Here is a 72,089-nt window from a genome sequence, read left to right on the forward strand (position 1 = left end):
CTTGTGGTTAGTTTACTATTGGCTTACCTAACGGTAACGTTAGGTGTCATCACGGCCTATAGGAGAAATTGGGTCGTGACATAATGAGAGGAATTGAATGCAACAATTATTAGGGAAAATGCAACCTTTGGTCTTTCCTCTTCAACTTTTTCTTCTTTTTCCCTTTAAAATTTTTATTTTTATTTTTTTCATTCCCGGTTAATAATTTATGTGTTTCTGTTGTTTTTTTGAAGATCATTTCCTTAGAAAAAAGTGTAGCTGCATGTAGCTTATACATACATACATATATATATATATATATATATATATATATATATATATATAAAATTGAGAGATATTGGTGATGTGGCAGCCTCATTGACATGAAGTGCTTTTATCTTTTTTACAATTATTTTGCTTGTCTTTGGATTTTTTCCATGAAAACTCCAATAGCCGTTGCATCCATTCCCAAAATGACGTAATGTTTAAAAGTGACGCTATGCACTCAATACATTCAACTTGCTAACAGTCTTTTCTTTTCCTAAAAGACGTAATGTTTAACGAAGTAACGACCATACTTAATAATGCATAATAAGTCTACGAACAATGATCTTGATACCCATTTTTTGGCAAAGATTTGGCTCATTTTATTTGTTGCTTTTTTGGTCCTTAAACAATGGTCTTCGGCTCATTTTATTTGTTAATTTTTTGGTCTATGAACAATGTCTTATCTAGAAAGAATAAAATGGTCTTAATACCCAATCGTTTCATTGATCACTGCGTTATGTAGCACCGATCCCAGATATGAATTACATGATTAATTTTTTTTGCGTGTAAAGGGTGAAGATAGTGTGCAGGTATGTTTTACAAAATACCCTTTTCCCCATCAATTTTGATATAAAGAAGGATGAAGTTAAGCATTTGATATTGCACTGCCTTTCCGTAACATTAAAGTGAATATTCTTTAGAAAATCAGTGGATCTCACTTCTTCTAATTTTATACTTTGCCGAGTATGTGGGAATATAGGTTTTGGGTTAAAAAATTTAACAATAACAATGTAAGTACTTTAAATAGGAGAAGAGAAAAGAATAAAAAATGTTAACGACTTTTTGGGCAAAATGAAGAAAAGATTAATGTATTGCCCAAAAGTCTTAACACTTTTTTATTTTTTTCGCTTCTCCTATATTTAGGATATTTACATTGTTAATTGTTCAATTTTATAAATTTATGAGATATAATAGAATTTTTCTTCCGTGCACATATAAAAGTTATCCATCCTTTATAATTTCTTTTTTCTTTACTTTTTACTCCCTCTATCCTACCATTAATTTCTGTATTTTTTTTATTTCTTTCATTTCTATCATTTTCTTATTATTACTCCTTCAATTTAATATCGCGGATAATTTAACTAGTTTAGTTAAAAATGCCAAATAAATTTTTTTATTAAGAAATGTCAAAGAATTTTTATCACTAACTTAAAGAGTTTTTGAACCAAGTCTCACTATATCAGCAAGTAGTATGCAAAGCAAGAGCAAGGAAAGTTTAAACGGTGGCCGCCTGTCAGTATTTTATCAATGCATTAATAAAATTATAAAAACTAAGCCTTGTTGTCCTCTTCTTTTTTCATTAAATTTTTGGTCGAACTAAATTTTTTTATTCAACCAGGTATAATTATGTAGATCAGCTAGTTTTTTTTGACTCTCGAACTAGCGCTCCAAAGAAAAAAACCAACTCTTTCTTGCCTATCTATCTATTACAAACTAAGCCTTGTATCGATTTACATTAAGACAGGGAAACTATTTAAACCACTTAACAGCTTGCTCCAGTGGTGATTTTGTTGTCCTCTAATGTGTAGCTGTAATACAATCTCTCTGATTCGATGAGCTATTTCTCTTTTGTGGCTTTGAAATCGTCTCGCATTTCTTTTCTGCCATATGTGGTAGACAGAAGCCGCAAATAAGAAGCTGAGAATTCCATCTCTAGCTTTGCTATTCTTTGTTCGCTTGGTCATCCAGTCAACTTCATCATTCCATGTTCCCAGTTGTCTTTTTTCACCCAACCACATTAGTAGAGATGTCCATAAGCATTTGGAGTAGGTACAAGAGACGAACAAATGGTCATGGTCAGCAGTTTCCTCCAATCCTGAGTCACATAGCACACATGCACTTGGCACCTGTATGCCCCATTTTTGTAATCGATCAACTGTAGCAAGTCTTTTAGAGACTGCTATCCATAATATAAATTGATGCCTTGGTAACAAGGAAGGATCAAGAATACAGCTCTTCCATGATACTTTTTAGTACTGTGGGAGAAGGGCCAGATAAGCTTTCTTTATCGAGAAGCTCCATTTATACAGTAGCGTTGTAGTTCTGCTCTGGGATCCACATTTGGAAACCATTCCCTTGCTTCAATTATTTTCCTAACAATCCAGCTAGCCTGTTTAGGGACAGCTATTGAGGTCAATGCATTACTTTTTATGTAGAAACTATGTACCCATTGGATCCACAAGGTGTCCTTCTTTTCAGCAATAGCCCAAAGTATTTTGCAGATTGCAGCTTTATTCCATGTATATAGATAAATGATATTCAGCCCTCCTGCAGATCGAGGCATGCATAGTTTTTCCCAGGAAATAAGTGCTCTTTTTGTAGCCTCATGTTTCCTAGTCCCTAAGAAGACTCTACATATACTTGTTACCTGTTTGATAACCTTCTTGGGTAGTTGGAAGACCTGAGCCCAGTATGTTTGCATTTCGAATAAGACACTCTTGATAAGTTGGGCTCTCCCACTGTAGGAGAGAAATTTTGTAGACGAGCATCGTATTCTAACAATTATCTTTTCCACCAGAGGTTGACACTGTTGAACAGTGATCTTCTTAGAGGACAATGGCACTCCGAGATATTTGAATGGCATTTCTCCTTGAGAAAACTGCATCTCTTCTAAGATTTGGTTTTTGAATTCCTGAGATACCCCTGCAATGTATAAAGAACTCCTTTCCATATTTGCTCTAAGGCCTGAGACATCTGAGAAATGATGAAAGGCTTGAAGCATTAGGTGGATGGAGATCTTGTCTGTTATACAACACATTAACAAGTCGTCAGCAAAACATATGTGCACCAGCTTCATCCTACCACATTTAGGATGATAATTGAAGTCCGGGTTATGCCTAAGCTGTTTCAGAGATCTATTGAGATATTCCATGGCAAGCACAAATAGATATGGCGACATAGGATATCCTTGTCGCAGCCCCTTCTTGGCTTGAAATCTGGGAGTAAGACCTTCATTAATCAGCAGAGAATAACTAACAGTGGACACACATTCCATTAGCAACTGGACAAACTTTGCAGGGAATCCAAATTCTAATAATAGCATTTTTAAAAATCCCCATTCAACTGAGTCATACGCCTTTCTGATATCCACATTCACTATACATCTAGGAGAAACACCGTTATGAGAATAGCCTTTGACTAATTCATGAGCTATTATGACATTATCGAGTATGGTTCTCCCTTCAATAAAAGCAGACTGAGAGTTCCCGACAATATAATCAACTACCCTTTTCAGTCTTGAAGCAAGTATCTTGGATATAAGTTTGTAGACTGTAGAGCAGCATGCTATTGGTCGGAATTCCTTCATATAGTTAGGGTCAACTACCTTTGGAATCAATGTCACAGTAGTGCAATTAATCTCCTTTAGTAGTTTACCAGTTTCAAAAAACTGAAGAATTGCTAGAGTCACTTCCTCTCCAATGATCCCTCAGTACTCTTTAAAGAATTCCGTAGGGAAGCCATCAATACCTGGGGTCTTGTCATTTGGAAGGTCTTTTAATGCCTGCACTACTTCCTCCTTTGTCACTGGTTGGAGTAGTAGTAGCTGTTGTTCTTCTGTCAGACATGGACCATCTTTTGCAATGTTCACATTGATTCATGGAAGCTCATATGCTGCTGTACCCAATAACTTCTGAAAAAAAGTTGTAAACTCATGTTGGACTTGAGTTGGGTAAGTGAGGCTAACTCCTTGTTCTGTACAGATGGATGATATCCTGTTTCTTGCTTGTCTTGCCTTGAGGGATGCATGGAAAATTTTTGTATTAGAATCATCATAGGCAACTCAGGTTGCTCTGGACTTTTGTATGAGTACCTTCTTTTGAATGGAAGCCCATTTCTCTATTGGCATATTGAGATCTCTCTCTTCATTGATCAAGTGAGAGTTGAATAAGTCAGTACTTAGACTTTCCTGGACACATTGCAGCTTCTCTTTGAGGTCGCCAATTCTCTTATCTACTGCAGCCATTTCCTTGTTCATATGCTTAGTCTCATTTTGTATGACATTGAGCTTTCTCCAAATGCTAAACATGGGATAACCTGGTACTTCTTGTATCCACACCCTCTGAACTACTTCTTTGAAAGCCTGTTGTTGTAGTAACACTGTAAGCAGCCTAAATGGGCTAGGAAGGGACCATCTAGCTACCTCAGTGTTGATCAATATTGGAGAGTGATCAGAGCATTCTGGAACATGATAAAAGACTTCAAGGCTGCTAAATTTTGTAAACCAGTTATCATTTCCAAAGGCCCAAGCGATCCTGCTGTAAATCCTATCAGTGGCATCTCTGTTGTTACTCCATGAGTATGAGCATCCTTTTCTGGTGATCTGACCTAAGCCAGCTTCTGCAATACCTTCCTGAAAATCCACAATTTCAGATGGATATACTGGTAGGCCATTTATTCTATCATTGACGGACAAAATGGTGTTGAAATCTCCCAAGACAATCCAGGGATCAATCATAGTGTCACCAATTTGTTTGGGTAATCCAAATTTCTTTCCTCTCAGGTCCTGTGTTGAATCCATATACAAAAGTCATTGTACAGGCAAATTGAGAGTCTCTATCTTTGACATGGCAGTGCACCAGCTGGGAACTAGTTAGCAGAATGGTCACTACAACCCTTTAAGGCTTCCAATAGATCCAAATTCTCCCATTAGGTGTTGATGTATAGTCTGCATATACCTCCCATTCAGCTTCCAGATTTCTTTTCACTTTAGTAGCATTCCTTTGCTTTATTTTTGCCTCAAGGCAACCTATTAAAACTAAACTTTATTTTTATGCAAGAAGGCTTTAAGTTCCTTCTGCTTATAGGGCTTATTGAGCCCTCTTATGTTCCAAGAGCAAAAAATCATGGAGGGTGTTTTGTAGGGCTGGTTCCTTTGGCAGCCCTCTCCATGGCTTTCTCTAGCTGAATTCTCAGTACACTATATTTGTTCTGTCTCAGGAGATGCTCAACATCATCAATTATAATTTGTTCTCTTGGACAGACCACTTCCTCATTCATTTTCTGTTTCCCCCTTGTGAGATTCCTAGCTGCTGAAGCTTGCTCTATATATTCAATAGCCTTAGGTTGGTCATTTTCCACAGGCACGACCTCTGTACTATTGGCTTCCATAACAGGCTCAGCTGCAGTATGTTGGCCCTGAGTCTGTTTAACCCTCTATTGTGGTTGCTTCTGTTGCTTTCTCCTTCTGGGATTAGGTTTGGCTTGGGCAGGAACATCTGTTTTGGTTTTCTTACATGTATCCTTGTGCTTCCCAATTTGCAGACAATCCTGACAATAGCTTGGCTTCCATTCATATTCTATTTCCTGAAATAGGCACTTCCCATTAGGTTCTTCAATGGTCAATGATTCCGGCATCAGCTGTGATATATCCATGTTAATAAGCATCCTGGCATACGATATCCTTTCCTCTTGTGCTGTTAGCTTGTCAGTACAGACTCGTTTCCCCAAACAGCTTGCTATTCTGCCGAGATTATCAGTCGTCCAGTATTGAATTGGTAGCCCAGGGAATATTACCCATATAGGAAGAACTTTGTTTTGCTCTTGACTAAATTGGAAGTCAGGTTCTCATTGCTTGATAATCATGGGTCGATTACTGAACGTATATGGTTCGTTTTGTAGGACCTTTGTCTTCTCTTCCTCATTATGAAATCTGAATATAAAATATCGTTGATCGTGCAAAAATACCTGAGGAGTGTTGACATAATTCCAGACACCGTAGACAAATTTGAGCATTTATTTGAAGGTAGGTTCCCTCCAATCACATATCCAATTAGAGCTGATCGCCATTTCTGATTTTGCATCTCTAACTCCGTCTGATTGAGCTTGACCACTTTAAGTCCATCCCTCAAAACAGGTGGGTAGTAATCAAGCTTCAGCGCTAACTGTTGTGACCTATTCCCTTTGACCACCTCTGCCATTGTAGGTTTAATCGGAGCTAGGGTTTGTGGAACACCAGTTTTCGGGGTAACAGTACGGGTATTGCCTTCCTTCATCGTAGGGGAAGGCGGATCTGGTTCTACGAGCGTTGATTCTTTCTTCTTCTTCCTTGTCATGGCGATCCTTGCTAAAACTGCGCCGAGAGCATTTCAAGAGAAGGAAAGAGCGTTTTTTCATTAAATTAAGCCTTAAAGATAAAGGCATACAAATCAGTAGTTTAGCAATAAGTTTAATGGAAGTTTCTTCATTTGCGATAATTTCAACTCTCAACTAGGTGATTGCTTAATAATGACAACAACTTGAAGAGACTTTACACTTTAGTATGATGATTGAACAACTTTTTTCAATTATAGTGGGTAAAAATAACTATCATGTTTATTTCCGTCACTTTTTTTTTCGAATATTTTTTAAAAGTCAAAAACATGTTCAATCCTTGTTAATTCAAATTACAAAAAAAAATAAATTAATTGGATGGAACTCTCTTATTCTATAACTCATCTACACGTGCGGTTATTTACTACCAGAACTATATTTTACTTGCATATTTTTGAAAGGATTACATCGAACATAATATTAATGAGATAATAATACAAAAATCAAAGTAACCTCTTACTATTTTTAAATGGGCCAAGCAAATACTCTAAATGGTAATTAACATGTATTAAAAAAAGTAATTTAACACATATTACTTTAAGTTATACTCTCTTAGTTGTTTTAATTATCGAATTCATAATTTATTTATATATATTTAATAAATTTTTTAATATAAATATAAATCTAGATTTGTCCATTCAATTCAAGGTATTTTTGGCCCTTTCCCTGCAACAACAGAGAAAACGTTATTAGTCACAGCTGTTTTTGCCGTGTCATACTTTCCAAAAGTGTGTCCATTCAAGGATATTCATAAACCAACTGTGGCCTCGTGAATACGGTCTTTCTCATTCTTGTGTTCTTCCTAGTTCAAAGTCTGTCATTCACGATTCAAGAAAGTGTTTTCTGTCGTTGTTCTTCAAATGCCTCAAGAAAGACCCAAACCCATGGAGAAGACTGCTCAATTTCGTCCCTCTGACACTGAACTGATAATGCAATAAAATGCTTACCAACTGAAGAATTGATTGTCTTTGCAGATGTTTACAGCAAAGAGCCATGGCATTTAATTGGAGACATTAGTTCCAAGAAAACCCATTATTTCCTCACCCAATTGAAGAAGAAGAAGCCCACTGATGCCCGATTCAACAGAACTACTGGTAATGGCACTTGGACACAGCAGAATAAAGGCAAGAAAATTCTTGATGAGGATGAGAGTCTGATTATTGGGTTTAAAAGAAGCTTGAGTTACAAGAACAAGAAAGACTCCTCTTTGAATGGCTGCTGGTTGATGATGGAGTATTTCTTGGCTGACTCTCTTCTTCGTGAGTTGAAATCTAACGATGCAAAAGAATTTGTAATATGTGCGATTAAGAAGAACCCCAGATCAGAAATCCGAGGAAATAGTATTGCTACTGTTGTAGAGTATAAGAGGTTCATTGATCGTGTGGTTCATCTCCAAACATCACCCGAAGAAGAACAGAGTACTATGATTTTGTCTAACAAAAGTCCTGTGATGTTGGAGAGCACTTCCTCTCATGTTTTTTCTGTGGAACAATTAGAACCAAAGGATGGAATGTTGGTTCTTGCTAATCAGACTGATTCTGATGAATTCTTTGGAATGCTGAACGTAGAAAATCAAGAATGCTATTATCAGGAAGGTGATGAGGTAGAATTTGATTGGGAATCTATATTGGATCTTGGGGATCATGGTTTAGTGCAGAATGACTTGCTTTACTAATTCTTGAAAATTGAAACTTGGTAGATTTCTGAAAAGGGTATTTTTTGTTTTTGAGTTTCTTTGAAATCCAAGATAACTTTTTTTTTAGATTAGGATATCTGTGAAATCTTAGGGATTCTGACATTGATTTATTGGATATTTAGATTATGTTGGTGTTACAATAACAACCAACACATTTTTTCATCATCGATTTTGTGCAATGTAGATCATATTGTCGTTTTCTCAAGGTCTCAGTGACTCTTAGAGTTCATTCTTATTGTTTATAATGAAAAGTTCAATTATGGAAGATGCTCTTTTTTATTTTGCTTTTGCTCATTTGTTGATGTCCAGTTTCTTTGATCTATTTGACATTTTCTCTTGATGTTCTGTTTTGTGTTTTCCTGTTCATAGAATTTTGTTGTTTCACTATTTTTGGGCTGTTGGTATAGGATCACTCTTCGTATGATCTGTAATATCAAGCTGCTAAAACTAAGACAACAGCAGCAAATAAGAGAAGTCGGATTAATTTAGTACCTTAACAAAAACTTTCATTTGTAGCAATGAATGTAGGAGGCTTGAAGATAAGTCTTAAGAAGTGAAAACAGAATGCATTGACCACTGATGTTGAGCTATGCATTTTTTGGCATCTGAAAGTAATATTTCCTCAAGTTCACTCTCCGTTAACATCATCAAATTCGGCAGTTAGTCATTTTTGTATGTCTTGTTGGCTAAATGGCTAACTTATGGAATGTTTTTTCTGGTACACTTCATTTGTGCACTCTATTTTACTTAAGTTGCTTCGCTGGTCGCTGTATATGCTATTTCAGCTTCTTTGACTCTTTGCTAATACTCTTCTTCTCAGCAACAATTTTATAAAGTCATATTTTCTCCAAAGTAGCTTATATTAGATGGTCTCTCTCTATCTTTCCCACCCCCAATCCCCATCTCTACATCCTTACTTATTAGCTATGGTTTCCTAATGCATTGTCTAACCATTTTATGGCGCCATTCAGTTGTACACTTTACTTTGCTTCTATAGTATGCTCCTGCATTCAGAGTCTCATTCGCCATCCTAATGCCTCCAGCTTTTGTTGTCCGCTTCTTCTAACTGAATCATTTTAGCTCTTGATGGTTTATAGGCCCAAAACAGTTCCAAAAGCCCTTTTCTTCTTTTGAGCTAATGTTTAACTCTGAATCAGTCTAATCATAATGCTTGTTTGAAGTAGAATTTTGCAGTTATTAGGTGGCGTAAAAGATCCAAGGTGGGAGATATAGTTGGGAGCAAAATGGAGTGGCTTCACTGTTCAAGGTAATATGAACGCCTCAGTGTTATTTGGCTTCTCACTTGTGCTGTATACATGGGATGTTTGTTCAATAAGCAATTTGTCCATTGATTTAATGTTTTACTTTGTATCTTTCTTTGTGTTTTCGTGGATTGTGCTAATTCTGGTCGGTGGGGTCTGTGGGCTGCTCCCACCCGTGAAAAGAACAACCTTTGGAGGAGCATTTAAAAGACATATTATAACTATACTAGTCACTAATGCTTTAATCCTTGTATAGCTTCTCATCCAAAGGAGGAAAAAACTTTTTTCTTCCTAGACTTTTTCTGTTATAGAGGGGGGTTGGGGAAGGGTATTGTGAGAATCAAACACACACCTTATGCATGGATATTTTGACGAGTAACGCGTGTTAAACCTTGGTGTTATAAGGAGCTAACATCTCAATCTTTCAGTCATGGTTTCCCGATTTAACTCGAAAGTTTGTAGTTTTGAAAGGAAGATACGTCTCTGCCTTTCTTTATTTTAGTATAATGTTAGCAAAGTGCAGCAGAGTAGTCAAAAGTGAAAAGCGCAAAAAGCTCCAAAGTCTGCTGGAGCTTTAAGCGCAATTAAAGTGTGGGAAAAAAAAAAATGAAATGCATTGCAAAAATATGTAACTACAAACACAAATAATAATTATTTGGACAAAAGAATAGAAAACTATAATCAAGCTATATATATGATGTTGTGCCCTTAAAGACAGAGCCCATTGGTGAAGGTGCAGACGCCTAACACCTTGACGCCTACACTAAAGCGCCAATTAAGTGAGCACGACCTGGGCTTTACCGAGCTTCAGGACTTAAGCGCACTTTAAGCTAGCCTTTAACAACACTGAAGTGCAGTAGTTGAGTTTCCTGCATATCCTATGGCATTTCATGAATTTTTAACATGAAGAGATTGTGGTGTCCGAGGCGTCCTATGTCCTTTCTTAATCTAGGTTTTATTTGCTTTTATCTTTTAACATTTTATCTGCTTTTTTTTTTCTTTTAGGATTTAGCCAAGATTTCAGCATATAGGGATAGAAGGTTTCCAGGAACTCAGGAAAAATTTGAATATGCTTTGCTGAAGTCGACAACTGTTTATGTGGGGAACATGTCCTTCTACACAACAGAGGAACAAGTATATGAGCTGTTCTCTCGTGCTGGAAGATTAAAAAGATAGTGATGGGATTGGACAAGAATTCCAAAACTCCTTGTGGGTTCTGCTTTGTAATGTATAGCTCGAACCTTTTCTTTCAATCTCCAATTTTCATTTTGTGTTGCTCCTTCGACTGTATAATTTCTTCTCCAATTACGGTATGCCTGCTGCAGCTTTAACTATTTCCCTTTAGTTCTGTTTTTGTCTACTTGTTCAGTAAGGATATTGATATTATGTATTTGGCATTTGTTCACGCCGCCTAGTAAATATAAGAATCATGCTCTCCGTCTCTACTCCTACAAGTATCGATCAACTCTTATTCGCTGTGTCTTAAGAATTAGATGTCACATTTTACAGTCCCGACTATTAATACAAGGAACTTATTAACCTAAGAAGTATTGTAAAGATTATTAAAGAGGCTTATACCACAATCGTTTGATCTGATTCTGTCAAATGTCCCCGAAATCTAGGTAGAAAATAGCAGGGACTTCCAAAATTTGAAAGCATTTCCACTTCTTTCATGGATTCAACCCTATTGCAATTATCTATCTAAATCTCACATAATGATCACTGTTAAACTTTGTTAGAGATTTTTTGATTTTAAAGAGTCCTACAAAAGGAAGGGATATGCAGGAGAAAAGGAAAGAGAGAGGAGAGGAAGGGGAGTATTTTTCTGCATCTATTTGGAGAAAATGAAAGGTGTGACTGTTATTCGACATTAATCGCCTGATATGTAGTTATTTTGTTCGTAATCTTGAAGGTCCTTATTGATATTACAAAACGTTTAGTTAAATGGGGTCTCAGTCTCCATGTTTCCTCTACTTTAACTGAAAAGGAAATCTCCCTCCTACTTGATAGAAAAGAAAAAGAAAATTTCCCTCCTATTTTTGTCTTAATCCTTCAAATCCGGGGTTGGTTTATCTGTGGCATAGTCTAACAGGTCGTAACAAAAAATGGGAGTAGTTTGGCTGTGCAGTCTTTGATGTTATCTCTTGTTCCACTCGGTTGTCGCTCATTGGTTACCTTCTTAATGATGGAAGACAAGTTCATTAATGAGGAAAGAGAGAGTCTCTAGCCTGAAAGTCAGAGAAAGATGGAATATCTGTTTCTTGCATTCTCTGTCTTGTTGCCCTGTTCCAACCATGTCAAACTAGGTCTGCATTCCTTTTGCTAGTAGGAGTCATATTGATAAGTAGTGTATCACGAGCTTTTGTCTCTTTAGTGCTGTCACTGATTTTGCAGTTATATGCAAACACCTATTTGCTCATAATTTTTTTGACAGCTGAAGTAAATTCTATTATAAACATCAAGATGAGATTAGGTGTATATTCTGGTTTGTTACATGTATACTTTTGCGTTTATCTCCCATTCAACCCCTGTCCCGTTCAAACGAAAAGAGCTGAAGAAGAAGTAAAAAAAAAAAAAGGAGGCATGGAGAATATCATTTGCATTTGTAACAACTGTAAAACTTTTTTCAGGTTCTACTCTAGGGACGACACCGAAGATTCTGTCAAATATATCAGTGGGACAATTGTTGATGATCGCCCTATTTGTGTGGATTTTGATTGGGGATTTCAAGAAGGTAGATACTGGGGCCGCAGTAGGAGTGGTGGACAGATAATCTCCTCAGTGGTCATTCTCATTGTGATTGAACTTTCGACCCTATTATAATTAATCGATAGTCGTGCAGCTTTTATTTGTCTTTCAGATAGCTCTGAAATTAAAGGTAAGGTCGGGTAGGGCCATGGATAACATATTTGGGTGGGAAAAAAGTCACAAACACCAAATACGTAAAATTAGCTTATAGTATAAAGAAAGATAGAATTGGAATTAAGTGGAATTTTCTTTACCCTAGAAGTGGCTGTCGGGCATCAAAAGACTGGTGCATCAACATCTAGTTGTCTTTTTAGGTTCTATCCCACCATCTACAAGAACCACAACCCTCCGCATCTAGTTAGCAGATAAGGTTGTGCATAAAATAAAAGCTTTTAACCTCTTGTGATCATAAGATTCTAGAGCATTCTTTCTCAAGGACTTAGTGTTATGGATTTTAGAAAAATATGCAAGCAGCAAGAAGGTTGAAAATAGGATTGAAAAACTGTTTCTAAAATTTTATTAACCATAGGGATTTAAATAGCCAAATAAATAAAGTAGTAGACTCCTCCTACAACTAAATTACTAAACTCTTACTATAATTAAAATTCTGAATCTTCTAGCAGACTCCTCCTAAAACTAAACAACTAATTATTCTAGAAAACAGTAGCAGTAACAGATGCAAAATCCAACACTCCTCCTTGCTTCTGTTGCTACAGTCTAAAGAAGGTCATCCTCAATTCCTTCTTCTGCTACTAGTGCTTGTGCATGAGCATCTTTGAACTTGCACACTTTTATAACATGACCTTTTTGTTTGCAAGTTCCACATAATGCATCAGGTCTCCACCAACAAAATTTTTCTAAGTGTGTTTTCTTTTTGCAATATCTGCAATAAGGATAATCGACTTTTTCTTTTTGGTGTTTCGCATAAAAAATACCCCCAGTAACTTTGTCTTGTCTGAAGGCCCTTCTTTGCTCTTGTGCTTGAAGAGCACTTATTAATTCTGCAACAGAGATGGTAGAGAGATCTTTAGACTCTTCCAGAGAGGAAATTTTGGATTCAAATCTCTCGGGAATTGTCACAAGAATTTTTCCAACTATCCTGTCATCTTTGAAATCCTCGCCAAGTAATCTGATTTTATTGACAATTAAAGAAATTCGGTGGAATACTTAGCGACGGTCTCATCATCTTGCATTCTAAGAGATTCAAAATCTAATTTCAAATTTAAAATCTGATTTTGTCTGCCTCGTTCACTTCCTTGATACTCATGTTTGAGTGTTTCCCAAACTTCTTTTGCTGTCTCACATGCAATGATTTTAGAGAAGATTGAATCTGCAACTGAATTTTGAATTATAGTTTTGGCTTTGTATTTTTTGATTTTCTCATCTGAACGAGCTTTGATTTGGGCAAGGGTAGGATTTGCAGGAAGTGGTTGTATATGTTTGTCTTCCATTACAACTTCCCATAGATCATAAGTTTCAAGATAAGATTTCATCTACACTGACCAAATCTGATAGTTTTCACCAGTGAAAGTTTGTGGGGTATTCAAAGAGAGACCGCTGCTTGTCATTGTTAAAAATTTGGTTAAAAATCGGTATGGGTAAAAATGTGTATGGTTTAAAAGTGGTTGAAATTGATTATTTTTCAGTGAATTCAGAGATCCGTCAAGATCAATGGAGGCTCTGATACCACTGTTATGAATTTTAGAAAAAATATGCAAGCAGCAAGAAGGTTGAAAATATGATTAAAAAATTGTCAATAAAATTTTATTAATCATAGGGCTTTAAATAGCCAAATAAATAAAGTAGTAGACTCCTTCTATAACTAAATTACTAAACTCTTACTATAATTAAAATTCTGAATTTTCTAGCAGACTCCTCCTAAAACTAAACAACTAATTATTCTAGAAAACAGTAGCAGTAACAGATGCAAAATCCAACACTTAGAGTCCTTGATTTCTCTTTAATTGTGTTTTGCTTTGAGTGAATGAACCTAGTGGTCTCAAAAGCTTAAATTTTCTACATCCTTCCCCTGTGGTTGTAGGATAATCAACTTGATGAAAGACGTGGAAATTCCATCTTGTCGCCAATGGAATGATTGCCAAGTTTTAACAATGCAATGGTTTTCTTTGTTATTTATGTTACAAGGAAATACGTCGAAGTAGATCTTCATTTATTCTTTTGTCATGAATTGTTAGAGGAATCAGAACTTCTATGATGTAGAGCAGCAGTACACTTTTTAGTGCAAGTGACCATCCTTTTGTGGAGGTGAATATTGGATCATAGATATGTTAATCAAGGATAGGAAAGATGGTTGATATTGTTTACATGGATTTCTAATGTATGCATTTGAAGAATTATGGTTTAGTTCAAAGAAAGACTTATGATCTAACCCATGAATGTGCACAGAAATGCTATACTTTATGGTTAATCAATTAAGTAAGTTTTGACCACCTTATCTGTCGAATGGTTGAAACTCTTGCATGATAGTCCAAGCAACAGGGTTTAAGAAATCATTCTTTCCCTTCTTTCTTCATTTATATTTAAGAATTTTGGACTGTCTTTTAATACCTTAACTAGTTATACGTCGAGATGGTTATGGAAAATTGGCCCAAAAGGAATTGGAAGCACAAAGACAGCTTGTGGATTATGGCACAGGATCATTGGGCGCTTACCCACCAGTTATGCCGCCACCTAACTGTAAGTTTAAGGGCTCTTAATTAACTTCGACATCAGTAGTTTCGTTGATAATATTGACTCTTTCTTGAGTCGTAGCAAAGAGCTTAATTCTCTCAAATTAATTTGATAATATGTGAAATGTAAAGAGTGCAATTATTTTTCATCTTTTTTTTGTCAAAAAGAAACTGGCTATGCCTTTGGTTGAAGAGTCAACTTGAAGCGCCTCTTAACTGTAGATTTAGATTTTACTACTCCAAAACCTGTCTATTTGTTGCGTGACACCTCACTAGTTTGAATATATGTGCCTTTTATGTAAGCTGTCAGAGGAATGGTGGTTTTGATATCAACTAAAGCTGTAAGCATAGTGTCTATATTCTGAATGCTCTATTGCAAATGAAATGGGTACGACTGGAAGAATTATGTAAGATTGAGCACTGGTTGTTAATGATTTTGGTTTTGTTCCAGTTCTACATTTTGAGCTAACTAAAGTGGCTTTTTCCAAATTAATGCTGCATTTCATTAACATATTGAAAAACAGATTTAACTTGAGATTTCTCTAACAAGGAAAAAGTGAAAGAAAGAGATTGAAACAACCCCTCTTAAGATTTCAAATTAAGCTTTGAATAGCTGATTCTCACTGGACCTTCAAGCTCCACTGAGTTTTTCTTGCACTTCCAATAACTTCTCATCATCACAATTTAATAAAAAGAGTTACACGTATAGACCTTTTACTGTGTCTATGGCGATGACTGATACAATAAAAACTGCAGATGGTAGACATGGTGGAAATCATGGTCATGGAGGTTCTTATCGGCATGGTAGAGGTATGCTTTTCAAAGCTTTTGATTCAGTTCTAATGCTCTACAACATTGTATTTTTCTGTCTACTGTTTCAGTATAATAGATTTAACTAACAACTCTATCTTATGAGGAAAACAGACTATCATCGCAAGCGACACAGGGAAGATGACTACCATCGGTCAGATTATCCAAAGAGGAGTTATAACCGTGAATCTCGAAGAACCTCTGATCATGAATCTAGACCGGTATTTTCTTTTATACCTAAGCTACATCTTTTATTGCTTTGGTCTTTTTCACCAGCATGTCCTGTTCCATCTTTTCATATGTAGCCTGTGCTCGCCACCATTTAAATTGAAATAATGTAAAATTGGACAATGAAACAAAGTTTGTGTGGATATCAAAGAAAGAGGTCCCTGATTTTAGCTTGTGATTCAACGAATAAGAGTTTGAACTTCAAATCTTTTATCTCTAATTTTTGTCCCCTCTTCGGTTTTAGTGAAATTTGTTGTTGCAATGTGACATTTTCTTTTGCTGCAGGAGAAGAGTGTGTTACTTAAAAAGAGTTGTAAGACCTGATCTCAGCAAGTTCCTTTGCAACTTGTGCTTACACAATTAAAATGCCAATTAACATGTTGTACGTCAGAAAGTATGTTAAAACGTATTTGCACTTAAGAGTAATCGTTGCTTCTTCAACTCTCTTATTTTTACCTTCTTTGGTTTGTATTTCTGATGGTGTCATTGATGAAGTTGATCCCTTAATGTACCCTAAAGTATCAATTTGTCTAGCTTTATTAAAAGCGATCAAATCCGTGCTCAACTTAAATAATCCTTTACTTTTGACCACACCCCCCAAAAAATGAAAAACGGGTAATGTTATTCAATGTTGTTTTTATACTCTCTAGCTGACTCACGAGGGCGGAGAGATGTTAATCTTTTGCTATTAGTAAGCATTCCCCTAGTTTTGACCTAATGAGCTTTCTTTACATTGAGTTAATTAACTTGTCGGGTTCGCCTAGATGCTTAGTCAAGAACGAGCTGGTGGAAAGAGCTGGAGATCATGAAAAGCATTTTCACACAATGAGGCAGGTGACCGGCTTCCTTAGATAATCAAATCAAGTTTCAAGCCGGCCAGGTCAATCATTTCAAAGAAGATTTGCTTCTACAATATCGACTACATGGGAAGATTTGATGCTAATTCTTGTTGCCCTCTCGATTCCAAGTAATAAAGGGAGGGCTTATAGAATCTCACTAATTGGAAGGAAAATGAGGGCTTCGATCCATTGTGATTAGAGATGAATCCAAAAAAAAGAAAAAGATTGACGGTAACAATACTCTAGTTTGTAGTGTTTCAAATTACTCATAATATGGTAATTAAGATCTAATCGGGAAAACCTTTAAGTTATGATTTTTTTGATCGCAATCTTCTTTATGAGATGCCTTCATGGAACCAACATAGAAGTCGCAGTACTGGGGTTTTATTACTCAAAAATTTATTGATTAGCAGGGTTTATTATGCTCGCGAAGTTTTTTTGATGCTTCGCTCTCCTATTCAAGCCAACGTAAGACTATATGTCTATAGAATCAGAATTAACGAGAACACATGTATATTTTCTGCAAAAATAACCAAGTAAGGCGGCTAGAATATGTCTATTCTAATCGCGAATCTATTCTCCGATGCCCGGATTCAAGAACTTACTCCATTCAATCCTATATGCAATCTATAGTTCCCACTTTCGAGTTCAACTATAAAATCGTAGATAATATCCTATTGTTAGCTACATAATAGAATAATTAAGTGCAAGATTGAATAAACAAATTAATATGATAGAATCAAGCAAAACAATCAACCGTCAAATTACAATAGTCAGTAACGACCCATAACCCTATAATAATCTAAATATTATTTTTAAACATAAAAGCTATAGATACTAGATGGTAGATAGAAGATCGATGAATTTTGTGGTCTGTTTATATTTCTTTGCCTTTTCTCGCCTCCAAAATTGACCAACCCCTCACTAATCACGTTTAGGGGGTATTTATAGGTTAGGGTCGGATTTCCCAAGTCCAAATCCAAGTAGAAATCGTTTAAATCACGGACTGGGAAGGGACCGGGCCTCAAAACTCGCGAGGCATGGTGTGAGGCGCGCAGCAGAGTGGTCAACGCCCTCTATAACAACAACTTAATGGAGAACTTAAAGCCCCAAATCAGCTTTAAAAAGTCCCTTTCTTCTCTTCTCAATAGTTGATTCAATTCTCCATCCTTAAGCCACTCCCAACTCATTGATTCCACCACTTCCCTACGGAAGCATTACCAAGAAAAACTGACTAACTCCTTCAATTTCTTATTTTTGAGTTCTCTCAGTTCAATTTAGTGCTCATGCATCATATTAAGGAACTGGTTTCGTGTTCAAGAACTGTGGCATTTTTGTAACTGGACAAACCTTCACTTTTCCCTCATTACTTTTGGTTTGGGGACGACAAGTACTTCGTCTTGAATAGGACTCGAGTTGAGATAAGAAGCAGTAGAAAAGTGGTTTGGTCATCGATAAGCCTCTCCTTATTTTTTCTATAGAACGGGGTTGTGGACCAACAATTCAGCGCACATTACTTACACGGATTCTAGAAAGGCATATAGGAAGGAATGGACAAATTCAGAATAAAGAAATCGAATGTGAAAGAAAAGACAAAGAAATGAGAGAATATCAGCTCCTATTACTTCGTCTCGAGTAGGACTCGGGGATGAGATAAGGAGCAATAGAAAAGTGGTTTGGTCATCGATAAGCCTCTCCTCATTTTTTCTATAGAACGGGGTCGTGGACCAACAATTCAGCGCACATTACTTAGAGACGGGTTCTAGAAAGGCATATAGGAAGGAATGGACAAATTTAGAATGAAGAAATCGAATGTGAAAGAAAAAATAAAGAAATGAGGGAATATCAGCTCCTATTTCTTTGGATCTGAGCTGAATCTTGTCTATTTCAACCCCCCACTTTTGAGCCATTCAATAATTAACCTATTTAACCTTTCGAATAAGTATTGCATATTCAAATTCGTTTGAAAGAGAGGGAAAAAAGGAGAGCGAGGAGACATAATATAGATGGGGTATATTTCGCCAAACTAGATAAAGCTATTATTCTAATGTAGACTCTAAAAGAATGTGAATGTTGATTCATATCGATTAATTAAAAATTAGTTGGAGGGAAGAGAGATCCATGCAAATTAATCATGTGCCAGGAACAAGATTTGAACCGGTGACAAGAGGATTTCAGTCCTCTACTCTATCAACTGAGCTATGCTGGCTATTCCTAATGTAGTATCCGCATTTTATTAGAGAACTGGTGTCTATGTTGCGTCAATAGAAATTCAACTAGCATCTTACTTCACAATACAATACTTCATTAACTAAACTATATGAAAATTAAAGAAAAACGAACTATATAATCATCGTATAATATTTTTGTTTATTTTTTTTATTATTTAGTATTATTACATTATTAATATGATATTTTATTAGTGTGTCACTCGGCTCTATATCATTGTTCACTACTCCTTTTAACTTAGCACAAAAATATTTCTTACTTCTAAAAAAATATAGTTTTAGATGTTATATTGTTCACAATTCTTCAATTTTATAAATTTAATAATATATTTGTCTATTGTTCACTTAAATTATTTTATTTTCTAAATTAATTCAAAGTTCAAAGATCCTCATATTGTCTCTATTTTCATCTTTATACATATTTTCTACTGTAATATTATAATTAGTTTTCTTCATTTTGAATTTTACATATAATTGAAATACTATCATATTAAAATCAAATTGTAATTTTGGATTTTTTTTCAAAATATAAACAGATAAGAAATTTTACTATTTTGTCATAAATCTTCTAATATTCTTAATAATTGCTATTTTTGCATTATTCACCATAAGAAAATAAACTTTTTTTAGTCTCAACTCAAATATTTCTATATACAAATTCGAAATAATATTTTTATTTTTAAATTCGAATTCAAAATAACTTTCTTTATCAAAAAGATATTGCCAGTTTTTTAGTTTAAAATAATTTTAAAACTCCAATTTTATTGGAGCTTTGTCCTAAATATCTATACATGTCATCTTATGGTTATGCCACTTGGCAATGATATCATTGTTTTACTTCTCTTTTTATATATAGATATAAAAATTTATTTTGCTTCTCAGTTGACTTAATATCATTGTCCACTACTCCTTTAACATAGCACACAAATATTTCTTTACTTCTCAAAAAATTATTTTTAAAAGTTTATTTATTGTTCACATTTCTTCAATTTTCTAAATTTATCAATAATATCTTTGTGTATTATTTACTTAATTTATTTTATTTTCTAAATTAATTCAAGTTAAAATATCCTCATGTTATCTCTATTTTCATCTCTGTACATTTTTTCTGCTATAATATTATAAATAGTTTTCTTCATTTTGAATTTTACATATAATCGAAACACTATCATATTTAAATCAAATTATAATTTTGAATTTTTTTTCAAATTATAAACAGAAAAGTACTTTTACAATTTTGTAATAAATCTACTGATATTCTTAATAATTGCTATTTGTGCATTATTTGCCATAAGCAAATGAACTTTCTTTATCTCAACTTAAATACTTAATAAAAAGACTTAATTACTCGCACCCTTGCAAATGAACTTTCTTTATCTCAACTTAAATACTTAATAAAAAGACTTAATTACTCGCACCCTTGCATTTATTAAATCAAGAAGTGTATGGCTGTATGCCATGTATTTTTTTTGCATAAGCTTTATCACTTGTATGCGGTTAATTAAGTTGCGACAATTCATCACTAAAACAATGGTACAATAACATGAATTTGTGCATGTACGAAGTGTAAATTGTTTGTCTTTGTAAAAAGTATTTAGATGATTTAGGATTGTGATGACCCGATAGGTCATCTTATGTTTTAGAATCAAATTTTGTGTTTCGAAGCCTTTAGAATCTCATTTTAGCCTTTTGTGATTTGCGTGCGCAGTCCGGGTATTGACCCGGAAGGCTTATATGTTAAAAACTGTTAAAATAAGAATTTTTGTCTTAAAAGTTAATTTGAGTTAACTTCGGTCAACGTTTTGAGTAAACAGACCCGGATCCATGTTTTGACGGTCCCGGTGGGTTCGTATCGAAATATGGGATATGGGCATATGCCCAGAATCGAATTCGAAGGTCCCTAACTCAAATTATGAATTTTTGTTGAAAATTAAAAGTCTGAAAGTTTAATGGTTTCTAAGAATTGATTGATGTTTGGCCTTGTTGATACCGGGCCCGTATTTCAGTTTCGGAGCCCGCTGCAGGTCCATTATAATATTTATGACTTGTCTGTGAAATTTGGTGAGAAACGGAGTTGGTTTGACGTGATTCAGACGTCCGGTTGTGAAAATAGAAGTTTTAAAGCTTTCTTGAAAATTTAATTCGATTTGGTATTCAATTCGTAGTTCTCTATTATTTTGGCGATTTGATCATGCGAGCAAGTTTGTATGATATTTTTAGACTTGTGTGCATAGTTGGTTTGGAGCCCCGAGGGCTCGGGTGAGTTTCGGATAGGCTACAGAGTGAAATGAACTTAGAAATCATAGTTGGTGTGCATCAGACCTGCAGATCTCGCATTTGCGAGATCTTGCTCGCAAATGCGAGCTTCGCATATTTGCGAAGAAACCATCGCATTTGCGAAGTATTGGGTCGCATTTGCGATCATCTCCTGTTCGCATTTGCGATGACTGCAGGCCTAGGACCCCTTTCGCATTTGCGAAGAAAATGTCGCATTTGCGAACCCCAGGTCGCAAATGCGATACCTGCAGCTCAACAAAAGATGACTTAGACGAGATTTTTGGTTCATTTCTCAAATTTTCAAAACCTAAAACCTTAAAGGCGATTTTTTCAGACTTCTTCTTCCCCAAATCATTGGTAAGTGATCTTAAACTAATTTCTTTCAATCTTCCACTACTTTTTCCTAAGATTCAACCTGAAATCTAAGGTTTTCACTGTAGAATTGGGGGGGTTTTGGGTAGAAACTAGGGATTTGGTAAATTGGGGATTTAGACCTCAAATTGAGGTCGGATTCCAAAACCAATTATATAACCGGGCTCGGGGGTGAATGGGTAATCGAATTTTGGTCTGAATTTCGGGTTTGGACCAAGCGGGCTCGGGTGTTGACTTTTGTTGACTTTTTTAAAAATGGCCTAAATTGAATTCTTTGCAATTGAGGGTAGTTCCTAAGGCTTAATTTGAATCATTTGATTGGTAATTTGCTAGATTCTATTGGTCCGGAGGATTGTTTGAAGGGAAAAGCCGTGGTTGAGCTTTTAGTTTGGCCGTTGGAGTGAGGTAAGTGTCGTGGTTAACCTTGGCTTGAGGTATTAGGACATATTTGTCTATTTGCTGCATGTTTAGATGTTGGGTACAACGTATAGGTGAGGTGACGAGTACCTATTCGTTGTTGTTGGGTTATAGCATGCGGGTGGGTCTTATTCTTGTAATTGTTGCTTTCCTTGATCATATTATCCATGCTTAGACTAGTTAATCATTATGTTGATCATTCTTATCATGTTTACGGATTTGGTATTGATTGAGTATTGACTCAAAGTTGAGGTTGGTATTGTGGAACCAAATATTGAAGTAAGACTTGTTCTTGTTATTTCTATCTCCATGTTGTTATTTTTCATTGTTTTGGCGAGGGAGAGTATTAATGCACGAAGAGTGATGCCGTGCTATATTTTATGAGTGTAAATGCACGAAGGGTGATGCCGTGCCATTTTGTGAGTGTTAATGTACGAAAGGTGATGCTGTACCATATTGTGAGTGTTAATGCACGAAGGGTGATGCCGTGCCGTTTCTATTGATTCATATGGTGAGGTTGAGAGTAAAAGCATGAAGGGTGATGTCGTGCATTTTCTTTTACTGTGGTTACTTGTCCCTATTTTTTCAAAATATATCGGTTAATAAAGTTCTTACTATTGCTATGATCCTTTATCTTCTGATCCCTTCAGCATGCCCCCCTCCCAATATTACTTGTGTTGTTTCTTTTATTGTTGTTATTTGTATATATATATATTGTTATACTGCATAGATTTATTTGTAGGTATCTTGTCATAGCCTCGTCACTACTTCGCCGAGGTTAGACTTGACACTTACTAGTACATGGGGTCGATTGTACTGATACTGTACTCTGCACTTCCTGTGCAGATTTTGGTACTGGCCTGAGCTGATCGTGAGGTTAGCTGTTGGATTCATCCGATAGGAGACCCAAGGTAGATCTGCCGGCATCCGCAGACCCTGAAGTCCCCTTCTAGACATTTCATTTTATTGTTTCCTTTCATTTCAAAAATAGTTGTATTTCTTTCAGACATTTACTTGTACTGAAATCTTAGAAGTTAGTGAATTGTGACTCTAGATCCGGGTAGTAGTATATATATATATTGAGGTTTTTATGAATTTCTGCTTTCTTTTTAACTCATTATAGTTTATTTGTTGTCAATTACTGAAATGTATAAGAATTGGCTTAATAATTCTCTAACGTTGGCTTGCCTAGCAAGTGAAATATTAGGCGCCATCTTGTCCCGGCAGTGGGAATTTCGGGTCGTGACAAGTTGGTATCATAGTACTAGGTTGCCTAGGTCTCACGATTCATGAACAAGCTTAGTAGAGTCAGGAGGATCTGTACGGAGACGTGTGTACTCATCTTCCAGAAGCTACGGAGTTTAGGAACAATTTCACTTCTATTCTTCTCTGTAGTGCAATTTTGTTCTCTAAGTTCTAATCGGACTCTTCTACTCTTGTTCTCTCATAGATGGTGAGAACACATACCGCATCTTCAGCTGAGCAGCACCCAGAGCCCCCCAGTGGCAGCTCCTACGAGGGGCAGAGGTCGAGGCTGAGGCCGTGCCAGAGGCTGAGGCAGGGGCAGGGCTCAGCCCAGAGCTCGAGCACCAGCACCAGCGGCAGAGCCTCAGGTAGAGTATGATGAGGAGGCTCCAGCCCAAACCGTTCCAGCAGGACCAGCTCAGGTCCCAGGGGGTTTGATCGCCACCCCGCTACTTCAGGATGCTTTGGTCCGTTTGGTGGGCCTTATGGAGAGTGTAGCCTAGACTGGCACTTTTTCCATGGCACCAGCCGTCTCTCAGGCTGGAGGAGGAGCACAGATTCCTTCTACTCACACTCTGGAGCAGATGGCTCCCCAGTACCAAACTCCAGCAGCTCAGCCAGTCAGAGTGGTTCAGCCGGTTGTTGCGGCACAGGCCGGTGGTGGATCAGCTATGTCTTCTAAGAGCTTACTGAGGTTGGACAAGTTCACCAAGCTCTTTCCAGTTCACTACAGTGGGCCATGAGGTGCTGCGGAACATGGGAATAGTGGAGACCAATGGGGTCGATTTTGCTGTGTTTCAGATAACAGGGTCCGCCAAGAGATGGTGGAATGATTTTGTGTTGACCAGACCAGCTGGGTCACCTGATTTTACTTGGGACCAGTTCTCTCAGATATTTCTTGAGAAGTTCCTTCCTGTTACACTAAGAGAAGACTATTGCAGGCAGTTCGAGCATCTCCACCAGGGCAGTATGACCGTCACTCAGTACGAGACCCATTTTGTGGATTTGGCCCGTCATGCTCTTTTTCTGCTTCCTACCGAGAGAGAGAGAGAGGGTGAGGAGGTTTATTGAGGGGCTTGCTTAGCCTATCAGATTGCAGATGGTTAAGAAGACTGAGAGTGAGATTTCTTTTCAGATGACTGCCAATGTTGCCAGGCGAGTCGAGATGGTTTTAGCTCAGGGGAGTGGTCAGGGGTCTGACAAGAGGCCGCATCACTCCGGTGGATTCAGTGTAGCATCATCTAGAGGCCGAGGTACTTTTGGTAGAGGCCATCTTCCCAGGTCGTTCCATTCAGCACTCCAAGCATCCCACGGAGCCTCAGGTGGTCGTTACCCTCAGATGCATTATTCTGATCAGTTAGCCTATAGTACACCACCTGCTCCTATTAGTGCACCTCCACTCCAGAGTTTTCAGGGTGGTTACTCAGGTCGACAGGGTCAGTTTCAGGGTCAGCAGTCACATCAGCTGAGATCCTGTTATACGTGTGGTGATCCGAGGCACATTGCTAGATTTTTCCTCGTGCATTAAGCAATTCTCAGCATCAGGGTTCTCGTGCCATGGTCCCGGCACTGGGTGCTTCACCGCCCGCTCAGCCAGCTAGAGGAAGGGGTCAAGCAGCTAGAGATGGTGGTCAGTCCATTAGAGGTGGAGGTCAGGCTCCTAGAGGTGGAGGCCAGCCAGCTAGGGCCCGTCCCAGAGATGCAGTCCAGATTGGTGGGGGCCAACCCCGATGTTATGCTTTTCTAGCGAGGCCTGAGGCTGAGTCTTCTGATGCCGTTATCACAGGTACTGTTTCAGTTTACAATAGAGATGCTTCAGTTCTGTTTGATCCGAGATCTACTTACCCCTATGTGTCATCTTATTTTGCTTCATATTTGGTTGTACCTCGTGATTCTTTGAGTGCTCTTGTGTATGTGTCCACACTTGTGGGAGATGCTATTGTAGTAGACGACGTTTATCGCTCGTGTGTAGTTATCATCGGGAGTCTTGAAACTAGTGTGGACCTTTTGATTCTTGATATGGTTGATTTTGATGTTATCTAGGGTATGGATTGGCTGTCACCTTATCACGCTATATTGGACTATCACGCCAAGACAGTGACCTTAGCCTTGACGGGGTTTCCTTGATTAGAGTGGAGAGGGACTTCTGGCCATTCTACCAGCAGGGTTATCTCTTATATGAAGGCTCGACGTATGGTCGAGAAGGGGTGTCTATCTTATTTAGCTTATGTCCGCGATTCTAGTGCGAAGGTTCCTTCCATGGATTTTATACCAGTTGTCCGAGAATTTCCAGAGGTATTCCCTACAGACCTGCCGGGGATGCCACCTGACAGGGATATCGACTTCTGTATTGATTTGGTTTCGGGTACTCAGCCCATTTCTATTTTGCCATACCATATGGACCCGCCAGAGTTGGAAGAATTGAAAGAACAGTTACAAGATTTGATTGATAAGGGCTTCATTAGACCTAGTGTCTCACCCTGGGGTGCACCCGTGTTATTTGTGAAGAAGAAAGATGGGTCGATGAGGATGTGCATTGATTACCGGTAGTTGAACAAAGTCACTATCAAGAACAAGTATCCATTGCTGAGGATTGATGACTTATTTGATGAGCTTCAGGGTGCCAAGGTGTTTTCAAAGATCGATTTGAGGTCTGGCTACCATCAGTTGAGGATTAGGATTACTTGTGTGGTTTCTTTCATTGCTGTTATTTGTATATATTTTGTTATACTGCACAGATTTATTTGTAGGTATCTTGTCATAGCCTCGTCACTACTTCGCCGAGGTTAGATTTGACACTTACCAGTACATGGGGTCGGTTGTACTGATACTGCACTCTGCACTTCCTGTGCAGATTTTGGTACTGGCCCGAGCTGATCGTGAGGTTAGCTGTTGGATTCATCCGATATGAGACCGAAGGTAGATCTGCTGGTATCCGCAAACCCTGAAGTCCCCTTCTAGACATTTCATTTTACTGTTTCCTTTCATTTCGAAAATAGTTGTATTTCTTTCAGACATTTACTTGTACTGAAATCTTAGAAGTTAGTGAATTGTGACTCCAGATCCGGGTAGTAGTATATATATATTGAGGCTGTTATGAATTTCCGCTTTCTTTTTAACTCATTATAGTTTATTTGTTGTCAATTACTGAAATGTATAAGAATTGGCATAATGATTCTCTAACGTTGGCTTACCTAGCAAGTGAAATGTTAGGCGCCATCTTGTCCCGGCGGTGGGAATTTCGGGTCGTGACAAGTTGGTATCAGAGCACTAGGTTGCCTAGGTCTCACGATTCATGAACAAGATTAGTAGAGTCTGGAGGATCTGTACGGAGACGTCTGTACTCATCTTCCAGAGGCTACGGAGTTTAGGAACAATTTCACTTCTATTCTTCTTTGTCGTGCGATTTTTGTTCTATAAGTGCTAATCGGACTCTTCTACTCTTGTTCTCTCGTAGATGGTGAGAACCCGTACCGCATCTTCAGCTGAGCAGCAGCCAGAGCCCCCAGTGGCAGCTCCTACGAGGGGCAGAGGTCAAGGCCGAGGCCGTGCTAGAGGCCGAGGCAGGGGCATGGCTCAGCCTAGAGCTCGAGCAGCAGCACCAGCGGTAGAGCCTCAGGTAGAGTATGATGAGGAGGCTCCAGCCCAGACCGTTCCAGCAGGACCAGCTTAGGTCCCACAGGGGTTCATCGCCACCTCGCTACTTTAGGATGCTTTGGTCCGTTTGGTGGGCCTTATGGAGAGTGTAGCCTAGACTGGCACTTTTCCCATGGTACCATCCGTATCTCAGGCTGTAGGAGGAGCACAGATTCCTTCTACTTACACTCCGTAGCAGATGGCTCCCCAGTACCAAACTCCAGCAGCTCAGCCAATCGGAGTGGTTTAGCCAGTCGTTGCGGCACAAGCCGGTGGTGGATCAACTATGTCTTCTAAGAGCTTATTGAGGTTGGACAAGTTCACCAAGCTCTTTCCAGTTCACTACAGTGGTCCATGAGGTGCTGTGGAACATGGGGATAGTGGAGACCAATGGGGTCGATTTTGCTGTGTTTCAGATGACAGGGTCCGCCAAGAGATGGTGGAGTGATTTTGTGTTGACCAGACCAGCTGGGTCACCTGACTTTACTTGGGACCAGTTTTCTCAGATATTTCTTGAGAAGTTCCTTCCTGTTACACTGAGAGAAAACTATCGCATTGCAGTTCGAGCATCTCCAGCTGGGCAGTATGACCGTCACTCAGTACGAGACCCGTTTTGTGGATTTGGCCTGTCATGCTCTTTTTCTGCTTCCTACTGAGAGAGAGGGTGAGGAGGTTTATTGAGGGACTTGCTCAGCCTATCGGATTGCAGATGGTTAAGGAGACTGAGAGTGAGATTTCTTTTCAGACGGCTGCCAATGTTGCCAGGCGAGTCGAGATGGTTTTAGCTCAGGGGAGTGGTCAGGGGTCTGACAAGAGGCCGCATCACTCCGGTGGATTTAGTGTAGCCTCATCTGGAGGCCGAGGTACTTTTGGTAGAGGCCATCTTCCCATGCCATTCCATTCAGTACTTCAGGCATCCCAAGGAGCCTCAGGTGGTCGTGCGCCTCAAATGCATTATTCCGATCAGTTAGCCTATAGTGCACCACCTGCTCCTATTAGTGCACCTCCACTCCAGAGTTTTTAGGGTGGTTACTTAGGTCGACAAGGTCAGTTTCAGGGTCAGCAGTCACATTAGCTGAGATCCTGTTACTTGTGGTGATCCGAGGCACATTGCTAGATTTTTGCCTCATGCATCAAGCAATTCTCAGCATCAGGGTTCTCGTGCCATGGTCCCGGCACCGGGTGCTTCACCGCCCGCTCAGCCAGCTAGAGGCAGGGGTCAGGCAGCTAGAGGTGGTGGTCAGTCCATTAGAGGTGGAGGTCAGGCTCCTAGAGGTGGAGGCCAGCCAGCTAGGGCCCGTCCAAGAGATGCAGTCCAGAGTGATGGGGCCCAACCCCGATGTTATGCTTTTCTAGCCAGGCCTGAGGCTGAGTCTTCTGATGCCGTTATCATAGGTACTGTTTCAGTTTACAGTAGAGATGCTTCAGTTCTGTTTGATCTGAGATCTACTTACCCCTATGTGTCATCTTATTTTGCTTCATATTTAGTTGTACCTCGTGATTCTTTGAGTGCTCTTGTGTATGTGTCCACACTTGTGGGAGATTCTATTATAGTAGACCACGTTTATCGCTCGTGTGTAGTTACCATCGGGAGTCTTGAAACTAGTGTGGACCTTTTGCTTCTTGATATGGTTGATTTTGATGTTATTTTGGGTATGGATTGGCTGTCACCTTATCACGCTATATTGGACTATCACGCCAAGACAGTGACCTTAGCCTTGCCAGGGTTTCCTTGATTAGAGTGGATAGGGACTTCTGGCCATTCTACCAGCAGGGTTATCTCTTATATGAAGGCTCGACGTATGGTCGAGAAGGGGTGTCTAGCTTATTTGGCTTATGTCCGCGATTCTAGTGCGAAGGTTCCTTCTATGGATTTTGTACCAGTTGTCCGAGAATTTCCAGAGGTATTCCCTACAGACCTGCCGGGGATGCCACCCGACAGGGATATCGACTTCTGTATTGATTTGGTTCTGGGTACTCAGCCCATTTTTATTTTGCCATACCGTACGGACTTACCAGAGTTGAAAGAATTGAAAGAACAGTTACAAGATTTGCTTTATAAGGGCTTCATTAGACCTAGTGTCTCACCCTGGGGTGCGCCCGTGTTATTTGTGAAGAAGAAATATGGGTCGATGAGGATGTGCATTGATTACCGGTAGTTGAACAAAGTCACTATCAAGAACAAGTATCCATTGCTGAGGATTGATGACCTATTTGATGAGCTTCAGGGTGCCAAGGTGTTTTTTTGAGGTCTGGCTACCATCAGTTGAGGATTAGGGCATCCGATGTCCCTAAGACAGCTTTTGGACTCGATATGGGCATTATGAGTTTCTAGTGATGTTATTTGGGCTGACAAATGCCCCAGTGGAATTTATGGACTTGATGAACCGGATGTTCAAGTCGTATTTGTATTCTTTTGTGATTGTGTTTATTGATGATGTCTTGATCTAATCCCGCAGCTGAGAGGAGCACGAGCAACATCTTTGGGTCGTACTTCAGACTCTGAGAGACAGTCAATTATATGCTAAGTTTTCAAAATGTGAGTTTTGGTTGAACTCAGTCGCCTTCTTGGGGAACGTTGTATCAACAAAGGGTATTCAGGTGGATCCTAAGAAGATTGTGGCAGTTCAGAACTGGCCTATACCTACTTCAGCCACGGAGATCCGTAATTTCTTGGGTTTGGCGGGTTATTACCGTCGGTTTATGGAGGGGTTTTCATCTATAGTAGCCTATTGACCAGGTTGACCCAGAAGGGTGCCCCGTTCATGTGGTCGGACGAGTGTGAGGCGAGCTTTCAGAAGCTCAAGACTGCTTTGACTATGGTGCCAGTGTTGGTGTTGCCCACAGGTTCAGGATCTTATACGGTATATTATGATTCATCCCGTATTAGACTTGGTGCGGTGTTGATGCAGGATGGCAAGGTAATTGCATATGCTTCGCGGCAGTTGAAGGTTCACGAGAAGAATTACCCTGTTCATTATCTAGAGCTGGCAGCCATTGTTCTTGCGCTGAAGATTTGGAGGCACTATCTTTATGGCGTGCCGTGCAAGGTATTCATAGATCATCGGAACTTGCAGTACTTGTTCAAGCAGAAGGAGCTCAATTTAAGGCAGAGGAGTTGGTTGGAGCTATTGAAAGACTATGATATCACCATATTGTATCATCCCGGGAAGGCCAATGTGGTGGCCGATGCTTTGAGTAGAAAGTCAGCGAGTATGGGCAGCCTTGCATTCATTCCAGTTGGTGAGAGACTGCTTGCATTAGATGTTCAGGCCTTCGCCAATCAGTTCGTGAGGCTCCCGCGGACTCAGAGGAAGTTTGATGTAGTTTGGGTCATTGTGGACAGGCTGACCAAGTCAGCGCACTTCATTCCTGTGGCAGTTACTTATTCTTCAGAGCGGTTGGTAGAGATTTATATCCGCGAGATTGTCCGTCTTCATGATGCGCCCATGTCTATCATTTCTGATCGAGGTACGCAGTTCACCCCGTACTTCTGGAGGGCAGTACAATGTGAGTTGGGCACGCAGGTTGAGCTGAGCACATCATTTCATCCTCAGACGGACAGACAGTCTGAGCGCATTATCCAGATATTGAAGGATATTCTTCACGCTTGTGTTATAGACTTCGAAGGTTCGTGGGATCAGTTCTTGCCTCTAGCGGAGTTCGCCTACAATAACAGTTATCAATCGACCATTCAGATGCCCCCCCTATGAGGCATTATATGGTAGGCGGTGCCGATCGCCAATCGGATGGTTTGAGTCGGTGGAAGCTCGATTGTTGGGTACAAACTTAGTGCAGGATGCCTTGGATAATTATTCAGGATTAACTTTGCACAGCTCAGTTCAGGCAGAAGAGTTATTCTGACCGTGAGTTCGTGATATTGCATTCATGGTCGGAGAGAGAGTGTTGCTCCAGGTATCACCCATGAAGGGTGTGATGAGGTTCGGAAAGAAAGGCAAGTTGAGCCCTAGGTATATCGAACCTTTTGAGATTCTTGAGCGAGTGGGAGAGGTAGCCTACAGACTTGCGTTGCCACCTGGCTTATCAGCAGTTCACCCGGTGTTCCATGTATCCATGCTCCGAAAGTATCACGGCGATTCGTCCCACGTGTTAGATTTTAGCACTGTTCAGTTGGACAAGGATTTGACTTATGAGGAGGAGTCGGTGGCTATTCTAGCTCGGCAGGTTCATCAGTTAAGATCGAAGAGTCATCCTTCAGTTCGAGTGCAGTGGAGAGGTTGGCCCGTTGAGGTAGCTACTTGGGAGTCCGGGTCAGATATGCGGAGTAGATATCCTCACATTTTCACCAGTCCAGATACTTTTTTATGTCAGTTCGAGGATGAACGATTGCTTTAGAGGTGGAGAATATGATGACCCGATAGGTTATCTTATGTTTTAAAACCAAATTCTATGTTTTGAAGCCTTTAGAACCTCATTTTAGACTTCCTCAATTTGCGTGCACCGTCCGAGTATTGACCCGGAAGGCTTATATGTTAAAAACTGATAAAAATAGGAATTTTTGCCTTAAAAGTTAATTTGAGTTGACTTCCATCAATGTTTTGAGTAAACGGACCTGAATTCATGTTTTGACGGTCCCGGTGGGTCCGTATCAAAGTATGGGACTTGGGCGTATGCCCGGAATCGAATTCGGAGGTCCCTAGCTCAAGTTATGAATTTTTGTTGAAAAGTAAAAGTCTGAAAGTTTAATGGCTTCTAATAATTGATTGATGTTTGTCCTTGTTGATAGCGGGCCCGTATTTCGGTTTCGGAGCCCGGTGCAGGTCCATTATAATATTTGTGACTTGTATGTGAAATTTGGTGAGAAATGGAGTTGGGTTGACGTGATTCGGACGTCCGGTTGTGAAAATAGAAGTTTTAAAGCTTTCATGAAAATTTCATTCGATTTGGTGTTCAATTCATAGTTCTAGGTGTTATTTTGGCGATTTAATCGCGCGAGCAAGTTTGTATGATATTATTAGACTTGTGTGCATAGTTGGTTTGGAGCCTCGAGGGCTCGGGTGAGTTTCGGATAGGCTACGGAGTGAAATGAACTTAGAAATCATAGCTTGTGTGCATCAGACCCGCATATCTCGCATTGCTCGCAAATGCAAGCCTCACATTTGCGAAGAAACCATCGCATTTGAGAGCAGTGGACTGGGAGGTGGACCTTCGCATTTGCGAAGTATTGGGTCGCATTTGCGATCCTCTCCTGTTCGCATTTGCGATGACTGCAGGCCTAGGACCCCTTTCGCATTTGCGAAGAAAATGTCGCATTTGCGGGTTCGCATTTGCGAACCCCAGGTCACAAATGCGATACCTGCAGCTGAACAAAAGATGACCTAGACGAGATTTTTGGTTCATTTCTCAAATTTTCAAAACCTAAAACTTTAGAGGCGATTTTTCCTAGACTTCTTCTTCCCCAAATCATTGATAAGTGATCTTAAACTAATTGCTTTTAATGTTCCACTATTTTTTCCTAAGATTCAACCTAAAATCTAAGGTTTTCATGGTAGAATTGTGGGTTTTTGGGTAGAAACTAGGGATTTGGTAAATTGGGGAATTAGACCTCAAATTGAGGTCGTATTCCCAAATCAATTATATAACCGGGCTCGGGGGTAAATGGGTAATCGGGTTTTGGTCCGAATTTCGGGTTTGGACCAAGCGGGCCAGGGTGTTGACTTTTGTTGATTTTTTTCAAAAATGGCCTAAATTGAATTCTTTGCAATTGAGGGTAGTTCCTAAGGCTTAATTTGAATCATTTTGTTGGTAATTTGCTAGATTCTATTGGTCTGGAGGCTTGTTTGAAGGGGAAAAGCCGTGGTTGAGCTTTGAGTTTGGCCGTTGGAGCTAGGTAAGTGTCGTGGTTAACCTTGGCTTGAGGGAGTAAGACCTATTTGTCTATTTGCTATATGTTTAGATGTTGGGTACAACGTATAGGTGAGGTGACGAGTACCTATACGTTGTTGTCGGGTTATAGCATGCGGGTGGGTCTTATTCTTGTAATTGTTGCTTTCCTTGATCATATTATCCATGCTTAGACTAGTTAATCGTTATGTTAATCATTCTTATCATGTTTACGGATTTTGGTATTGATTGAGTATTGACTCAAAGTTGAGGTTGGTATTGTGGAACCAAATGTTGAAGTAAGACTTGTTCTTGTTATTTCTATCTCCCTGTTGTTATTATTCATTGTTTTGGTGAGGGAGAGTGTTAATGCACGAAGGGTGATACCATGCCATGTTTTGTGAGTGTAAATGTACGAAGGGTAATGACGTGCCATTTTGTAAGTGTTAATGCACTAAGGGTGATGCTGTGCCATATTGTGAGTGTTAATGCACGAAGGGTGATGCCGTGCCATGTTTTGAGAGAGTTAATGCACGAAGGGTGATGCTGTGCCATTTCTATTGATTCATATAGTGAGGTTGAGAGTAAAAGCACGAAGGGTGATGCCGTGCATTTTCTTTTACTGTGGTTACTTGTCCTTATTTGTTCAAAGTATATCGGTTAATCAAGTTCTTACTACTGCGGTGATCCTTTATCTTGTGATCCCTTCAGTATGTCCCCCCTCCCAATATTACTTGTGTGGTTTCTTTCATTGCTGTTATTTGTGTGTGTGTGTGTGTATATATATATATATATATATATATATATATATATATATATATTGTTATACTGCACAGGTTTATTTGTAGGTGTCTTGTCATAGCCTCGTCACTACTTCGCCGAGGTTAGACTCGACACTTACCAGTATATGGGGTCGGTTGTACTGATACTGCACTCTGCACTTCATGTGCAGATTTTGGTACCGGCTCGAGCTGATCGTGAGGTTAGCTGTTGGATTCATCCGATAGGAGACCCAAGGTAGATCTGCCGGCGTCCGCAGACCCTGGAGTCCCCTTCTAGACATTTCATTTTACTGTTTCCTTTCATTTCGAAAACAGTTGTATTTCTTTCAGACATTTACTTGTAGTGAAATCTTAGAAGTTCGTGAATTGTGACTCCAGATCCGGGTAGTAGCATACATATATTGAGGCTATTATGAATTTCCGCTTTTCTTTTAACTTGTTATAGTTTATTTGTTGTCAATTACTGAAATGTACAAGAATTGGATTAATGATTCTCTTATTGGGCTTTTAAGCTTGTTTTAGCTTAATTTTAAGCTTGGTGTAGGTTAAAGGGGGTGAATGGGAAATGGATGAAAAATAAAATATTTGAGTTTTCCTCCTTGGCAAAGGGACATAAAAACTTCATCAGAGTATTGAAATTCAGAAACGATTTGAAGAACATAAAAATATCATCGTTTTCTGTGAAACAAATATAAAAACTTTGGTTTTTTATTTATTAAATGTACTGCTTATTGTTAATTACAGTATTGTTTACCATTCTATGTTCTGCCATTAATTGAACTCTTCTGTTATTGACAGTGAAAATTGGAAATTGATAACAGAAATCCTTCTGCGACTGTTGCGGCAACAACGATAACCTCGTCAAGCCGAACTGTTGTTCCACCGGCCGAGAAACCGGGGAAATTTTCTGGAGCCAACTTCAAAGGATGGCAGCAAAGGGTGTTCTTTTGGCTTACCACACTTGGTATGTAGAAATTCACTAGTGAAGAACCTCCAATGCTTGCTGCGGACATGCCGGACAACAAGAAATTCATGATTGTTGAGGCATGGAAACATGCAGATTTTCTTTACAAAGGCTATATCTTAAGCGCTTTAGAGGATGACTTGTACAATGTGCACAGTGCGATGAATATTTCAAAAGAATTATGGGATGCACTTGAGAAGAAGTACAAGACTGAAGATGCATGCTTGAAAAAGTTCGTGGTTGTCAAGTTTCTAGACTATAAAATGATAGACAACAAAACTGTTGGAACCCAAGTTCAGGAGCTTCAACTTATTTTTCACGATCTTATTGCTGAAGGTATGGTCGTGAATGAAACATTTTAAGTGGTTGCAATGATTGAAAAATTGCCTCCTTCGTGGAGAGATTTCAAGAACTATCTTAAGCACAAGCACAAAGAAATGAAGTTAGAAGATCTTGTGATTCGTCTCAAGATTGAGGAAGACAACAAAACAGCCGAGAAGAAGTCTCGTGGAAATTCAACTATCATGGGAGCTAATATCGTTGAGGAGACTGCTTTAAAAAGTAAGAAGAGAAAGAGGTCTTCTGGACAGACTAAGGAGTAGAACAAAAAGAAATTCAAGGGCAGCTGCTACAATTGTGGAAAAGCTGGTCACAAAGCCCCTGATTGTCGTCTCCCGAAAAAGGATAAGAAGAAGGGACAAACCAACATAGTGGAGAAGAATGATGACATTGATGATCTGTGTGCAATGCTTCCAGAATGTAACCTAGTTGGAAATCCGAAGGAGTGGTGGATTGATTCTAGAGCCACTCGACATGTTTGTCCTGTCAAAGAAGCATTTGCGACTTACTCCACTGCTGGTCCCGAAGTAGAGCTTTCTATGGGAAATACTGCAACAACCAAGATTGAAGGTTATGGGAAGATATTCCTGAAGATGACTTCCGGCAAGGTGTTAATGCTCAACAACGTTCTTCATGTTCCTACTATTAGGAAGAATTTAGTTTCTACTTCTTTACTTGTTAAGAATGGATTCAAATGTATATTTGTTTCTGATAAAGTTGTTGTAAGCAAGAATAAAATGTATGTTAGAAAGGGCTACCTCACAGAGGGCCTTTTCAAACTAAATGTAATGGTTGTTGACAGTATGAATAAAATTTCAGCTTCTTCTTATTTATTGGAGTCAAATGATTTATGACATATTCGTTTAGGACATGTAAATTACAAAACCTTGCGGAAGTTAATTAATTTAGAAGTATTGCCTAAATTCGAGTATAATAAATCAAAATGTCAAATATGTGTTAAATCTAAGTTTGTAAAATATCCTTATAAGTCTATTGAAAGGAATTCAAATCATTTAGACTTAATTCATACTGACATTTGTGATATGAAGTCGACACCATCTCGAGGTGGGAAAAAGTATTTTATTACTTTTATTGACGGTTGCACTCGATATTATTATGTTTATTTGCTTAATAGTAAGGATGAAATAATTGGAGCATTTAAGCAATACAAGAATGAAGTGGAGAATCAATTGAATAAAAAGATCAAAATGATTGGAAGTGATCGGGGTGAAAAATATTAATCTCCGTTTGCAAAAATATATTTGGAATATGGAATTATCCATCAAGCTACTGCACCTTACACTCCTCAATCCATTGGAATTGCGGAAAGAAAAAATCGGACATCAAAGGAAATGATGAATTCTTTATTAATAAGTTCCGGATTACCGCAGAGTTTGTGGGGGAAAGCTATCCTTACAGCTAACCGAATACTTAACGGAGTACCCCACAAAAAAACGCAATCTATTTCATATGAAAAATGGAAAGGAAGAAAACCCAACTTGAAATATTTCAAAGTGTGGGGGTGTCTAGCAAAGGTACAAGTTCCTTTACCTAAAAGGGTTAAAATTGGACCAAAAACTATAGATTGCGTTTTCATTAGATATGCTACAAACAGTAAAGCATGTCGGGTTTTGGTTCATTAATCCGATAATCCTGAAATTTTTGTTAATACGGTAATGAAATCAGATAATGTTGAATTCTTTGAAAGAATCTATCCGTATAAAACTGAATGTGAGTCGTTAAGTGAAAAACCTAAATGACCTCGAGAAGAACCAAAGGAAAATACTCCAAGTATAGAAGATCCAAGGCGTAACAAACGTCAAAGAACATCTACTTCCTTTGGACCAGATTTTGTGACATTCTTGCTTGAAAATGAGCTTCAAACTTTTAAAGCAGCTATGTCATCTTCTGATTCAGCGTTTTGGAAAGAGATAGTCAATAGTGAGATTCAATCAATTTTGGATAACTATACATGGGAATTAGTTGATCTTCCTCCGGAAAATAAGCCTTTAGGTTTGAAATGGATCTTTAAACGGAAAATAAAAGCTGATGGCACTATTGACAAATATTAGGCAAGACTTGTTGTCAAAGGTTATAGACAAAACGAAGGCCTTGATTACTTTGATACTTACTCGCCAGTAACGAGGATAATATCTATTAGGGTGTTAGTGGCACTAGCGGCCGTATATGGTCTTGAAATCCATCAAATGGAAGTTAAAACAGCTTTCTTAAATGGAAAATTGGAGGAAGAGATTTACATGGAACAACCTGAGGGTTTTGTAGTTCCTGGTAAAGAAAAGAAAGTGTGCAAATTTGTTAAGTCGCTTTATGGACTTAAACAAACACCCAAACAATGGCATGCCGAATTTGAACAAACAATGTTGGTAAGTGGGTTCAAAATCAACGAGTGTGACAAATGTGTTTACATTAAAAACACTCCAAGTCATGAAGTCATTGTTTGTTTATATGTTGATGACATGTTGATAATGAGCAAAAATATGGCAGATATAAATGCTACTAAGTGCATGTTGGCTAGCAAATTCGACATGAAAGACTTAGGAGTTGCTAATGTGATCTTAGGAATCACAATTCACAAGACTCCACAAGGTATAGCATTATCACAGTCTCACTACATTGAAAAGGTACTTGACAAGTTCAAGTATTTGGATTTCAAAATTGCCAAGACTCCAATTGACGTGAGTTATGCACTTCAAAAGAATGAAGGTGAAAGTGACTCACAACTGGACTATGCAAGAGTATTGGGAAGTTTGATGTATATCATGAATTATATGCGACCAGATATAATATGTTCTATTAGTAAGCTGAGTCGGTTTACAAGTAATCCTGATCACATACATTGGATGGCAATGAAACGAGTTTTGGGGTATCTCAAATATACCCAAAATTATGCTTTGTATTATAACAAATATCCCTCCGTAACATACCCAAAATTATGCTTTGTATTATAACAAATATCCCTCCGTAACATACCCAAAATTATGCTTTGTATTATAATAAATATCCCTCCGTGATCGAGGGATATAGTGATGCAAATTGGATTACTGGATCATCTGAAGTTAAATCCACAAGTGTATATATTTTTTCAATTGGGGGTGGAGCAGTGTCTTGGAAATCATCCAAACAAACGTGTATCGCCCGTTCTACAATGGAATCTGAATTCATAGCTTTAGATAAGGCCGGTGAAGAAGCTGAATGACTTCGAAATTTCTTGGAAGATATTCTATTTTGGCCCAAACCTTTGGCACCTATTTGTATACATTGTGATAGTCAAGCGACAATAGGTATGTATAACGGAAAATCTCATCATATACGACGGAGACACAATACCATTAGATAACTACTCTCTAGTGGTGTTATCATGATTGACTACATAAAGTCAAGTGATAATGTGTCGGATCCACTTACAAAAAGCCTATTTAGAGAGGCAGTTGAAAGATCATCAAAGGGAATGAGATTAAGGTCTATGACAAGTCATAATGGCGGTAACTCTACCTAGCAGACTGGAGATCCCAAGAGCTAGGTTCAAAGAGATCAAATAAAGTTATGAATGACTGTTCAATATTTTCAAATAACTCAACCCATTCTCGTGATGAAGACAATGTTCATAAATCGAGGTAAAGCATTAAGGCTTTTTGATGAGTCAATAAAGCTTAAAGATTTTTAATGATTTGCTATGTCTGGTAGGATATGACCAGATAGTGTAGGATTACACGCTTAGAAATCACCTATGTGAGTGTGAAGTGTAAGTCGCTTCAAGGGGAATGAAAGTAATGGCCCATTCTCTAAGTACTCATGAAACCAGGCGGTGTTCATGACTAAAACGAACACAATCGTGAGAACCATAGATGGTTAAGGGTTAATTGTGTGACTTATGTTGTCTAGGTATACAACAAAGCTCGACGGTTCAAAGATATCAAATCTACCGATTGACCGAGTATATCCGATATAAGTTCACCACGGAAAGTTCAAAGGGAAATCTACTTATCCAGATGCAATTAATTCTTGCATGTAAAACACACACGCGTCCGTGTATTCCTTTATTTTATAGCCATTCCCCATTCATATGGGTGATTGTTGGGCTTTTAAGCTTGGTTTAGTTTAATTTTAAGCTCGGTCTAGCTTAAAGAGGGTGAATGAGAAATGGAGGAAAAATAAAATATTTGAGTTTCCCTCCTTGGCAAAGGGATATTGTCCCATATTGGAGGAAGAAAAGGCCTTTGACGGGTATATATACAATTGCTCTTCTTCTAACTCTTAAAAAGTTAAGAAGAAGGCAAGCCTCACGCCGTCGCTCGCTCGCTCGCTCGGCTCGGCTTCAGCTTCGGCTTCGGATTTTGTCAAAGATTGATTGATTAATATTTTTGGACAAAATTTCCTTCAATTATTTAATTAATTAATTAAATTAATTAAATTAATTAACAAAAATTCAATTCGGAATAACCCATGACCCGCCAGTCAGGCCCATTTTCTTTCTCGGATTATTTTAAATCCGTTTTCCCGTAATATTTCAAACAGCCCGTTACAACAGCCATGGCTGTTTTCTGAAAGGTTGTAAACCTTTTCAGAAACAGTGCCAGAAAGTCTATAAATATGCTTTGAATCCCAGAATCTTTCCTTACGAATTTTTCTGCTCTTCTTCTTCTTCTTCTGCACAGAATCTTCAGTGTGTTTTACAGCCTTCGAGTGGTTCGCTGTTACATCGGCGTTTTTGGTACCAACACACTGTGCATTCAGTGAGCTCGATTTATTCCTAAATTATTTTTTCAGAAATTATTTCGACATTCTTTTCTTGCTAACGTTCTGTTTCTGTTTTTCCTGTTTCAGAAAGTTTACCGTTTCATTATTTACAGAAATACATATTGCAAAAAACACTAACGTTGGCTTGCCTATCAAGTGAAATATTAGGCGTCATCACGGTCCCGACGGTGGGAATTCCGGGTCGTGACAAGGATTGGCCTAATAATAATAACTTCTTTAATCAAATCATTTAAGTTCTTGAATAAAATAAAATTATAGAGATTCCAACGATTTGAAAAAAGATTAGTTCAAAATTTCCAAATTATAAAAAGTTGCTTTGGTCATTAAAAGGAAGGCATGAAACTAACACACTAACTAATGTTAACAGGATTTTTAGTTTCTTAAACGGCGGAGTTACAGCTGTGTTTTTCCGGTGTCCTAAATTTTAGTTTCCAAAAGTGAAACAATCTGTCTATATATATTCCGACACCCACCTTGGACTCCTGAAACTTAAGATACGCTATTTCTTATTGTTGTTTGTTCTTCCTAGTTTTCTGTCATTCACATTCTAAAAAGTGACTTTGTGCCATTTTTCTTCTCTGTCTTCAAGAAAGAAGGGAACCAATGGAGAAGAGTGCTAAATTTCGTCCCTCTGACACTGATCTGATAATGCAATTGTTGAAATTTGTGGCTGGAAAATGCTTACCAACTGAAGAATTGATTGTCTTTGCAGATGTTTACAGCAAAGAGCCATGGCAATTAACTGGAGACATGAATTCCAAGAAAACCCATTACTTTCTCACCCAATTGAAGAAGAAGAAGCCCACTGATGCCCGATTCAACAGAACTACTGGTAATGGGACTTGGACACAGCAGAATAAAGGCAAGAAAATTCTTGATGAGGATGATAGTCTCATTATTGGGTATAAAAGAAGCTTGACTTACAAACACAAGAAAGACTCCTCTTTGAATGGCCGCTGGTTGATGATGGAGTATTTCTTGGCTGACTATCTTCTTCAGGAGTTGAAATCTGACGAAGCTAAAGAGTTTGTAATCTGTGCGATTAAGAAGAACCCCAGATCAGAAATCAGAGGAAACGGTATTGCTACTATTGTAGAGTATAAGAGGTTCATTGATCGTGTCTTGCAAGAAGGGGTTCATCTCCAAACCCCTTCAGAACAGAGTACTATGATTTTGTCTAAGTTGGAGAGTACCTCGTCTGATGTTTTCTCTATGGGACAACTAGAATCAAAAGATGGAATGTTGGTTATTATAAATCAGACTGATTCTGATGAATTCTTTGTAATGGTGAACGTGGAAAATCAAGAATGCTATTATCAGGAAGGTGATGAGGAGGAAGTTGATTGGGAATCTATATTGGATTTTGGGGATCACGGTTCAGTGCAGAATGACTTGCTATACTAATTCTGGAAAATTGAAGCTTGGTAGATTTTTGAAAAGGGTATTTTTATTCTTGAGTTTCTTTGAAATCCAAGACAACTTTTTAAATTAGGGTACTTTTAACTGGGATATTTGTGAAATCTTAGGAGCATGATTCTGACATTGACTTATTGGATATTTAGATTATGTTGGTGTTAGAATAACAACCAACACATTTTTTCATCATCGATTTTGTGCAGTGTAGATGATGTTGTCATTTTCTCTGTGACTCTTAGAGTCCATTCTTATTGTTTATAATGAAAAGTTCAATTATGAAAGATGCTCTTTTTTATTTTGCTTTTGCTCATTTGTCGATGTCCTGTTTCTTTGATCTGTTTGACGTTTTCTCTTGATGTTCTGTTTTATGTTTTTTTGTTTAAAGAATTTTGTTGTTTCACTATTTTTGGGTTGTTGGTGTAGGATCACTCTTCTTATTATCTGTGATATCAAGCTGCTAAAAATAAGACAACAAGAGCAACTAAGAGAAGTCGGATTAGTGAAACAAGATCAAAAGATGAGTGTAGGAGGCTTGAAGATGAGTCTTAAGAAGTGACAACAGAATGCATTGACCACTGATGTTGAGCTATGCATTTTTTGGCATCTGAAAGTAATACTTCCTCAAGTTCGATATCCTTACTTATTCGACCACTTTCTCCAACTTCTAGCATTATATTTAGAAACAAATTCATCTTCTTTTTCTATAGGGACCTAGCGTAGGTACCAGAAAGAGAATAACTTACAACCTGGAAAATTCAAATTTAGAAAAGGGATATGGAAGCTTCAGAGTTTTAAAGTGGAGGAGAAAATAGATTTGTGATTCAGAAAAGGGATGTTGTGTTTTTTCTTCCTTATATCGACACTGTATCCGATTACTGACTTGGAAATCACCTTTTAAGTATTAATTTATGATTGAGAGGTGGAAAATTCTTTAAACTTTTTCAGTCCTTTTCTATATCTAAAGTCATAGTTAAATCCTCCTAGGATGGTTGCCTTGTCAATATTCAATGCTAGTCATACTTGTTCATCTAATTTTTACATGTTTTCTTACTGAAGTTGATTTACTTGGTTATCACACTAAGATACTACTCTCCCCTTTGTATTCTTTATGAAGCTAGCTTCTACTTTTATGTCTGCATTGCATAGAGTGATGGCGACGGGGCAAGATCGAGCATTACGCAGTATTGTCACATGTTTGGAAGACTGGTTTTGATATCAGTGGGACAATTCTTGATGATCACGCTATTCGTGTGGATTTGGATTGGGGATTTCAAAGAAGGTAGACAATGGGGCCACGGTAGGAGTGGTGGACAGTTACTCTCCTCAGTGGTTTTATTCTTTTATCTTGAGATTCATGCCAGCATTTCATTTGATTTACATCTTGTTTTCCCGGGTGCGCGATGAATATCGTACAGACTATGATCCAGGTATCCTTCTCTTCAATTGATAAGCATGCCTTAACAGTTTTCTTTCAGCTCTTTTAGCTATTTTTTTTTCCCGGGAAAAAATGTTTTGCTCATATAATGGGCAAAATTGATGAACATTGCAAATAAAAAGGGTATGGAACCACTAGGACTAAGTACTTTTAAGTAGTGAAGTTTCTGTAAATGCTCTCTACGATTGTCAGCAAAAAAGCAGGCAAGTGTGTGTAAAAATCTTTTAAAACTTGGTATTCTTTTGATTTAAAAAAAAAAGAATCTGTTAAAACTTGGGATGCTTTCATCTTGAAAGATTTATGCCAGTATGGTGCAAGTAAATTGACAGAAAGGATATAGTTTAATTGCTTAGACGTTATTGTGTAGATATGTGTGTAACTTGACTACTTGGCGAGTGTAACTAATGTGGTACTTGACAAGGTAATATGTGTAATTGTGTAAATTATTCCTCTATACACAATAATGCTTGAGTTTTGGTTATTCTTTGTTGATGCAACATCATAGGTTACTCAAGCGCCTCTTAGGAAGTATTTCTTTCAGTAAGCACTTACCCTACAAGTAGCTGTGGGGCATCAAAAGGCTGATGCATCAGCATCTAGTTGTCTTTTTTGGTTCTATATCACCATCTACAAGAACCACAGCCCTCTAGATAAGGTAGTGCATAAAAAAAAAGCTTTTAACCTCTTGAGCAGTCTTTCTCAAGGACTTAGTGACCTTGATTTTTCTTTAGTTGTGTTTTGCTTTAAGTGAATTAATCAACTTGATGAAAGACGTGGAAATTTCATCTTGTATCCAATGGAATGATTGCAAAGTTTTAACAAGGCAATGGTTTTCTTTGTTATTTATGTTACAAGGAAGTACCTCGAAGTAGATCTTCATTTATTCTTTTGTGGAGGTGCATATTGGCTCATAGATATGTTAATCAAGGATAGGAAAGATGGTTGATATTGTTTACATGGTTTAATTCAAAGAAAGACTTATGGTCTAACCCATGAATGTGCACAGAAATTCTATACTTTATGGTTAATCAATTAAGTGAGTTTTCATCACCTTATCTGTCAAATGGCTGAAACTCTTGCATGATAGTCCAAGCAACATGTTTAAGAAATCATTCTGTCCTTTCTTTCTCCATTTGGGCAGCCCCGTGCACAAAACATTCCGCATTCACGCAGGGTTGGGGGAAGGGTTGTACCCCAAAGGGTGTGATGTAGACATCCTACCCTAATGCTAGCATTAGTGGCTGCTTCCACGGCTCGAACTCGTGACCTATAGTTCACACGGAAATAACTTTACCATCGCTCCAAGGCTCCCTTTCCCCTTTTGTTTATCCATTTATATTTTAAGAATATTGGACTGTCTTTTAATACTTTAACTAGTTATACGTCGAGGTGGTTATGGAAAATTGTCCCAAAAGGAATTGGAAGCACAAAGACAGCTTGTGGATTATGGTACAGGATCGTTGGGCGCTTACCCACCAGTTATGCGGCCACCTCACTGTAAGTTTAAGGGCTCTTAATTAACTTCGACATCAGTAGTTTCTTTGATAATATTGACTCTTTCTTGCGTCCTAGCAAAGAGCTTAATTCTCTCAAATTGGAGCGCCTCTTAACTGTAGATTTAGATTTTATTACTCCAAAACCTGTCTATTTGTTGCGTGACACCTCACTAGTTTGAATATATGTGCCTTTTATTCTGAATGCTCTGTTGCAAATGAAATGGGTACGACTAGAAGAATTATGTCAGAATGAGCACTGGTTGTTAAAAGATTTTGGTTTTGTTCCAGTTCTACATTTTGAGCTAATTAAAGTGGCTTTTTCCAAATTAATGCTGCATTTCATTAATATATTGAAAAACAGATTTAACTTGAGATTTCTCTAACAAGGAAAAAGTGAAAGGAAGAGATTGAAACAACCCCTTTAGGATTTCAAATTAAGCTTTAAATAGCTGATTCACTGGACCTTCAAGCTCAACTGAGTTTTTCTTGCACTTCCAATAACTTCACATCATCACAATTTATCGATCTGCCATGCTCAAACTTGGTTATGCCTTAGGTTTTGCAATCCGATATGTTAATAAAAAAAGTTACACGTATAGACCTTTTACTGTGTCTAAGGCAATGACTGATACAATAAAAACTGCAGATGGTAGACATGGTGGAAATCATGGTCATGGAGGTTCTTATCGGCACGGTAGAGGTATGCTTTTCAAAGCTTTTGATTCAGTTCTAATGCTCTACAACATTGTATTTTTCTGTCTACTGTTTCAGTATAATAGATTTAACTAATAACTCTATCTTATGAGGAAAACAGACTATCATCGCAAGCGACACAGGGAAGATGACCACCATCGGTCAGATTATCCAAAGAGGAGTTATGACCGTGAATCTCGAAGAACCTCTGATCATGAATCCAGACATGTTCCAACTTTCATATGTACTCTGTGCTCGCCAACTTTTAAATTGAAATAATGTAAAATTGGACAGTGCAACAAGGTTTGTATAGATATCTTGCAGAAATGCAGGATAAGACTGCGTACAATAGATCCTTCTGTTTGGCCCTTTCCCGGACCCCGCGCATAGCGAGAGCTTAGTGCACCGGGCTGCCTTTTTTTTCTCCCCTCTTCGGTTTTAGTGCTATTTGCTGTAGGAGAAGAATCCACGTTTCCATGAGAGTGGTGATTCTGATGAAGAGAATGATGATGATAGGAAGCGGCGTACTTAGTTTTATTTCCAGATGTAGATTTTGCTAGGAGAAGAGTGTGTTACTTAAAAAGAGTTGTAAGACCTGCTCTCAACAAGTTCCTTTGTAACTTGTGCTTACTCAATTAAAATGTTGTACACGTATTTGCACTTAAGGGAGTCGCGGTACTTCATTTGTTTTATTACTCAAAATCTGTAACTCATTTGTTTTTTTCCTTCTAAATGATACTTTTTTTTGTGTCACAAAACATGGGATTAAGTGCTTTGAATCACTACTAGAAATGCGGGAAAAACTTACCAAAGTCGGTCGGTAATGGCCAATAACAGTCCAAAACGCGACCATTAACGTGTGGTCGGTATTTTGAAGGTCGGAAGAGCGACCAAAGACGGTCGGAAATTACTGAATCTACACGACCATTTGACAATTTAATTGACTTACCGACCAATATTGGTCGGAATATTATTTTAATAATTTAATTTTACCGCCGACCAAACTTGGTCGGTGTTTTAAATTTATTAATTTTGCTTACCGACCAATTTTGGTCGGTATTGGAAAATATATTTTTTTTATAAATAATTAAAATTTAAAAATACCGACCATCGTTGATTGGTAAACTGGACAGGGCAGGCAACTTACCGACCAAAGTTGGTCGGTAATGTTGAATTTCTGGGAATTCAATGTGCATTAACCGACCAACATTCGTCGGTAAGTTGCAATTTAAATTTTTTTTTATTAGTTACCGACCAAGGTTGGTCGGTTTTCTGGGATTAATTTTGAGAGAAAATGCCTGTTTTGGTAGCTACATCACCTGCCAAATAAAAACAACATACCAATACCCCCAATTTCACATCTAATAACCACTAATTCACCACATACAACCCCTAATTCACCACAAATGCAACCAAACATCCAACAATAACAACAACCAAACATCCAATTAATACTTTAAAACTAACAAATTAAAGTTCAATTAAACATCACAATCCAAAACCAAGCAAAAACTATGAAATTACAACAAGTTCAAAATTGTTCAATCTAATTCAAAATTAGTTCTATTAGTCTAGTTCAAAGTATAATTGGAGAAGCAAGGTCTGCGAATGCCGGGCAGCTACCTCGGAATCTCCCAAAAGATCAACTGTGCGAAGAAATCAACACCCACCGTGTCCGAAAATACCTAGACCTACACAAGAAGTGCAGGGTGTAGCGTGAGTACAACCAACTAAGTAAGTAACAAGACTAAATAAAGAGCTTAAGATAGTGATGAGCTACATAGTTATAGTTCAATTCTAGTAGTCTCTGCATAGGAAAATAGACACACTTTCAAGTCCGGCAATTTAAATCAAATCAGTTTATACATGTCAAGTTCAAGTAGAACATGATGTAACATCTCTCAGAAATTTCAAACAGTGATATACGACAGCTAAGTGCAACAATAATGAAATCAAATGCATCATCTCAGAGCAACAATCACTCAGTCCTCCCATTCACTCCAACCTCACAATCACTCATTCCTCACAGTCACTCATTCCTCTCAATCGCTCGGCACTCGCACTCAGTAGGTACCTGCACTCACTGGAGGGTGTGTACAGACTCCGGAGGGGCTCCTTCAGCCCAAGCGCTATATCAAGCCAATAATGGCATAAATCAATGAAACATGCTGCAGCGTGCAACCCGATCCCATAAATATCTTCACAATCAGACCCTCGGCCTCACTCAGTCATCAACCTCTTCAGTCTCTCGGGCTCTCAGAAATCATAAAAATCAGCCCACACAGCAATGATATGATGTATCATTAAGGAATAATAGAGACTGAGATATGATATGTAAATAAAACTGAGACTGAGTACAACCAACAATTAGCAAGTAATTCAACATGTAACATGGCCTTTGTGGGTCCCAACAGTACCAACACATAGCCTGAACATGATTTCTAACATGATTTGCAGTCAAATTTCTATAACACATGAAGAGCATATAGCTAACAATAAGTTATTCAATTTCGCAGTTCCATGGAATGGACCAAGTCACAATTTCCATGGTGCATGCCCACACAGCCGTCACCTAGCATGTGCGTCACCTCCAAACCAATCACAAAATACATAAAGTGGGGTTTTATACCCTCAGAACCAGATTTAGAACTGTTACTTACCTCAATCCAAATAAATCTCTACTCCAACACACCTTTGCCTCGCAAATCGGCCTCCAAATATCTCGAATCTAGCCACAAACAATTCGATATAATCAATACGGGCTAAAGGAATCAATTCCACAAGAAAGTACGAAGTTATTAATCAAAAATCCGAAATCGGCTTAAAGCCGGGCCCCGAGCCCACGTATCAAAATCCGACAAAAATCACAAAATCCGAAAGCCCATTCAACCACGAGTCTAACCATACCAAACTTACTCAAATCCGGTATCAAAATCCCATCCAAAACCTCAAATATCTAGCGTAAGAACTGTTCTTCATTTTCCCCAATCTTCCACCTTAAATCGCAAATTTAATGATAGAATCAAAGACATAATCATGAAAATTAACCAAACCTAGATAGGAATCACTTACTCCAAATACCCACGTGAAAATCTCTCCAAAAAATGCCTTCTACCGAGCTCCCAAATCAATTTTGTGGAATGAACCCAAAATCCTCGTTTAAAACTTATTTTCTGCCCAGGTGCGCCTTCTTCGCGAACGCGGAAAGAGCCTCATGTTCGCGAAGCACAAACTTGACTGCCCAGAAAAACCCTCTTTCGCGAACGCGAACTCCGCCTCGCGAACGTGATGACTTTGCCTAGCTTGGCCTACGCAAACGCGTCCGCCTGACCGTGAACGCGATGCCTTAGGGCCTGGTGCCCAAGCCTGCTTCACCCCTTCTAAGCGAACGCGAGCTCCCTCTCACGATCGCGAAGAACAACTCCTCGTCTGCCTCCAGATGCACTTTGCGAATGCAAGACCTTCCTCGCGAACACACAAGAGGAAACTAGTAACAGCAAACACCAGCAGTCTTTAACCAAAATGCCAAGTCCAAATATAATCCGCTAACCATCTGAAACTCACCCGAAGCCCCCGGGACCTCAACCAAAAATACCATCAAGTCCCAAAACATCATAAAAACTTAGTCGAACCCTCAAATCACCTCAAACAACATTAAAAACACGAATCATATATAGATTCAAGCCTAATGAACTTTAAAATTCTAATTTCTACAAACGACGCCGAAATCTATCAAATCACGTCCGATTGACCCCAAATTTTGCATACAAGTCACAAATGACACCACAGACCTACTCTAACTTCTGAAATCGGAATCCGAGCCCGATATCAAAAAGTCCACTCCCGGTCAAACTTTCCAAAAATTCAACTTTCGCTATTTCAAGCCTAATTCAACTACGGACCTCCAAATCACAATTCGGACATGCCCCTAAGTCTAAAATCACCCAACGGAGCTAACAGAACCATCAAAACTCCATTACGGAGTCATTTACACATAGGTCAACATCCAGTCAACCTTTTCAACTTAAACTTCTAACTTTGAGACTAAGTGTCTCAATTCATTTTGAAATCTCTCCGGACCCAAACGGACTACCCCGGCAAGTCACATAACAGCTATAAAGTACAAAATGAGCAGTAAATGGGGGAACTGGGCTACAACTCTCGAAACGACCGGGTCATTACATCCTCCCCCTCTTAAACAAATGTTCGTTCTCGAACGGGTCTAAAAACATACCCGGAGTCTCAAATAGGTGTGGATATTTGCTCCGCGTCTCCCGCTCGGTCTCCCAAGTAGCCTCCTCACCTCTCCACTACACCTTCACTGAAGCTATGTTATTTTTCCTCAACTTTCAAACCTGCCGATCCAAAATGGCCACCGGCTCCACATCATAAGTTAAATCACCATCTAACTTAACCGTGCTGAAATCTAAAACATGAGACGGATCGCCGACATACTTCCGGAGCATAAAAACATGAAATACTGGATGCACGCTCGACAAACTAGGTGGCAAGGCAAGCTTGTAAGCCACCTCCCCAATCCTCTGAAGTACCTCAAATGGCCCAATATACAGATGGCACAACTTGCCCTTCTTTCCGAATCTCATTACACCCTTCATGGGTGAAACCTTGAGTAGAACCTTCTCCCCAACCATGTAAGCAACATCACAGATCTTCCTGTCGACATAACTCTTCTGTCTAGATTGTGCCGTGCGAAGCCGCTCCTGAATCAATTTAACCTTGTCCAAAGCATCCTGAACCAAGTCAGTACCCAATAGCCTAGCCTCACCCGGCTCAAACTAACCCACCGAAGATCTACACCATCTCCCATACAAAGCCTCATACGGAGCCATCTGAATACTTGACTGGTAGCTATTGTTGTAGGCAAACTTCGCGAGCGGCAGAAACTGATCCCAAGAACCCCCAAAATCAATGACACACGCGCGTAGCATATCCTCCAATATCTGAATAGTGCGCTCGGATTGTCCGTCCATCTGAGGGTGAAATACTGTACTCAGCTCAACCTGGGTGCCTAACTCTCGCTGCACGGCTCTCCAAAACTGCAATGTAAACTGTGTGCCCCGATCTGAAATGATGGACACTGACACACCGTGAAGGCGAACAATCTCTCGGATGTAAATCTCAACCAACCGCTCTGAAGAATAAGTAGTACCAACTAGAATAAAGTGCACGGACTTGTTCAGCCGATCCACAATCACCCAAATAGCATCAAACTTCCTCGAAGTCCGTGGAAGCCCAATTACAAAATCCATGGTGATCCGCTCCCATTTTCACTCTGGAATCTCTATCCTCTGAAGCAATCCACCCATTCTCTAGTGATCATACTTCACCTGCTGACAGTTAAGGCACCAACTACAAACCCCACTATATCCTTCTTCATTCTCCTCCACCAATAGTGCTGTCTCAAGTCCTGGTACATCTTCGCGGCACCCGGATGAATGGAATACCGTGAACCGTGGGCCACCTCAAGAATCAACTCACGTAGACCATCCACATTAGGCACACAAATCCGACCCTGTATACTCAATACCCTAACATCCTCGATAGTCACATCTCTGGAATCACCGTGCTGAACCTTGTCCTTGAGAACAAGCAAATGAGGATCATAATACTGGCGCTCTCTAATGCAATCAAATAAGAAAGACCGAGAAACCACACAAGCTAGAACCCGACTGGGCTCCGAAACATCTAATCTTACAAACTGATTGGCCAAGTCCTGAACATCAACTGCAAGCGGTCTCTCACTAACTGGAATGAATGCAAGGTTACCAACACTCACTGCCTTCTTACTCGAGGCACCGGCCACCATATTGGCCTTCCCGGGATGATACAGAATGGTAGTATCATAGTCCTTTAGCAGCTCCAACCATCTACGCCGCCTCAAAGTTAGATCCTTCTGTTTGAAAAAGTGTTGGAGACTCTGATGATCTGTAAATACCTCACAAGACACCCCATATAGATAATACCTCAAAATCTTCAATGCATGAACAATGGCAGCCAACTCCAAATCATGAACAGGGTAGTTCTTCTCACGAGGCTTAAACTGGCGCGAAGCATAAACAATCACTCTAATCTCTTGCATCAACACATACCCAATACCGATCCGAGAAGCATCACAATACACTGTATAAGAGCCTAAAGCTGAAGGCAAAACTAGAACTGGAGCTGTGGTCAAGGCAGTCTTGAGCTTCTGAAAGCTCTCCTCACACTCATCCGACCACCTGAAAGGAGCACCCTTTTGGGTCAATTTGGTCAAGGCCGATGCAATAGATGAGAAACCCTGCACGAAGCGACGGTAACAACCGGTGAATCCGAGAAAGATCTGAATCTCCGTAGCTGAGGACGGTCTGGGCCAACTCTGAACCACCTCTATCTTCTTCGGATCCACCTGAATACCCTCACTGGACACCACGTACCCCAAAAATGCCACTGAACTGAGCCAAAACTCACCCTTGGAGAACTTGGCATAAACCTTATCCTTTCTCAACCACTACAACACAATCCTCAAATGCTGGGCATGCTCTTCCTGGCTACGAGAGTACACCAGGATATTATCAATGAACACTATGACTAACGAGTCGAGATAAGGTTGAAACACACTGTTCATCAGATGCATGAACGCTACTAGGGTGTTGGTCAGCCCAAAAGACATCACAAGAAACTCTTTATGACCATAACGGGTCCTGAATGCTGTCTTTAGAATATCCGAGTCCCGAATCTTCAACTGGTGATACCCAGACCCCAAATCAATCTTGGAGAACACCCTCGCTCCCCGAAGCTGGTCGAATAGATCATCAATACGTGGCGAAGGATACTTGTTCTTGATTGTGACTTTGTTCAACTGCCTATAATCAATGCACATCCTCATAGTACCATCCTTCTTCTTCAAAAGCAGCTCCGGTGCACCCCAAGGTGACACGTTAGGCCTAATAAACCCCTTATCAAGGAGTTCCTGAAGCTGCTCCTTCAATTCCTTCAACTCAGATGGTGCCATACGATACAGTGGGATAGAAATAGGCTGAGTGCCCGGCACCAAGTCAATATCCCTATCGGGCGGCATGCCCGACAGGTCTGCAGGAAACACATCCGGAAACTCTCGCACCACCGAAACAGAAACAATAGTAGGAGTATCAGCAGCAACATCCCTCATAAAGGCCAAATAAGATAAAAAATCCTTCCAAACCATCCACTAGGCCTTCAAATATGAAATCACTATGCTAGGAACGTAGTCTAGAGAACCTCTCCGCTCAATCCTTGGAAACCCCGGCATCGCCAACGTCACAGTCTTAGCGTGACAATCTAGAACAGCATGACATGGAGACAACCAATCCATACCCAAGATCACGTCGAAATCAACCATACTAAGCAACAAGAGATCAACTCTAGTCTCCAGACTCCCAATAGTCACTACACACAACTGATATACACGGTCCACAACAATAGTATCACCCACTGGCGTAGATACATAAACAGATGAAACTAAGGACTCACGGGGTATATCCAGAAAATGAGCAAAATACGATGATACATACGATTAAGTGAAACTAGGGTAAAATAATACAGAGGCATCCCTGTGGCAAACTGAGACAATACATGTGATCACTGCATCTGAAGAAACAACATATGGTCTAGCAGGAATAGCATAGAATCGGTCCTGACTGCCACCTGATTGGCCTCACCCTCTAGGGCGACCTCTAGCTGACTGAGCCCCACCCCGAGCTGGCTGGGCGGGTGGTGAAGTAACTGGTCCTGAAGCCACAACCTGACTCCTCTGTTGCACTGGACCTCCCGGGCGGCGGGGACACTATCTCCATAAGTTCCCAAACTCCCCACACTAGAAGCAACTCCCTGACACTGGTGGTGGGGACTGAAGGGAGCCCTGAGCACCGGGATAACTAGTAGAAGGACCTGGCATAGATGAGCCCTGAGCCGATGGAGCATGGGACGAACTTTGAGCTAGAAGGGCACTGAGAGATGACTGACCCTGATGAGCACTGTATGAACCATGGCTAGATAATGCACCACGGTGAACTAGACGAGCAATATGAGCATGCCTATAAGGACGACTCCTGCGGTGGGGGAACTGACCCCCAGAAGGAACACCGTTGAAACCACCCAATCCACGAGGCCTCTTGGCCTCCTTCTCACCCCGCTCCTGACTGCGAACCATCTCTATTTGCCGAGCAATGTCGACCACCTCATCAAAAGTAGCACCAGATACCCTCTCCCGAGTCATGAGAAACCACAGCTGATATGTGAGGCCATCAATGAACCTCCTAATCCTCTCCCTATCAGTGGGAACCAACCAAACTGTGTGATAAGCCAACTCAAAAAACCTCATCTCGTACTGCGTCACTGACATGCCATCCTAACGTAATTGCTCAAACTGTCTGCGCAGCTCCTCTCTGCGAGACTGCGACACGAACTTCTCCAAGAAGAGAACGGAGAACTCCTGCCATGTAAGTGGTGCTGCACCGACTAGCCTGCGCCTCTCATAAGCCTCCCACCAACTAAAGGCAGCCCCAGTGAAATGATAAGTAGTGAACGAGACCCCACTAGTCTCCAGAATACCGGTCGTGCGAAGAATCCGCTCACACCTGTCCAAGAAGCCCTGGGCATCGTCCGACTCTGCCCCACTGAAAGATGGAGGCCGGAGCCTCCCAAACCTCTCTAGTCTCTTCTGCTCATCCTCAGTCATAACAGAAACCACATGGGCCTGAGCAGCTACAACTGGCTGGGCTGGTAGTACGTCCGGTGTCTGGAGTCCCTACATCACCTGCTCTGGTGTACTGGTGGCGGGAGTTTGAGTACCTCCCCCGACTTGAGAAGTGGCTGTTATAGCCGAAATAGAGATCGCTTGAGCAAGACTAGTATACACGGTCAGAATCTGAGCCAAGGCCTCCTGAAGGCCTGGAATCATAATGGGCACCGCTGGTGCCTGAGCTGGCCCCACTGGCCCATCCATAACTGGAACCTGCTCCTAAACTGGGGCAACTGGCAGATCTGCAGGTGCTGCCCTAGCTGCTGTACGAGTTGTACCCCTGCCCCTACCGCGACCTCGGTCTTTCGTGGCCCTAACTGGTGGTACTGGTGGCTGTCCATCTTGCCCGGTAGCATGTGTCCTCACCATCTGTGAGAGAATAGAATACAGAAGTTTAGTTACCGGAATCAACAAATCTGCAGGACAAGAATATAAGAATTTGAAGTTTCCTAAGGGTTCGGCAGCCTCTCGAAGATAAGTACAGACATATCCGTACCGATCCGCAAGACTCTACTAAACCTGCTCATGACTCGTGAGACCTATGTAACCTAGACTCTGATACCAACTTGTCACGAACCAAATCCTAAACTGTCCTGATGGTGCTTATCGTGGTACCAGGCAAGCCGACATTTACGTATAACTTTAACACTTTTAACAAAAATGGATTTAAAGAAGTTTAAATAGCAACTTTTCATAAACAAGATAGAAAGATCCAAAACACAACGCGGAAAAACTCCCAAATCGGGGTGTCATAGAGTAAATGAGCATCTAAATATCATAAATCTGGAATACACAGTCTATGATAGTCCGAAACTAAATACAATAAAAGGAAAGATTGGGAAGGAGAAGCAAGGTCTGCGAACGCCAGCTAGCTACCTCGGAATCTCCCAGAAGATCAATTGTGGGAAGAAATCAACACCTACCATTTTCGAAAACACCCGGATCTGCACACGAAGTGCTGGGAGTAGCGTGAGTAAAACCAACTCCGTAAGTAATAAGACTAAATAAAGAGCTGAAGATAGTGACGAGCTACATAGTTATAGTACAATTCCAGTAGTCTCTACATAGGAAAATAGGCACGCTTTCAAGTCCGGCAATTTAAATCAAACCAGTTTATACATGTCAAGTTCAAGTAAAACAGGATGTAACATCTCTCAGAAATTTCAAACAGTGATATACGACAGCTAAGTGCAACAATAATGAAATCAAAATCATCCTCTCAGAGAAACAGTCACTCAATCCTCCCATTCACTCCAACCTCACAATCACTCATTCCTCTCAGTCGCTCGGCACTCGGCACTCGAACTCAGTAGGTACATGCGTTCACTGGGGGTGTGTACAGACTCCATACGGGATCCTTTAGCCCAAGCGCTATATCAAGCCAATCATGGCATAAATCAATGAAATATGCGATGGCGTACAACCCAATTTCATAAGTATCCTCACAATCAGGCCCTTGGCCTCACTCAGTCATCAACCTCTCAAGTCTCTCGGGCTCTCAGAAATCATGAAAATCAACCCAAACAACAATGATATGATATATCAAAAAGGAATAATAGAGACTGAGATATGATATGCAAATAAAACTGAAACTCAGTACAAACAGTAATTAGCAAGTAATTCAACATGTAACACGGCCTTAGTGGGTCCCAACAGTACCAACACATAGCCTAAACATGATTTCTAACATGATTTGCGATCAAATTTTTATAACACATGGACAACATATAGCTAACAATAAGTTATTCAACTTCGCAGTTCCATGGAATGGACCAAGTCACAATTCCTACGGTGCACGGCCACGCGACCGTCACCTAGCATGTGCCTCACCTCCAAACCAATCAAAAAACACATAAAGCGGGGTTTCATACCCTCATAACCAGATTTAGAACTGTTACTTACCTCAATCCGGACAAATCTCTACTCCAACACACCTTTGCCTCGCAAATCGGCCTCCAAATGCCTCGAACCTAGCCATAAACAATTTGATACCATCAATGCGGGCTAAAGGAATTAATTCCACAAGAAAATACGAAGTTATTAATTAAAAATCCGAAATCGGCTTAAAGCCGGGCCTTGAGCCCACGTCTCAAAATCCGACAAAAATCACAAAATCCGAAAGCCCATTCAACCACGAGTCTAACTATACCAAACTTACTCAAATCCGGTATCAAAATCCAATCCAAAACCTAAAAAATCTAGCCTAAGAACTCTTCTTCATTTTCCCCAATCTTCCACCCCAAATCGCAAATTTAATGATAGAATCAAAGACATAATCATGGAAATTAACCAAAACTAGATAGGAATCACTTACCCCAAACACCCACGTGAAAATCTCTCCAAAAATCGACTTCTACCGAGCTCCCAAATCAATTTTGTGTAATGAACCCAAATCCCACGTTAGAAACTTATATTCTGCCCAGGTGTGCCTTTTTCGCGAATGCAGAAAGAGCCTCGCGTTTGCGAAGCACAAACTTGACTGCCCGGAAAAATGCTCTTTTGCGAATGCGAACTCCGCCTCGCGAACGCGATGACCTTGCCTAGCTTGGCCTACGCGAACGCGTCCACCTGGCTGCGAACGCGATGCCTTAGGGACTGGTGCCCAAGCCTGCTTCACCCCTTCTACGCGAACGCGAGCTCCCTCTCGCGATCGCGATGCCCAACAACCCCAACCTTCGTGAACGTGGCACCCGCTTCGTGAACGCGAAGAACAACTCCTCGTCTGCCTCAAGATGCACTTCGTGAATGCGAGACCTTCCTCGCGAACACACAAGAGGAAAGCAGTAACAACAAACACCAGTTGTCTTCAACTAAAATGCCAAGTCCAAAAATGATAGCTAACCATTCGAAACTCACCCGAGGCCTCTAGGACCTCAACCAAAAATACCATCAAGTCCCAAAGCATCATAAGAACTTAGTCGAACCCTCAAATCAGCTCAAACAACATTAAAAACACGAATCACACATAGATTCAAGCCTAATAAACTTTGAAATTCCAATTTCTACAAACGCCGCCGAAACCTATCTAATCACGTCCGATTGACCTCAAATTTTGCACACAAGTCATAAATGACACCACTGACCTACTCTAACTTCTGGAATTGAAATCCGACCCCGATATCAAAAAGTACACTCCCGGTCAAACTTTTCAAAAATTTAATTTTTGCCATTTCAAGCCTAATTCAACTACGGACCTCCAAATCATAATCCGGACATGCTCCTAAGTCTGAAATCACCCAACATATATAACGGAACCATCAAAACTCCATTCCGGAGTCGTTTACACATAGGTTAATATCCAGACAACCTTTTCAACTTAAACTTCCAACTTTGAGACTAAGTATCTCAATTCATTCCGAAATCACTCTGGACCCGAACCGACTACCCCGATAAGTCACATAACAGTTATAAAGTACAAAATGAGTAGTAAATGGGAAAACATAGGTATAACTCTCGAAACGACTGGCAGGGTCGTTACACTTGCTCTGCATTTCAAAAGTTAAATATTAGATGGAAACATCATAAATATAAATTATTAAACTGCTTAAAAGAATATTTATACCCTAAACTGATTGAAAATTTGCTCCTTCAGCGAGTATGCGAAATCAGTCCAAGTCGCATAAGGGCCATCATAAAGTTTTTTGATCGCATTGGTGATTATCTTCGTAGTCTGCTTACTCAGCCTGAACCTGCAATTTAACAATAAAAACACATGAATATTTTAGTAAAAATATTATAAAACAATAAACGCAAAAATAACAAATAACTATTACCCGTTACCCTCAGGGACTATGATGATCCTGCCATAGCAATCATAATGCACTACCTCTGGATCATCATCCTCAGCATGTGTATCAGAGGCACGTGTAGACGGTGTAGGGGGCTCAGAGAAACGGTCTCGCAAGCGAAGTCCTGAAATGGATGGAGTCGATGATGAAGATGGCTGCGATCCATGTGACTGCAACATAGGTGGATGCGATCCATGTAGCTGTGATACTGATGGTTGTGACTCGGGTGGCTGTGATATGGATAGCTGCGTCCTTGTGGCTGTGATATGTAGGGATGCGATCCACGTGGCTGTGAAGCAGATGTCTGCGATCTACGTGGCTGTGATGCAGATGTCTGCGATCCACGTGGCTGTGAGGCAGCTGGACTGTATGTCAGACGTATAGTCCTATGGCCCTGTGATGGAAGACCTGGTGTCTGGATGAAGGCGTAGGCCTCGTGATGCTGTGGCAGCTCAGTATAGCCGTGCGGTGGAGGATAAACATAGGCATCTCTGAAGAGGGTGGAAAAGAGTGAGTATTATTATCCCCAGATTCTACCCTCCTCTTTCCTTTCCTAGCCTATTCTCGACCTCGAGAACTAGTAGGGTCATTGTTACCTTGACCCTTGCCTGCCATCTGCATAATATAATACATATTTAGACTGAAACATATTAGAAACAAGTTATAACACGAGAGTGCTTTAAAAACACAACTTTTTAATCCTCGTCGACATATTGTTCCTCGTCCGCACTTGTTTGAATTTCATCAGTTGATTCTTCGTCCTCATTTTCTATAATTATTACTTCATTTATATCAAATTCTTCCCATATGCGTTCAGGATGTTCCAAATAATTTTCTAACTGATCATCCACTATTTGGTGAACACTTGAGATATCGTTTTGATATGCAACATCTAACACATTCTCGACTTCCACCCTATTACAACCCACCAATCGGACTTATTCCGCCGCAATGGATAAGGAGCATAATACACTTGCTTAACGTTATGTGCAATTATGAAAGGATTATAGTGATCATACTCCCTTGTATGATTAACCTCAATTATGTTGTATTGGTGGTGTACTCTTGTACCTCTTGTTGGATTTGGGTCAAACCACTTGCATCTAAAGAGTATCAATTTCTTATATGGCCAACCTGTATATTCTAGTTGTAATATTTCTTTGACCACACCATAATAATCAATATCTCCAACTTGGTTGCCATCACCACCTTGAACCCATACCCCGCTGTTGTTGCTATTTTATATTTTTAGAGCAATCCTTTGTATGAAACTTTTAACCATTCACTACGTACTTATACATTGTTGTGACCTGAAGCCCAGGTCCCCAAGATATATCTTTCGCAGATATAGAAAAAGGCGTGAAGCCATCCACACACAAACCTAACCGAATGTTCCTTAGTTCACTAGCATAATCTGGATATGTCCTATCAAAGTGCTTCCAAGTTTCTCCATCTGAAGGATGACACATAACACCGGGTGGTCTTCTATTTTCAAAGTGCCATCTCATATGAGGAGCAGAACTCCTCGACGTATATAACCTCTTTAACCTAGGTATAAGAGGTAAATAATTGTCACGACCAAAAATCCCACCGCAGGCGTCGTGATGGCACTTAGTCTCTAAGACTAAGTAAGCCGATTATAATCATAATTCAAGCCATTTTTCTTATAAAGATATAATTTAATACACGTGTCAAAACCAACAGCAGAAATAATTTTAAAAACCTCCCAAGACTGGTAATACCGAGTCACGAACTCTAACTGAATACATGAAATTATCTCGAGGATCGAATATACAATACTGATCGAATAAGAAATTAACAGTACAATAAAATGGAAAGACTCCAAGAGACTGCGATGACCAAGCAGTCCTACCTTGAATCCTTGCGATCATACTCTAATCTCTGTCCGAATCCGATATCTTCAATACCTGGCTCTGCATAGAAATATGCAAAAGTGTTGTATGAGTACACCACGGTCGGTACCCAGTAAGTATCAAGACTAACCTCAGTGGAGTAGTGACGAGGTACAGTCAAGATACTCACTAGTCAAATAATCTGTGCAATATAGCATACAAAAATAATAGAAAATAAATAGCAGTGATAGCAACACCAATCAACTAGTTATTTAAACAGCAAGGCAACAGGAACACCATGAATATTTCTCAAACGAATAATAACCACAGATACAACTAATTAATCAAGTCCTTCAAAATATACATCTTTTATCTATAAGTTTTTCAATAAAAATCTCTAGAATATAATCCTTTTCAATAAATATATTTAGAATATACTTCCTTCAAATAAATATCTTTCCATTATAATTCTTTCAAATAAATATTTTTCGAATATAATTCTTTCAAATAAATATCTTCCGAATATATTTTTTTCAAGTAAATATCTTTCAAATAAAATTCTTTCAAGTAAATATCTTTCAAATATACTTCTTTCAAGTAAATATTTTTATAATATAATTCTTTCAGTTAAATATCTTTCTAATATAATTCTTTCAAATAAAAGTTACCATGTGACACCTCATTTAACTTTCCTGGTGTGAAAAATATATTCAGCATATCACATCAAATGGCACAGCAATACCTTTGTGCACTTGTCTCATTCTCACCTAATATATATATATATATGTAGATAAAGTCAATTGGCACGGTAACACCATTCGTACATTTATATCTTTCTCACCGTGCATTCATATAACAGTACCAACTAGGTGTGATAAATGCCAATAACAATAAAAGAAATAAAGTGGAGGCACACAGGAAGCAACAACGACTACAAGTCACATAGAAAACATAGGTGCACAATAACATCTCAAGATAAAGGCATGAATGTATACACAATAAAACGATATCACAATATAATGTATGTCTCTCGTCCTCGCCTGCACAGAAACACCCTTCGTGCCAAAAATATATAATAATATAAAAATAATTACACGGCATCACCCTTCGTGCTTTTACTCTCATCCTCACCTGATAATATAAATGAAATAGCACGGTATCACCCTTCGTGCTTTACACTCTCAATGGCACGGCATCACCCTTCGTGCTTTACACTCTCAAATGGCACGGCATCACCCTTCGTGCTTTACACACTCAAATAGCACGGAATCACCCTTCGTGCTTTATACTCTCAAATGACACGACATCACCCTTCGTGCTTTACACTCTTCCTTACCAAGCACATGTATATCATTAACAAGCAAGGTAGGAAGCATAAATAACATCAAGGAGAGTATTTAAACCACAACACAATACAACAATTCATATCACAATTTGCCACTGACCACAATCAAATTCCAAATATGTAGCAGAATCAATAAATTTCTCAACAAATAGCCCAAGGCTCTCCACAACGTATATAAAACCTCAAAACAATCAACAGAGGTGAAAAATACTCAGTATAGGGCAACGCCTTCATTAATCCAAATTCTTGATAATTATATTAATTTCTCAATTTAAACTTATTTAATAAATATTTGCAGATAAGAATTCCATCATGAATTTAATTCCAAAAAAAATCAAATCAACAAACACACGGAATTCACATAAAATCCAAGTGGCAATAACACCAAATTATTATATAAAATACAAACTTGACAAATAAGGAATGTGGCGTGATAATTCAAGGATTTATGCCAACAATTATCCAATTTAATACATAAAAATGCTTAAAACTTTAAATCAATATAATTTGCACATATAAGCCCGAGTACGTACTCGTCACCTCGCGTACACGGCTTCCAATCACACAATTTCTACATAAGACTCAATGCCTAAGGGGTAATTCCCCCACTCGAGGTTAGGCAAGATACCTTTTTGAAGTTATGCCGATATTCCGAAATCGCCTTCTTGCTTGAATTGCCCTCCGAACAGCTCAAATCTATCTAAATTAATTGTATAACTTCATTAAAATTAATCAGAAATAATTCCGGATAATAATACACCGACTTAAACATTTATTCCAAAAAAGTTAAAAAAGTTAATGCGGGGCCCGCCTCTCGGAACCCGACATAATTTTCATGAAATCCGAACAACCATTCCGATACGTGTTCAACCATATCAATTTTATCAAATTTCGATAACAACACGACCTCCAAATCTTAAATTTTCGTTTTTGGAAGATTTAGCCAAAATCTTAATTTCTTCCATTAAAATCCAAATTAAACGATGAATATAATCATAGATTCATGAAATATATACACTTTAGGATATATAATACTTACCCCAATCCATACGGTGAAAATCGCCTCACACATCGCTTCAATCCGAGCTCCATAGCTCCAAATATGTTAAAAATGGCTGAAACTTCGAAATATAGCTACTGCCCAGGTATTTACTCTTCGCGATTGCGGAAAATGCTTCGCGATCATGAAGCAAAACTTTTCTCAGCCCAAAATTTGCCTTTCGCGATCGCGAAGAACAAGTGCCAAGCACTTTCAGATAGCCTCTAGTATAATGGTCATAACCTTTTGTACAAAACTCCAAATTTTAAATGGTTTAATTTTCTAAAACCTAGACATCAAGGGATATAACTTTCATTTGTTGGTTATCTCCCAATTCCTTATATATTTCTAGATATAAGCTTTCAAAGTTAGCCCTGTACAATAGAGATTTCCAAACTCTTCCCAGACAGCCTATTGTATATCCACCATAACTTTTTATACAAAACTCCAAATGACAAATGGTTTACCTTTCTGAAAACTAGACACAAAGGTCTACAACTTTTAGTTTTGGATCATCTCCAAATTCCTTATAGATTGCGAGATATAAGATTCCAAAGTTGGGTCAGTGCAACAGAGATTTCCTCTACGCGATCGCGAAAAGGCTTTTGCGATCGCGATTCACAGTGTCCAAACAGCAAAATTGCTCTTCGCGATCGCGACCGTTTGTCCGCGATCGTGATGCATACCTCTGTGGTCAAAAACCAGCAACTAAAAATGGCTTAGAAATGGTCTGAAACCACCCCGAAACTCAACCGAGCCGCTCGAGACCCCGTCCGAACATACCAACAAGTCTCAAAACATATTACAGACTTAGTCAAAACCTCAAATCACATCAAACAATGCTAAAACCATGAATCAAACCCCAATTCAAGCTTAATAAAACTAAGAAAGTTTAACTTCTACATTCGACGCCGAAACCTATTAAATCAAGTCCGATTGACCTCAAATTTCGCACACAAGTCATAAATGACATAACGGACCTATAAAAATTTTCAGAACTAGATTCCGACCCCGATATCAAAAAGTCAACTCGCCGGTCAAACTTCCAACTTAAACTTCATATTTTCGCCATTTCAAGCCTAATTTAACTACGGACTTCCAAATAATTTTTCGGACATACTACTAAGTCCAAAATCACCATACGAAGCTATTGGAATAATCAAAACTCTATTCCGGGGTCGTTTACTGAAAAGTCCAACTCTCGTCAACTCTTTTCATTTAAGCTTCAAAAATGAGAATTGTTCTTTTAATTTAATCTCGAAGCTTCCAAAAATCAAACTCGACCATACCCGCGGGTCATAATACATATTACGAAACTGCTCGAGACCTTAAGTCACTAAACGGGGCGTAAATTCTTAAAACGACATGTCGGGTCGTTATATTCTCCACCTCTTACACATACGTTCGTCCTCGAACGTGCCAGGAATCTTTCTGAGGACATTAAATTACTGAGTGTATTCTTACACACATACTCGCGGGTGATTCTATGTTCCGCAACTTAACATGGGTCCGACAACACCATCTCAGTTGAGATTATTTCTTTTATCCATACTTATAAACTTTAAAACCAATTTCTTACACTCCAAACATTTCCAAAAGACCTGATTTTCACATCAACGCACGGTATTAGTCTCAACTGGCTATAGCAACTCGTGACTGCACACACATTAACTTTCTTGATAGTGTTGAAGTACTTCAAAAAATTTTCGGGGTATTACATTCTCCCCCACTTAGGATCATTCTCCCTTGAATGAGAAGTAGAGTCCGCCCTCAAACACATAACATAACTTATCTCTTCTTTCGCACGTCTTAATTCCCCAAATTTTACTAACTCCCAAATTTTTCAGAAATTCCGGCAGAGTCTCCCCTGTAAATGGGGCCTATCCACCTGCCAGAGTAACACCAAAACAACTCCTAACAATACATCCACAACCCAACAAAGGACCACAATGTATATATCAATAATACTAATCTCAGCATTATAAGCACCGCATTATTATAATGATATCAGGTCATGAAGCACATCATATGTATGCCCATCACCACATCTATGGTCTTAATAGTTGTTCATAATCGATTACAACATCGCTAATTAACCTCATATTAAACAAAACCTCGTTTCGAATTTTCACAACACTGACAGCAAAATGTGAGGCATGAAGACCTCATAACTATTTACCCGACTTAACAAGTCACATTTAACGCCGCCTGGGCACTCACCTCGTAGGCTAAAACTCAATATTTGCCTCACAATTATGGATAAATATGCACAGAAACACATAAAAGAATTATCAAATAAGCCTAACAGGCATGACTCCTTATTAATACTATAGTACAAGTTTTAATTTCATAAAGGGAGAATTTAAACACATAAACTTTCATCACAAGGATCGTCCTTAAATAACTTTCACCGCGGCTTGTAGCCCAATTTAAATATTTTACATCATATAAAAATGCGAGGATCTCGTCCTCAACTCCGAATCACAAGTATTTTGCACATTGTGCCAACTAAAATTTTTAATTTCCTTTCTTTCTTTTTTTCAATAAATTTCGTAAATAATTTTTTTTCCTCAACACATAATGAACCCTCATACTGGTAGGGCATAATTCATAAAATTGAATTCAATTATTCTGAAATCACATCGAAACCCACTGTAGAGAGTAATAGAAAGTCACATTTGGACTCATAACCCACAATAATGTACAAAACAAAAAATGATACACACGGGCTAACACCATAAAATCTCCCAACAGGGATAAACACGGGAGTGGAGTACAAATTCACTAATCCACCATATGTAAGGAGCATGAAAGGAGTTCTCACCTCGATAATCGGAATCGAATCAAAATAAGAATGATGCTCCTTTTATTATAAATTAAATCATACCTGTAACTACACCATCTAGTGTATCGGCCTCAGCCAATTCATAGCAATTATATCAACGGGTCGGGCCTCCACCTCTTAGGCGCCCTCTACTCACCTTACCTCCACCCATAACTGGTTATGCACGTGGAGTATTAACTGGAATAAAGCTTGTAGCCCGAGTGTTCTGATAAAATACACCCCTCCCAAGTCTGGGACAATTTTTCTTGATGTGTCTAGTATCACCACACTCATAACAATCCCTCTGCCGATTCGGCTGCTCACACTGAGTCTGTGCCGGATAACTGGAATAACCATTATAGGAATCCCGTGCCGGTGGTGCATTAAAATAACTTACTGGAACACCCCGAGTATTCTAAAATTGTTTCCATGACCTCGTTGATACTGAAATGTAGAATTATTAAGGACGCGGGAATACCGCAAGTCCCAACATCATCCCATACAAATCTCAGCTCATAATCATATACAAGTTTTGGAGAACCTTTCAATACCACATAAATACATCTCAGGCCAAAACTCATATAACACATGACCCTGCAATCTGATCGTTGATAGTGGACTCCCTCACTTGGCGCGAAGCCATAGGACACATTCCGATGATCCACAATACTAACCTTCATCGCTCGTAGGACACCGGTCATAAGAAACCTCAAGCCATTTATTTGGCGCATGTCATCCTCGTGACAGTTAAACTCGCTTCCTCCAGTGCCTTGGTTGCGTATGTATCCTTCGCTAAATAGAAATCCCATACGAACTACATAGTCTCTAATACCACCAACTATTTTTGATCTACATCCACTTCGTGACCCTACCACAATTGTGATTATTGGGCAATAAATTAAACCTTCTTTATATCATACTTATCAACCAGATGTCAGAACCTGTTGCACCCCAATGTGCACAACTGAATGCTCTCTCAATACTTCCGCATCCTCGATCTAGACGACACGTTGTAATAATTGTTGAGCAACCCTGGCTCCCTTATAACCCCTCTGTAGTATCACGAACCGTTGGCGCATAGTTGATACCGAGTGCGCAATTTCATACACGAGTGGATGCAAAAGAACATAAGATATATGCTTCAAGCTGAATAAATGTCGCACGATAAGGAATGAAAGAAGTGAAAATTTTTCCTACTAGCTCTGTAGCCTCTCAAAGATAAGTACAGACGTCTCCGTACCGATCCGCAAGACTCTACTAAACTAGTTCGTGACTCGTAGAACCTATGAACCTAGAGCTCTGATACCAACTTGTCACAACCCAAAAATTCCACCGCAGGCGTCGTGATGATACTTAGTCTGTAAGACTAAGTAAGCCGATTATAATCATAATTCAAGCTATTTTTTTTTATAAAGATATAATTTAATACACGTGTCAAAACCAACAACGGAAATAATTTTAAAAACCTCCCAAGACTGGTAATACTGAGTCACGAACTCTAACTGAATACATGGAATTATCTCGAGGATCGAATATACAGTACTGATCGAATAAGAAATTAACAATACAATAAAATGGAAAGACTCCAAGAGACTGCGATGACCAAGCAGTCCTACCTTGAATCCTTGCGATCATACTCTAATCTCTGTCCGAATCCGATATCTTCAATACGTGGCCATGCACAAAACTGTGCAGAAGTGTAGTATGAGTACACCATGGTCGGTACCCAGTAAGTATCAAGACTAACCTCAGTGGAGTAGTGATGAGGTATAATCAAGATACTCACTAGTTAAATAATCTGTGCAATATAGCATACAAAAATAATAGAAAACAAATAGCAGTGATATTAACACCAATCAACTAGTGATTTAAACATCAAGGCAACAGGAACACCATAAATATTACTCAAACGAATAATAACCACAGGTACAACCAATTAATCAAGTCCTTCAAAATATACATCTTTTATCTATAAGTTTTTCAATAAAAGTCTCTAGAATATAATCCTTTTCAATAAATATATTTTGAATATACTTCCTTCAAATAAATATCTTTCCATTATAATTCTTTCAAATAAATATCTTTCAAATATAATTCTTTCAAATAAATATCTTCCGAATATAATTTTTTCAAGTAAATATCTTTCAAATAAAAAACTTTCAAGTAAATATCTTTCAAATATACTTCTTTCAAGTAAATATCTTTATAATATAATTCTTTCAAATAAATATCTTTCTAATATAATTTTTTCAAATAAAAGTCACCATGTGACACCTCATTTAACTTTTCTGGTGTGAGAAATATATTCAACACATCACATCAAATGGCACGGCAATACCTTCGTGCACTTGTCTCATTCTCACCCAATATATATATGTAGATCAAAACAATTGGCACGGTAACACCATTCGTGCATTTATATCTTTCTCACCGTGCATTCATATAACAGTACCAACTAGGTGGGAGAAATGCCAATAACAATAAAAGAAATAAAGTGGAGGCACACACGAAGCAACAACGACTACAAGTCACATAGAAAAGATAGGTGCACAATAACATCTCAAGATAAAGGCATGAATGTATACACAACAAAACGATATCACAATATAATGTATGTCTCTCGTCCTCGCCTGCACGGAAATACCCTCCGTGCCATGAATATATGATAATATAAAAATAATTGCACGGCATCACCCTTCGTGCTTTTACTCTCATTCTCACCTGATAATATAAATGAAATAGCACGGTATCACCCTTCGTGCTTTACACTCTCAATGGCACGGCATCACCCTTCGTGCTTTACACTCTCAAATGGCACGACATCACCCTTCGTGCTTTACACTCTCAAATGGCACGGCATCACCCTTCGTGCTTTACACTCTCAAATGACACGACATCACCCTTCGTGCTTTACACTCTTCCTTACCAAGCACATGTATATCATTAACAAGCAAGGTAGGAAGCATAAATAACATTAAGGAGAGTGTTTAAACCACAACACAATACAATAATTCATATCACAATTTGCCACTGACCACAACCAAATTCCAAATATATAGCAGAATTAATAAATTTCTCAAAAAATAGCCCAAGACTCCACACAACATATATAAAACCTCAAAACAATCAACAAAAGTGAAAAATACTCAGTATAGGGCAACACCTTCATTAATCCAAATTCTTGATAATTATATTAATTCCTCAATTTAAACTTATTTAATAAATATTTGTAGATAAGAATTCCATCATGAATTTAATTCCAAAAAAAATATTAAATCAACAAACACACGGAATTCACATAAAATCCAAGTAACAATAATACCAAATTATTATATAAAATACAAACTTGACAAATAAAGAGTGTGGCGTGATAATTCAAGGATTTACTAATGCCAACAATTATCCAATTTAATACATAAAAATGCCTAAAACTTTAAACCAATACAATTTGCACATATAAGCCCGAGTACATACTCGTCACCTTGTGTACACGGCTTCCAATCGCACAATTTTCACATAAGACTCAATGCCTAAGGGGTAATTCCCCCACTCAAGGTTAGGCAGGATACTTACCTTTTTGAAGTTATGCTGATATTCCGAAATCGCCTTCTTGCTTGAATTGACCTCCAGACAACTCAAATCTATCCAAATTAATTGTACAACTTCATTAAAATTAATCGGAAATAATTCCGAATAATAATACACCGACTTAAAAATTTATTCCAAAAAGTCAACGCGGGGCCCGCCTCTCGGAACCCGACATAGTTTTCATGAAATCCGAATTCCCATTCCGATATGAGTTCAACCATATTAATTTTATCAAATTCCGATAACAACTTGACCTCCAAATCTTAATTTTTTATTTTTGGAAGATTTAGCCAAAATCTTGATTTCTTCCATTAAAATCCGCATTAAAATCAGCCCAAGATTTGCCTTTTGCGATCGCGGAAAATGCTTCGCGATCGCGAAGAACAAGTGCCCAGCACTTCCAGACAACCTCTAGCATAATGGTCATAACCTTTTGTACAAAACTCCAAATTTCAAATGATTTAACTTTCTGTAAACTAGATACCAAGGGATGTAACTTTTATTTGTTGGTCATCTCCCATTTTCTTATAGATTGCTAGATATAGGCTTCCAAAGTTAGTCCTGTGCAACAGAGATTTCCAAACTTTTCCCAGACAGCCTATAGTATATCTACCATAACATTTTGTACAAAACTTCAAATGACATATGGTTTACCTTTCTGAATACTAGAACAAAGGGCTACAACTTTCATTTTTGCATCATCTCTAAATTCCTTATAAATTACGAGATAAAAGCTTCTAAAGTCGGGTTAGTGCAACAGAGATTTCCTCTATGCGATCGCGAAAAGGCTTCCGCGATCGCGATTCAAAGTGTCCAAACAGCAAAATTGCTCTTCGCGATCGTGACCGTTTGTCCGCGATCGTGATGCATACCTCTGTGGCCAAAAATCAGCAACTTAAAATGGCCTAGAAATGGTCCGAAACAATCCCAAAACTCACCCGAGCCACTCGGGACCCCGTCTGAACATACCAACAAGTCTCAAAATATAGTACGGACTTAGTCGAAACCTCAAATCACATCAAACAATGTTAAAACCACGAATCATACCCCAATTAAAGCTTAATGAAACTAAGAAATTTTAACTTCTACATTCGACGCCGAAACCTATCAAATCAAGTCCGATTGACCTCAAAGTTTGCACACAAGTCATAAATGACATAACGGACCTATGAAATTTTTCAGAACTGGATTCCGACCCCGATATCAAAAAGTCAACTCCCCGGTCAAACTTCCAACTTAAACTTCATATTTTCGCCATTTCAAGCCTAATTTAACTACGGGCTTCTAAATAATTTTCTGGACACACTCCTAAGTCCAAAATCACCATACGAAGCTATTGGAATAATCAAAACTCTATTCCGGGGTCGTTTATTCAAAAGTCCAACTTTGGTCAACTCTTTTCATTTAAGCTTCAAAAATGAGAATTGTTCTTTCAATTTAATCCCGAATCTTCCGAAAATTAAATTCGACCACACCCATGGGTCATAATATATATTACGAAGCTGCTCGAGATCTTAAGTCACTGAACGGGGCATAAATTCCTAAAACGACAAGTCGGGTCATTACAATAATGCATCGCCTTTACAACGACCATATTCCCGTTGGAAAGCCTCTTGAAACGAGGCTTTTCGCAGAATTTACAACTTTCTAAATTTGCATTATCTTTATAATATAACATGCAACCATCTTCACAACAATCAATTCTCATCGACGAAAGTCCTAACTTAAAAACCAATCTCTTTGCCTTATAGAAATCACTAGGTAAGTTGATATTTGGGTCAACTAGTTCACTAATAAGGTCAATAAAAGAGTCCATGGCCGCTTAAGAAATATTTCAATCAGATTTGATACTTAGTAATCTAACTGCAACAGACAGCTCAGAGTGCGGACTTCCTTCACGTAGTGGACGACTAGCTTCCTCTAGCTATTCATAAAAATATTTTGCATCATCATTAGGAGTTTGTTCAACATTTTCATTGGGCTCACCCCCGGAGTGCATCCCAAAAGCATCCGCAACTATATCCTGAATTCTAGAATCATGATTTCTATTCTCCATCGACCTATTACTTTAACCAACAACCATGTTATGAAATATTCCACGACTACCATCGACCTTTCCCTGATTAGTGTATACAAAGTAATTTTCTATAAACCCCTTCCTATAAAGATGAAGCTTAACTTCCTCCGATTTTTTATACTTCACACAATTGCACTTGACAAAAGGGAACCTAATTACTCCTTCAATTTGGTATGATGAAAGTGACATTGCATGTTTAATAAAGTCATCAACCCCTTCTACAAAATCCTCCCGCATTCCCCGCCGATTAGGATAATTCCTATTGTACATTCAAGTACGATGTTCCATCTATACAAATAAAAACAATTGAGATATTTCCATAAGTATTACAACTACTTAATTTATTCTACAATATTAAATTAATTAAATCATTTTTAGTTAATTAAGATAATTAATTTTTAATAATTACACCCAAAAGGTTCAACAATTATCCCTAAAAGTTCAATTCACATCCAAAAAGTTCAACCATTACCCCTTAAAGTTCAATTCATATCCTAAAAGTTCAACCCATACACTAAACAATTGAATTAATACCCTAAATAATTCAATTAACCTCACACAACATAAGCTCTATCCGAAAAGTTCAACACTTACCCCTAAAAATTTAATTCATACCCTAAAAGTTCAATTCACAAGAACAAATTCTAAAAATACAATTCAATTCAAAGCTAAACATTCAATTCCTAACAAAACTACTCAGGTCAATACAAACTTAAACATTGAATTTACACCCTAGGTAATCAATTCAATTCAATTCAATTTTAACATGACCTAAACCCTAGATTTCAATAAAATTCAAATTTAAACAATCAATTTAAACAATAATTAACTAATTCATAATGAAATAACAAAATATTAAAATTATACAAACAATGTAAGTTCAAATCGAAACATGGAATTTTTAGGAGGTGGAGGGGGAGAGGAAGTGGCGGCAGTGGAGGCCGTAGCAACGGGCAGCGGCGGGGGGCAGTGGCGATGTGGGGTGGGGAATGGGATTTCTGTGAGGGAAATAGAGAAGGAGAGGGGGAAGGGTATTGTGTGTGTGTGAGGGAGAAGAGAGTGGAGAGTTAGAAAATTTTGAGAAAAGAGTAAGAGAAATGAGGGGAAAATCCCGTATTTGGGCTCTGCAATTAGAATTACCGACTAACGTTAGTCGGTAAAGTCGGTCGGTACACTAAGTGACCACGCGTTGACTGTGTTTGACCATTAACCGACCAACTTTGGTCGGTTATTTAAAAAAAACTAAGATATTTTTTTTTTGTTTTTATTTCTTAAAATATTATAAACTATAAAATATTATTATAAACTATAAGCATTTATTTTATTCACATATATATTTACTATACATAATTATAAAATATAAGCATAATTTTTATAAATAATTATATTAACTAATTACTTTTAATAAATTATAAGCATATATTTTATTCACACATATATATATAATTAATCAATCATAATAAAAAAAAATAAAGGTATATATATGAGACGTTTATTTTATTCGAACTCCACATTTCATCTTATATATTCATTCGTTTTATAACTAATTACAAATCACATAGATTAATAAATACCGGTCAAGACGTTTTACCTTTCGTATTCATCTATCTAAATTAATTTTCTAAGTTATAATTAAGTATATGAGTAATTTCACACACACAAACACACACACACACATACATTATATTGTAATTGATGATCAATCACATACATTACTACGTACGAAAACTTTATCAATTGATGAATTGATAAACCAATATTATTCTGTTTTAAATATATTTAGTCGATTGTTATATTATTAACTCGTTTATTTAATGCTAATAACATTTTTCGTTTCTTTAATTTGTGATCCATATATACATGTCAAAGATGTTTAGTATTAATTCTTCTATATTTCATTCATCCATCACTAATTTTGCATGACATAGATTAATCGATATAGGTCGAGACGTTTTGTTTTTAATATTCATCGATGCATCTAAGTAAGTTATAAGTCGATGAATCAATTTACAAATTGATATATTTGATGATCAATTATATATACTAATTAGATTATTTCTTCTTCACTAGTCTATCCCCAAAAGAACCCGACCCTGTGGCCTAGCGCTTCGTGTTCTTAGATGCGGCTATACCTATATATATATATATACACACACACACACACACATACACACACACTTCGTTGTACTACTTTAACTATATAT

At 38.7% G+C, this 72,089-nt stretch overlaps 2 protein-coding genes and 2 pseudogenes across 8 annotated transcripts; 3 read left to right on the top strand and 1 right to left on the bottom strand.

Annotated features, from left to right (window-relative positions):
* Positions 1-7,070: 7,070 nt before the first annotated feature.
* Positions 7,071-8,371, top strand: LOC138891422 (NAC transcription factor 47-like; annotated as a pseudogene).
* A 239-nt stretch (positions 8,372-8,610) lies between these two features.
* Positions 8,611-45,257, top strand: LOC104120278 (nuclear cap-binding protein subunit 2-like; annotated as a pseudogene).
* On the top strand, positions 39,930-43,900 carry LOC104121593 (NAC domain-containing protein 41-like). 7 transcript variants are annotated; one of them, XR_011414586.1, is made up of 3 exons: positions 39,930-40,993; positions 42,083-42,395; positions 43,819-43,900. XR_011414586.1 is itself a non-coding variant. In XM_070196702.1 (2 exons), the coding sequence occupies exon 1, from the start codon at positions 40,156-40,158 to the stop codon at positions 40,954-40,956; it is 801 nt and encodes a 266-aa protein (XP_070052803.1). In that variant the 5' UTR covers positions 39,930-40,155; the 3' UTR covers positions 40,957-40,993; positions 42,083-43,817. The 7 variants fall into 7 exon arrangements, 3 of the variants coding, with proteins under 3 accessions (XP_070052803.1, XP_070052804.1, XP_070052805.1); XR_011414583.1 differs by lacking the exon at positions 43,819-43,900 and adding an exon at positions 41,392-41,578 and having other exon boundaries at positions 42,083-43,817; XR_011414584.1 differs by lacking the exon at positions 43,819-43,900 and adding an exon at positions 41,392-41,578 and having other exon boundaries at positions 42,087-43,817.
* Positions 45,258-49,936: 4,679 nt separating the features above from the next.
* LOC138907329 (uncharacterized) lies at positions 49,937-50,419 on the bottom strand. Its single transcript, XM_070197926.1, has one exon. It carries the CDS (start codon positions 50,417-50,419, stop codon positions 49,937-49,939), a length of 483 nt encoding a protein of 160 aa, XP_070054027.1.
* Between the last annotated feature and the right edge of the window lie 21,670 nt (positions 50,420-72,089).

Source organism: Nicotiana tomentosiformis, chromosome 3 (genome assembly GCF_000390325.3).
Source record: "Nicotiana tomentosiformis chromosome 3, ASM39032v3, whole genome shotgun sequence".
Taxonomy (NCBI): domain Eukaryota; kingdom Viridiplantae; phylum Streptophyta; class Magnoliopsida; order Solanales; family Solanaceae; genus Nicotiana; species Nicotiana tomentosiformis.

Bases quoted from the DNA above. Each gene is read 5' to 3' on its own strand.
- LOC104121593 (XM_070196702.1), top strand. From the start codon at position 40,156: ATGGAGAAGAGTGCTAAATTTCGTCCCTCTGACACTGATCTGATAATG.
- LOC138907329 (XM_070197926.1), bottom strand. From the start codon at position 50,419: ATGGTGGCCGGTGCCTCGAGTAAGAAGGCAGTGAGTGTTGGTAACCTT.